At 38.7% G+C, this 55,927-nt stretch overlaps 1 long non-coding RNA gene and 1 other non-coding gene across 3 annotated transcripts; one reads left to right on the top strand and one right to left on the bottom strand.

The window, feature by feature from the left end:
• Positions 8,656–8,728, bottom strand: TRNAR-CCU. Its single transcript has one exon. It is a non-coding gene; the product is annotated as a tRNA-Arg (tRNA).
• On the top strand, positions 9,620–16,657 carry LOC109232290. 2 transcript variants are annotated; one of them, XR_002068939.1, is made up of 4 exons: positions 9,620–9,760; positions 14,116–14,420; positions 15,399–15,566; positions 16,259–16,657. It is a non-coding gene; the product is annotated as an uncharacterized LOC109232290 (long non-coding RNA). The 2 variants fall into 2 exon arrangements; XR_002068938.1 differs by having other exon boundaries at positions 14,116–15,566.

Here is a 55,927-nt window from a genome sequence, read left to right on the forward strand (position 1 = left end):
TATTCGATACAGTATTACCTAATACACTTATACTTAGTGCATAGTATAGCGCAAGTACATATATTATATATATATATGAGCTATATTCGATACGGTATTACCTAATACACTTATACTTAGTGCATAATATAGCGTAAGTATATATATATATTATATATATAGACACACACGCCCACTTCGTAGTACTATTCATCCCTTGTATTACAAAAGTATTAACGACTTACATTTATATTATTTACATAGTAAATACAAAAGTGATTTTTAATTTTGACCATATAGAGACCAACTTTGGTCGCTAACTGTAAATGAATTTAATTTAGCGACCAAAGTTGGTCACTAACTGTACATGAATTTAATTTAGCGACCAAATTTGGTCACTAAATTTTAATCAGATTTATTTATATTTTATATAATATTTAAATTAATAATAAAAATTATTAAATGTTAGAACTGGGTCCCACCTTGGCGACCAACGTTGGTCTCTATTTCATTAAGCGACCAACTTTGGTCGCTAAATTTTGAATTATATTTATTTATATTTTATAATTTATTTTAAATAAATATATATTTATTAAAATATTATAACTGGGTCCCATGTTAGCGACCAATGTTGGTCGCTATCAACTTATTCTTCAGTTAGCGACCAACTTTGGTCGCAAGTTTTAAATTATATATATTTATATTTTATAAGTTTTATAAAATAATAATAAAATTATTAAAAAAATTTATGTGGGTCCCACTTTAGCGATTAACATTGATCGCTAATCTCAGTATATCTTTGACCAAGCAAGTCTGACCAGTCCAGTCAACAGTTTGACTAAATTTGCGGCCAAATAGCGACCAACTATGGTCGCTAAAGTATTTCAAATATTTTTTTTTATTATTTTCGGCAGTTTGGCGACCAACTTTGGTCGCTTTTCTTGACAGACCAAATTTGATCGCTAATCTTTGGTCGCTTTTTACAGGAATTCTAGTAGTGGTAGCATATGGCATTTATCCAGAAGTATCTTTGTAATTTGATGAACATGCAATGAGTGGTTCAACATGAACTGGAAAAGTATATGCATAGAAGCAATAAAACCAAGGTATTCATTGCCATAACACCTTTTCATAAAATTTAACACCATAGACTATATGTGTCATATAAGCTAAAGATGAGTTTTTCTTGTTCTACAAATAATAACCATCCAATCCTAAGAAGAAAATAAAATACAAAAGAAACAAACATGTAAGTGGCTCAACAAAACAGAAAATGTGTCTGCTTCATGACTTTTTATACTACTTATATGCATCGCATGGAACTCATATCGAGTTCTTATATTAAAATCTGCAGCACTTGTAACCATAAACCAACTAATGTCAAAAAGTCACTTAGCAGAGCTAGAAAATGAGTTTATTTTTATTTTTATTTTTAACATAGCACATTAATAATGGGGAAAAATTATGTCTCTTGCCAAATCAATAGGTACTTCACTTATAAAATGTATTTGTATATAGCTGTTTCTTTTTTGTAAATTTTTTTAAAAAAATAAAGAAAGAAGTAGTAAAAGTTAAAAGGATAAATAAAGTAGCTGAAAACTCGCATTTTATCCGACTCTATGTATGGAACAAACTAAATGAATTAAACCCTAATTTTTGACAGATTCTAGATATAGAATCTTTGTTTTTATTTCCTTTTTTCTTCTAGTTATTTTTCTTTATTCCTTTTCCTTTACCTCATGTTACTCTATATATGGATTACTCCCCTTCTTTTGTCTATATTTTCTTATTTTATCTCTTCCTAATTAATTTTATGCAAAATCCTCAAAAGTCAGATTTTCTCCTATAAAAGTGCTCGTTTTGGCAGTGAATAAATTCAAAGTGATCCAATTTAAAAAAAGACGAAGAGGACAAATAATAGAAAACTACATTCAGCAAAAATGTTGACCTAAACTTTTACAAAGATTCTGACCCCAGCTGCTTCCTTTCTTCTTCTTCTTCTTCTTGTTTCACCCCCAAGATATCCATGAAAACTTAAATCCCGCCCAGTGGAAGTCCATCTCCTTTTGTTGTGACCGGTATTGGAATACTTGAAGATGAAGTTACTCATATAACAAGGTATGGTGTTGATCGTACAGGAGCATAAGATAGTAACAGTGTCTGATACCTTTAAAATACATAATGGCTTTGGATTTGGATACATAATGGTGTTGTGTCCATCTGACCTATGCATGCTAGCTAATTCACGTTGCACAAGATTTGGATTTGGATTGTGAAAAAGTGAGATTGTGAGTTCATATGTTTATATACTTGTGTTCACAATTTAAGGTGGAAGTGTCCCTGTAGCGAAGTGGAGCGCGCCTGAAGTTGTAACTGAATTTTTTTGGAGAAATATATTGGGAAATTACCAGCTATGTCCATTTATAAGTAGCTCATTACAAAAATTGGCCAATAGATAAAATATTACTAATATTAGCCAAATTAGCCAATTAGCTATTTGTAGCAAAAAAACTATCAAATTTTTGCTTTGTTTTGAGTGGGTGTTATTAGAATAGATTGGACACAACTTAAGGAGCTTGAATCTCAGTTTTGGGATGATTTGGTGAAGTTTTGAGGTGGTTTGAATTGAAAATTCGAAGTAAAAGCTGAACATGAAAAAAATGATATGTGTATCACACTGTGTATCATTTGTGTATCACATAAGTATCATATTTGTATCAATTGTGTATCACATGTATATCCATGTATACCTGTGCGTGAGATACATGCGTGATACATGTTTGATACATGTGTTGCAGAAGACTTTTTTGAACTCGATTCAATTACGAATTTAGATGCAAAACCAGTCCAAATCACCTCCAATCTTCCTCAAATTTTGTATATTGACTTATCTATTTATTTTCAATGAATTTCAACTATACCCATTGAAAAAGTTCCTTTTCTGTTTAAATTTTTGGAATATTGTATAGATTTTTGTATTTCATCACCTTATTTGCTACCTCGTCCATGAAATTTCCTTTCCGTCTTGTATCTAATGTTGCTAATGACGCTTAAAAATATGGAAGGTAATTTTTGCATGTGATTCTTTGAGAGAAAGAACCCTATTATTTGGTTTTTCAATTTTTGTTGGCTAGTTTTGGTTAGTCTATGACTACTGGCTAGAGGTTGGTAAGTTGAGATTTATTTGGGACATTTGTGTAAGTTTTCCAAATATATTTAGGTTACGGTGTAACTGATAGGATTAGAAAAGACACATTTAAAATGGTTTGGGCTTTTTTTTTAGCATTATTTAAGTTACTAATATTAATGGCTATAAAACTTATTAGAACATTCAAAAGTTCTAAGTCCAACCTTGAAATAATACCTTAAAAGATAAAATTATGAAATGTTTTAAGAAATATTTATAAATTACATCACAATAAGTATATTTATATATTAAATATATCTAAAATTTCTATATATGTAATGTCGGGTTGGTTTGGTTTCGGTTTGACTTTCTTTAGTTAAAACCAAACCAAACCAAGTATGATCGGGTTTTTTTTCCAACACCAAACCATAGTCGGATTTTTTTTCTCAATTTGACTCGGATTATCGGGTTGGTGCGATTTGTCGGTTTCCTTTGTACACCGCTAGTCAAGGTAATAAGTTTACGCAGAATTCCATATTTTTATTTGGTGTAAATCATTTGTATAAATAAAAAAGAACAGATGACATACCATATCTATTTAGATGCATGTTTCATTCCTTAATTTCCTTTCACTGAACAAAAACGAAATCAAATGTGATTCGCCCATGAAAATATCAACCCCCCTCCCGCCCCCAAATAAATATAACTGATTTCAAGCCTTTTTCAAAATGCTAGTGTTCTATATGACCATCATAAAGCTCAACTTATTAGATACTATTGAAGTTCAATGAACACCATGCTGAATTTCTCTATCATTTTCTTCTCCGTCACATTGGCCAATATGTGATGCACTTACCCATCCACACAACATGATATTATTAAATCTTTCCTTAACTATGTAAGAATCCTAATTTTCAGTACTTTAAAATCAATTAAAACTTTATCTTAATCTTTTTTTTCTTATTTGAATTATATAAGATACCTATAATACCTTTCATGTTAATTTTTTAATATTTAATATCTTAAAAACTATTATGGACGATAAGGTAAACCGCAAGTTTTGGCTCAATTATTTTTACGTCAAGACTGAGGACGTAGTTACCAATGCAGACGGGTTCCCCGAGGTTTGGAACTACGCTTATAAGTTTTCGACTCTTTCTTTCTCTTCTTTTTTTGTATTATGCGTTACCTTTAATTTTCATTATGTTGATATCTCATCTCTTTTCCGTGTAGCCGAGGCCGCACCTTCTCCTTTGGTCGAGGATATCCACGATTGGGTCAGCTAGGTTCTTCCTCATACAGCGGGGATCCGCGAATGGTCGGCCTTCCTCAAGAGGTTCGGGCATGTATCTCCTGTGGCTGGTGAGTTTGTCTGCTTTGAGATTTTATTTTGTGAGGGTCGACCTTTTAGTCTTTCTTTCTTCTTTTTGTTTTCATCTCGGGGATCCTCGAGGAGGCCGAGGGATCCTTCTCCTGTGTTCCACTAGAGGAACACTCCCCTGATGTGACTGTGGCCAGGCATGCCCGACCATCCATTTTTTTCAGCCTCTGGTTTCAGCTAGATCGGCTCGACCATCAACGGCCTCAGCACCAGAGACTCCGGCCTTTCCTGTGCTGCATTTAATAGATGAGTCATCGCCGAGTGAGGAGTATTTGATCCCTCGTAAAAGGAGGTCTGTGGACGTCAGCGATGGGACAATCCAAGCCGTTGACTTTACAAGGGATGATTGCGAGCTGGCCGTCGTCTTGCCTGATGACAGTGCAAGTCTTCCGTCTGGAGTCCTGCGGTCAGCGGAAGTCATAGAGGACGTGCCCCTTCCTAATGCCGACATTGGAGCTGGTGAACCGTCTACAGAGGTTCTAGATACTATGCGGCGAGATGAGCCATCGACTTTGCAACCAGTTGATGTTCCCACCTCGTCTATCGGTGAAAGAGGTAAGGGGATTGCTGAGGATGGTTATGAGACGGGCTCCGATCTCGATCCTAACGAGGTTCAGATATTGAGCGATGGGTTTACTTTTTTTGAAGTCAGGTTGGAAGGGTCCTCGCGGACCATCGTGGTTCTCATGGATCGAGACTTATTGGTGAATACAGAGGACGTGGTTCCCTCCTTGGGTCCTATTTGCTCCGATGTGGAGGGTAGGACCCTCGAGAAGTTAGACGATACCGCCCTATCGACGGGTATAGCCGGCCTTTCCCTTAGAGTAAGTTTTCCGACCTTGCTAATTTCCGTAGTTTCCATGCCTTGTGCTTTGTTTTTGTTCTTTTTTAACTTTGATTTTCTTCTCCTCTTTTTTTTAGACCATTATCCTGGAGATCGAGAGTGCTCGCCGGGAGGAGAGATGTAAGTCCATTTTCAAGAAGATAGAACGGAAGTACCACGAGTACCGCAGTAAACACCGTGATATCTGCAGGCGATTTGGCGGGAGTGGTAACTTCCAAGCTCTCCGAGACTAGCTGAGGGAAAAGATGACAAATTGGTGAAAGTCATTGGTAAATGCAGCATCCTCAAGGGAGCGATGAGAGATAAGGAGGAAGAACTCGAGGCCCAATATACGGACCTTTAGGCCCAAGTGGTTTCTCTACGGGCCGAACTCGAGCAATGTTTGATCCAGGCTGATGCTCTGAGTGGCGAGGTCGCCGAGAAGACATCGGATTTGGAGAAGATCGAGTTGGCTCAGCTGGGGGCATCGACGAAAGTGGAGGCTTTGGAGGCCGCAATCCGCGTTCTTCAATCTGAGCGGGTAAATGATTTGGACACTTCCAATCTTAGAGAAGAGCGACTCGATGAATGAATAGGGGAGCTGGAAAGAGATATTTCGAGCCTTGGTGAGCAAGTCATCGTCCATGAGGCTGAGAAGGCGCAGTTATCGGCTCAACCGTCCTCTTCTCATACTTCTGCTTTCCCTGATATTCTGTGGGATTTATATGAGAAGTGGATTCACACCGAGGCCCAACTAGATATATTTAGAGATTTGATGATGCGGGAAAAGTTCCGGAGGCCGACTTTGAGGATGCTCGCGCTAAGGCGCGTACAGCTCGGGTCGTTTGTGGCTACGACCCTGCTATACCAGAGGTCGGTGATGTTGAGGGAGATGTGGATGGGATTGAGTAAGACACCTGGTACGAGGATGAGTATCCCGATGGAGAGGGCGATGGTAGGGAGACGGGTGGAGATGGTGATGCTAGGTTAGGTGGCGAGTAGTCGTTTTTTCTTTCTTTTTGCTTGTAACTTTTGTACATGCTTTTGTGGGCATCTGTTCTGGCCTTTGTAAAGAATATATTTGAAGTATGGAATGTCATTTTCGCTATTCGTATCTGATTCTTTCCTTATGTTCGGGCTTGCATGCTTCTTTCTCTTGTTTTACCGTTTGGTCGCTTTAGTTGTAAAAACTTGGTTTATGTGTGTTGAACGAGGTTGAAAAAGTATTTAGCTTTGGTCATGGCCGGGGCCACTAGGTGTTAATCCGAACGAGGTTGAATGTTACGTGTACTAAGTCAGTTCGAGCGAGGTCGAATGTCACTTAGTTAATTCGAACGAGGTCGAATGTGAGTTTATTCGAGCGAGGTCGAATGTCAGTTAATTCGAACAAGGTCGGATGTGAGTTTATTCGAGCGAGGCGAGTGTCAGTTAATTCGAACGAGGTCAAATGTGAATTAATTCGAGCGAGGTCGAATGTCACTTTGTTCGAACGAGGTCGAATGTGAGTTTATTCGAGCGAGGTCGAATGTCAGTTTAATCGAACGAGGTCGAATGTGAATTAATTCGAGCGAGGTCGAATGTCACTTAATTGTGGCCGGGGACCGAGTGGGTGTTGATTCGAACGAGGTCGAATGTAACCCGTGTGTAATTGTGGCCAGTGGCCGGGTAGATATTGAGGCAATGTTGCTCTGGCGAAAATATGGGCGAACTCCATACATTTGTATTTTGCTCATATACTTGTAGAAATTTACATGTTCTTCGGTAGAGCCGTCAAAATAGGCTTAGCCCATGAGGCCAGTTCAACCCAGCCCGCTACTAGGGTAGGGTTGGGCTAAGATATTTTAAGCCCATTTTATAACTGAGGCTAAGAAGCCCGACCAAGTTAGCCCACGGCCCTTCGGGCTTGACCGAGGCTGGCCCGCAGGCCAATAATTTATCTAAGAGCAAATATCATTTGTAGCCCATCGGGCCAAACATATATCATCCGGTAGCCAAAAATTAACCCATACAATTCATAGCCTAAAAATAATAATACTGGTAGCAGTCGCCCCCCATCCCTATCTTTCTTCCTTACTATCTTTCTTCTTCTCTCTCACGCCAGTAACCTATGGCTGTGAGGCCATGGACACTTTTCTCTTTCTCTCCCCCTCTCTCTCTCTCTCTCTCTCTCTCTCTCTCTCTCTCTCTCTTTAAAAAGTCTCTTACGTTTCTCTCGTCTCCCTTTTCTTGTATTTTGGGGTTTGGATCCTTTATTCGGTTCTGGAAAATCTGAAAGCCATTGTAATTTTCATCTTATATTTTAATTCTTGTTTGCAATTCATGATTTTGGGCTATATCTGGGTTTTGAATGCAAATATGCTATGATCCCAATTTATTGCCATCGCAAACTTATGATCCCAGATCTATTATGAATAAGAAAGCATGCATCGTGTTGTGGACCACACATTTGAAATGCTGATGAGCTATGAGAATGTTGTGTTTTGCAAAATACTATGTTGAATATGATGATCTGTGTTTTTTTTTCAATTTCAATTTGTGCTGGTTTTCCTAAATCTCCATTAGTTTGTGTTTTGTGACATAATTAATTGATTGATTCACAACTTTTACTGTTTTTATAATATTGTGGTTACTATTTTCGGCGGCTGTGAGGCCATGGACGCCGGTGTCCTCGTCGTTGAAGAAGCAACTCCGCCAACCACGACTCTCATGGCCTTGTCTTCTTTCTCTGATTTTCTCTTATAGTTTCTGTGAATATGAAGTTAATATTTTGAAGATCTTTGCCTGAAACTTTAAAACTCCAGCGATCTTGTTACCATTTTCGGCAACTGTGAGGCCATGGACGCCGGTGGCTTGTCTCTTAATGAGAGGAGATAACTATGCAGAAAGTTGAAATATATACAAAATAGATTGTCACTATACAAAAATCATACAAATTAGACTATCATTATACAATTTTATATACAATAGATATATAAAAATAGACTGTCATTATACAGAAAATATACAAAATAGATTGTCACTGTACAAAATATATACAAAATAGATTGTCACTATACAAAATATACAAAATAGACTGTCACTATACAAAATAGACTGTTACTATACAAAAAATATACAAAATAGACTGTCACTATACAAAATAGACTGTTACTATACAAAAATATACAAAATAGACTGTCACTATGCAAAAAATATACAAAAATAGACTGTTATTATACAAAAAGTATACAAAATAGACATTTCGTATATGACTTGCACTACATATTTCATTCAATTCTTAGCTAATACTTATCAGATCCAGAAGTGCAAAATACAATTTAAAAAGGCAAAAAAAGGTTGCTCTATCGCGCTAGGTAGGGGTCGAACCTACGTCCTTCAGCTTAGGAAACAGACGCCCTATCCACTGAGCTACAAGCGCTTGTGTTGTCATGCCCATTCCTTTCGGCTACTATATGCAATATGTTTGGGCCGAATGGCCATTTTCTGTAAGTGAGACAAAACGTGGGCTATTAAAATTTTGAGGGGCTATAGAGGGTAGTTTTTTCTTTATTTAATTCAAAATTTAAATTAAAAAAAAGGAAGTAAAGATTTAGAATGGGCTAAAGACGTAAGTCTTGCACCCTAATCATAAACTTTTCTTCCTCAATAGTCAACATACTACCGCAACTCTCTGCCTATCTCTCCTCAATCCTCAATTCTTTATCGCTAGCTCTTTCTTGATCTTCGGCATCAACGACTTACTACAAGGGAATTAGTTTTTTTTCTTGAGTTTACTAATCTTTCTATCTTACAAATAAATAAGTTCAATATATGGACTATTCAATCCATTATGTACATGACTAATGATCTGTTTGCTTCATATTTTATTCCCATGCATATATATTTCTCTATTTTACTTTGGGTTTATGTCTATTCTATATGCATCTGTATATGTATATGGGTAATATTTAGGCTTTTGTTTTTATTTATTTACTATATTTTGACGGCTTTAGATGTATGTGTTGATTTGTGTTAAGTCAATTAATTAAAAATATAAAAAGTTAAGCTAGAAGTAACTAAAACAAATTAATGGGAATTTTGCTGCAATGCAAGAAATATATTAAATTATGAAAGGATTAGCCAGCTTTTAATGTACGTTCTCGGGAGGATTAAAGAAAGAAAGATTATGAATTTATGATACTAGCAACTACTCTTTACTTTACTATATTATAGAAGAGCTAGGGTTTGGACCTGCTGCTTCATGTCATTTAAGCAAAAGCTTAGGGTAATTTTGACATTTCAGCACCATTCACACAAACCTACGTGTAAATTGAAAATCACTACAGGTGTAACATTAGCTTTTTCCTTTGTTTCTTTGAACTGTCGAATGTTTCTTCAGCTTCAAATTTCGAGAGTTTCCCTCTCTGCTCTGCTGTTGTTCTCATGTTTGTTTTGGGTCTTCTACCTGCTGGTATGTTCCTCGCTCAATTAATTTTGCCCATATTTTCTCTTCTTTTTCCTTTATCTGTTTTCTTTTCTGCGCTTCTTTTAGGTTCTCCTCTTCCTAATTTCGCAATTCAATGGCTATTGTGGGTTAAATTTGCGACTGTCGAATGCTATGACTTTTTCTTTTGTTTTCCTCCAAAGCGAGCTTTAAATAGTGAGTTTTCTATGTATTTAAATCCCCTTTTAATTTTTGGTTTAAACATGGAGGAATGGGGAGGAAGGCAAATATGAAGTTATTGCTATTTAATTCAGTTGTGTTATAAATAAAATCCTATTTATGGTGAATGTCCATATTTAGAGAGATTCTAGGGTTTATTACTTGGTGGCTAAGTCACCATCTCCCTATAAATAGAGGGTTATACTCCATTGTAATTCATCCCAAAAATTCAATAAGAATTCCCTCTCTCTCTTTCTCTGCAATATTGCTCTTGTTCTTTTATTGTTTTATAACACGTTATCAGCACGAGACTCTAACCACTTGAGTAAAAGCTTTGGGATTGAGCATAATGACTGTCAATTATTCCATGAACTTCCTTCATGATTAAATTCTGGATTTAAGGTAAGTATTTTACCGTATTTTTCTCTTTTATTCTATACTTTGATTTTAAATACAAGCAAAGACAACAAAGTTTGATTATAACTCTAATGGAGTTTGTAAGAAATTATAACCACCCGAAGTGGTAAAAGTTTCTATGTCTTGCCATGATCAAATTCATGTATGATTATGGGCACAAAAAGTGGAAACCCGCCCCATTGAATTTGATCCATTCTCATTCCCTTAAGAGAATGTGATAGCAGTATGTGATAAGTCTGAAAGAAGACAAAATTATCACTATGAATGTATCAATGGATGTGGACGTGGCAATAGACGAAATTATAATCGTCATCATTGTGATAATGAGAATAATAAGCATTCTCAAAATAATCCCCCACTTGTGAAAGTAATATTTGTCATCGATTTGACATGAGATTTTATAAAGCACATATAGATGATTATGGTCCATTCATGATGTGAATGTGACAACATCTTATTTATGAATACATATTCATTCTTCAAAGAATATGAACGTGCTAGTGGTAGTGAATATACCGCACTCATCTCTAAAAGGAGGTTTGAGATGATATAAGAAAATAATGTCATTATTATGGCATGAATGGTCATTGGTCACGTACCTATTGTACGCCAAAATATTTTGGTATTGTGATTATTAAAAGTCAACGGTAATGCAAGAAACAGATCTTGCATATAATTTTGACCATAACCATAATGGTATAACTTTCTCTTTAAAAGAGATATTCACCATATGGGTGTTGATGAATATGTGGTACTACAAAATTAATTGAGAACTCTACAAGAGCCAATTATACTATTTTGGAGAAGCACAATTAATTACCAATAAGGTATTGTGTTGTAGTAAGTCTCAAAGAAACTTATTCAGTTTCCAAAGTATACGCGAAAGCGATTGATTATATTGAGACTATAAATAAAGGAAAGATTTAATATCTTCTATTACTACAACTTGTAGCGGGGTAATATGTATGTGAAAAGCTACCCGCTTTATTCTCCAGTTTGTACTATACAAACAAAAGAATACCACAATAAAAGGAAGTTTATTGATATAAAAACCCATATCATAATAAACTTGGAGTTTATTGATAATTGCACACGTCATGGTGTAAATCTGAAGTTTATCAATATTGATAATTTATTCAGTTGGCATAATTGGTTTACCCATATCAATTTAAGTATGATGTGCAAAAATAAAAGAGAATTCACATGGGTAAATATTAAAGAACTAGAAAGTTCTTTACGAATTCTATTATGTTGCCTGTTCTCATTAATTAATATACCAACTAAAATTGGGATTGAATCCCATGAATGCTGGAAATATCAAAGGTGAATATGGGCCCGTTCACCTACCATGTATACCACATAAGATGCATCTATGAGATGGTTACATGTTCGATTATTAATAACCCGCAACATGGTATTTTGCGAGGTAACTTGCTCAATAATTTAATTTCGAGCATAATTTCCTGATTTTCTATTCAAGATAGTTTATCTTGATAAGTTGGTTAACATCACAACTGGTTTAGCAAAATAATTTATTGAGTGCCTCCATTTAATAGCTAAACAATTGCTCATGAGAACAAAGTTATCTATATCAGTTTGATATACGTTATATACGAAAGTATATTATTTTCTTCCCTCACAAGTGGTTCAGGGTCATGAACCAAATAATTCCATCTTATTATTATTGATGTGCGGTGTATATTTTGATTAACACCATAACGCACAAAAGTGGATTCTCAAAGTTGAGGTACCAAGTTAGTTTTTCTAACATGAGGGGGAGACATGATAAACAGTTGAGAAAAAGTTACATGGAATGAATTATTATTTATACATCTCGATCCTCGAATAAGATAATATGAACTTGAAGTTCATAAAAGATAATTCATCTGCAATATATTGCAATGCATGCTCGACGCATTTGCTGACCCAAAGAAAGTAACTATATTCTCATTGCAAATGCTCTTATTAAATCCTAGAAGGACAAAGTCTATGGTACGTTTAAAGCGTATAGACAATCGGTTTCAAATAAACTTCTTGTTAAAGAAGATGAGCAAATGATCAAAATGATCATAATAAAGGAGGCAAGTGATCTAGAAGATCACATGACATAACACTTCATAAAATCTCATGAGAGATTCAAGTACATGAATATATGAATGAAGAGATCTCTATGTTATGTCTTTATGAAAAAAATATTGAAACCGATATAAAATGTTTGTCGACAACATCTATGATAACGCTAAATATATATGAGCATCTTAAGTCTAGAGAAACAATTCAAGTAAAATTGGTTTCATATGAAAGACATGTAGTTTTGGAACTGCAATTCAAACACTTGAAAGTATAAGTCAATGGTATGTGCAATCAGTTTCCGATATCTCATATGTTTAGCATGACATGAAAACTTGATATGCATCTAAAGTCTATTATATGGCTTATATGACTTAACAATCCCTGAAGGATTTAAATTGCTTAAAGCATATAGAATTCATGTTCATGAAGTACTACATCCTCAGTGCAATTTGTCCACAAATGTATCTTGCTATAACTATATGCATGATAATATGATAGCAAGAGTTTTCACCTCTATGTGAAGATATTGAACTGACGATTCCAACAAGATCATATGAAGACAATTCATCTCTATCAAGAATGATGATTTCAAGGTGCAATATATTCATTCAAGTTAATATGGCTGATTTGTTCATCAAATCTCTACCAAAGATCTTTTGAAGATGGTGCACAAGATTGGAATGCAAATGCTTAAGGATGTGAAGTGATGCTCTCATGAGGGGGAGTTAATACACGTTGTACTCTTTTTCCCTTACAAGGTTTTGTCCCACTGGGTTTTCCTTGCAAGGTTTTTAACGAGGCAACCAAAAGGCGTATTATTAGATATGTGTACTCTTTTTCCTTTTCTAGATTTTTTTCCCGCTGGGTTTTATTTTAGTTAAGGTTTTAACGAGGCACATTATCTGTTGAATAGACATTCAGGGGGAGTGTTATAAATAAAATCCTATTTATGGTGAATGCCCATATTTAGAGAGATTCTAGGGTTTATTACTTGGTGGCTAAGTCACCATCTCCCTATAAATAGAGGGTTATACTCCATTGTAATTCATCCCAAAAATTCAATAAGAATTCCCTCTCTCTCTTTCTCTGCAATATTGCTCTTGTTCTTTTATTGTCTTATCACAAGTTGCCTATATTTGTATTTTTCTTTGTGCCTAATCTCCATGTGTCTATAGAAACATACTAATTAACATAAGGTGTTTAATTGGATCACAGTATCACCCTAATAAGTCTTTTGGCTTCTGTATCATCTCTTGTGATTCACAATAACCTTTCTGATATACACTATTGCACCTTAAGATATAATTTTGAAGCCAGTGTTGTTAAAACCACTTAAAGTGAGCTTAAGCCCTAAAGCTCCGAGAAGCTCAAGTTGTGCGCTTATCCTTGCTTTTTATTGAGACATTAACTACTTAATTAGGAAGCAATGCATAAAGTTGAAGCTGCCTATATTATTCACTTAAAATTAAATTTTGTCGCACCTCCCGTATGTGTGCTCAATACTCAGAATATTAGCAAAATAGCTATTTTATGCAATTATTGATATATTGATACTGAATGAAATATCGTGGGATTTATCTTTTAAAACAATCAAAGTGTGATTATTATGCATTAGCTCTCTATGCCTATGTTTTCTACTCAAGTGTGTGCAGCATGTGTTACTTACTGCTTAGAATTCTTCATGGGCTGAGGCTTGGAATTTTACATAAAGTTGTGATGCATCCGGAATGCAAGTTGTTGCTGGTGGATTCTTGGGATTGGCTATAGCAGCAATTGCATGTAATCACGGGCTCCAAATGTCAAGCATGAAGTTAGAGAAGCTGTTGCATTCCATTGTTGCGACCATACGAAGAATCAAAATAATAGATAGTTATCACCAAATTTGTTTATTACTTTATGTCATTTCTGAATTCCCCTTCAAGACACTATATACAGTTATGTGAATCAATATTGACGAAAGTCCCTTCCTCTAATACAGGTAATCTGATCTTCATTATCTACCACCACTTTTCCTATATTATGTATTTTTATGTGCGATGATGCTTTAAAATAGATTGTTAACAAAGAGCTGTGTGCCTTTCTTTTTTCTCCACAATTTGAAACTCTCTTTTCCCTCTGTTTATGTAACTACAAAAGTATTTTTCAGTTTGTCCTAATTTAGTTCTTATTGCTGGTGATATGTGAGCATATAGGAGTTGGAGACGCAAAATTTGTTACTTCCCATTTACTGGTAATATGCTAATTGAGGTTACATCATGGTCATTGTTTTACGTGGCTATTCCCTACGTAAAGAGTATATTACAACAACATGGTTCCTTTTATGTCATTATTTGTGAAATATCGAGCGTTATGCAGTCTTCAATTTTGTACTCTAGGTGCTATTATCATTAACTTCTAAGGTAGTGAGATTTCCTGTATTAGAAGTTTTAGGAGCAATTTCTATAGTAGAACTTTAAGGAGCAAACCAACATTTGATATCTTTTAAGGAAATCTAGATCTGTCTTACAAGCTATGACCAAAAAATCTCAAGATAATTCACCTTGAAATATGATCCTTCTGTATGAAACATATATCGTTAGTTAATTCTTCTTTGATTGGTACCACTTTCAAAAAAAATTAATTCTTCTTTGTAAATTCTTCACCTTAACAACTTCAAATAATTTTGCAGTGTTGTTTATTTTGTTGTTGATGATGCTTTTCAAATAGTATTTACCAGCATCTTGAGTCATCTCTGGCCTACTGGTTCTTTTCGCAATCTACTGTGGTCTTTATGGAAATTATTATGTTTTAAAATTGACTATATAAATAGTAACTTTTGACATGTATTATTTTGCACTCTGTGGGTTGTGCTTTGCTGGATACCATTCTTCGACCAAGATGATAACTTGATGATGATTTTCAGTTGTAAGACAATACAAAATCTTCTCATTCTGGAGGAAGTTGTTGTGCTTTACAGGATAACTTCTCTGAACAACTTACTCCTATGGACCTTTTTTGAGTGTTTTCCTGTGAAACCTCATTACTGGAGCAACTAAGAAGAGAGGTGTATAACAGAATGCAAGAAATGTCTCTGATCTAGCTCTTGTTGGCTGAAGGTTTACAGCACGCTAGGCTAGATAAAAAGGTATTATATCTTTCTCTTAAGATAACATTCTTTTGTTCTTTTTTCTACTAACCTTTGACGTTCAACTCTGAAAATTGAGGCGTCTAAGCTTGTAATATATTCATTTTGCCATTTGCTGATGGTTAACACTTTGAGGAGCATTAAACTTTTATAAATTAGTCTTACAAACAAATTACCAATGCATTACTAATGACATACAGTTATCTATTGTTTTAGTATCTTTAGATCTACTGAATTTTATATCAGTTTAAATGCTTAACATGACAATCATTTAGCAGCTGCGACTGTGAGAATGCAATATTTTTCAGGTTTATAGTGTTTGTTCAACTCCTGTTGAACATTCCTGTCAGGTTTGTAGTGTTTGTTCAACTCATGTTGAATTATTTAACTATACGCTGCACCAATATTAGTCCATAATATTACAATCACCAATGTTTATTAGAAAGAAATACAACAACATTACTTAAGTATCCCTAAAGGCTAAAAAAAATTAACATAATTATTTCCAGGTTTAAAGTATTATACAACAACAAACCCAGTGTGTTCCCACAAGTGGGGTCTAGGGAGGGTAGTGTGTATGGAGCCTTACCTCTACCTTATGAAGTTAGACTGTTAGAGAGAACATTTCCGATATACCTCAGAAAAAGCATATATTTAATATTATCAGTTAATAATTTTTCCATTATTTGTAGGGTCTTAAACGGTCAAGTGACTGGCTTTCTCATTGGAGTGAAAGACTACACGATCTTTGACCAAGAGACTAAATCTGTTGAAAGGACCTTGAGGCTTGCATATTGGATCATGTCAAAGGCATTTTCTATGACCTGTTGTACCCAGCAACCAAAATAAAAATATGATTGCATGTCATATCGTCTAGGTTGCCAGCAATCGAACTCCTAAATCTTCAGATTTGGGTAGGGGAAGAACGCCTCTCAATGACTACCAGCATGTTATGAGATTGGAGAATCGAATGCCGCTTATGTAGGGCAAGGTGGTTTAAATTTGAAGCAGTGAGGTATTGAGTTGGAAAGAATCAAAATTAGAACTCTTTGTCCCAAAATAATAGATGAATTATTAGAAGACTTCATGTAGTGTTGAGCACCAAGTAGTATTTATAGTTGTGTTGTTGAATTAATTTAGGTGGTCATGGGTTTTTCTATTGTCCGGTGGAGAGGATACAGTGCAAACACGTTCCACCTGAAGACATTCGTCCTAAACGTATGATGCTATTATGACATGACGCATTAGGGAACATCCTATAATTATGCTTTTACAGCAACATCGCTTTAGTAAGCCTTTTTTTTTTTTGGATTCATATAGGTTATTTTAGTGTTGTCCTGTATCAGAAAATTTATCCAACGGCAGCCAAAAGAAAACGCCAACTACTTTTTTATCTAACAATGTTGGGCTCATGCCAGCACGAGCCAGCACCACCTAGTTTAGATATAAATGCATATACTATACCAAAACTCTTATTAGTGGCAGTGATATTTACTTTATAAATTTAACACTTCTTGAAATTTCGTTACCGAAGACCAATGGATGATTCAAATGGAACACATGAACATATTGAGGACGTTGTGGAGTTAAATGATTCTGCAGAACCAAGTCAGAAAAAAACTAAGTTAACATCAGATGTGTGGTTTTATTTCAAAAAAATTGGCAGGACTAAAGATGGAATTGAAAGGGCTGCATGTAAAGGGTGTAAGAACCCATTTAAGGTTGGTTCAACTCCTGGGCCCAAAGGTAAAAACTATGGAACATCACATTTGCATCGTCATAAATATCAGTGTCCAATGCTTAAAGTTCATGATTTGGGTCAAATGTTCTTGAATCAAGAAGGTAAAATGCAATCTAGAAAAATAGATCAATGGACACACCGTAGTATGCTTGCTGAAACTGTCATTAAGCATAATTTGCCATATTCTTTCATCGAGTATGATAGAACTAAGTCTTGGGTAAATTATATAAGTCCAGATGTTACGATGCCTTCTAGGAACACTTGTGTTGCAGATGTCAAGAAAGTGTATATCCGAGAGAAGGAGAAACTAAACCAAATCTTAGCAAAAATTCCTAATAAGGTATGCTTGACTTCTGATTGTTGGACATCATCTAACTCTAAGGGATATATTTATTTAACTGCCCAATTTGTTGATGAAAATTGGAGGTTGGTTTGTAAAATTCTTAATTTCTGTCATATGTATCCTCCCCACACTGGAGTTGAATTGGCTACTCCTATATATGACTGTTTAAAGAATGGGGCATAGATAAGAAGGTATTTTCAATCACTTTAGATAATGCCACTGCCAATAATAGCTTACAAAATATTTTGAAAGGCCATCTTAGGTTGCAAAAGAGTTTGTTGTGTGATCGTGAGTTCTTTCACGTGCGTTGTTCTGCTCATATTTTGAATTTAATTGTTCAACAGGGTTTAAAAGCAGCTAGTGATTCCTTGTTTTCAATAAGGGAAAGTGTTAAGTATGTTAAAGGATCGGATGAGAGAAAACAAAAGTTTGAGCAATGTGTTAAGGGAGTTGGAATTGAAACAAATCTTGGTTTACGTTTGGATGTATCAACTAGATAGAACTCGACATATATGATGCTTGATAGTGCACTCAAGTATGAAAAGGCTTTTTCTAGTCTACATTTAATAGATAAAAATTATACTTATTGTCCTACATTGAATCAGTGGAGAAGAGCGGAGAAAATATTTCTATTCTTGGAGCCTTCTTATGAGACAACTAACTTGATTTCTGGTTCAAGTTACCAACATCCAACTTGTATTTTATGCAAGTTTGGAGAATTGAGTGCATACTTAATGGGAATTTGAATAATGAAGATGAGGTTATTAAGCAAAATTTCTTCAAGAATGCATGAAAAGTTTAAAAAATACTGGTCGTTATATAGTGTAGTGCTTGCATTTGGAGCAATCCTTGATCCTCGCATGAAGTTACAATTTTTAAAGTTTTGTTATTCTAAGCTGGATTCAATTTCTGCACAAGAAAAAATAGAGCATGTGAAAAATAAATTGTACAAGTTCTATGATCAATATGCAATAAGCAAAATATTGCGAGTGCTTCTTCTAGTACTCTGACTACACCATATGAAGAAAGAAGTAAATCCAAAGGAACGGGATTCAAAATATTCGATGTAATTAATTTTATTTTTCTATTTCTTTTTTCACCGTTAATATTATTATTATTATTATTAATATTATTATTATTATTAGTTCTTAAGCGTATTGTCATGTGTTTAACTTATATGAATTCAAAGCATTTGAGAATGTATCTGCTTCCAATGATAGAAAATCGGAATTGGATATTTATTTAGAGGAGCCAAAGCTTGATTTTGAGAAGTTTCACGAAATGGATGTTATCATGTATTGGAAGAATCATTCTGGAAAATATCCTGACCTATCAGTAATGACGCGAGATGTACATAGTGTCCCGATTACTACTGTAGCATCAGAAATCAACATTCAGTATTGGTGATCGTGTTCTCACCACGTATAGAAGTTGCATCCATCATGAAAATGTCCAAACACTTGTTGCTACTCGAAATTGGTTGCACAGATTTACTCAAACTCAAAGTAATAAGATTTTTTATGTAGATTTAATTTTGTTTATTTTTAAATATAGTTATTTGTTAATGTTTAACTAGTCAACATTGCATATGAATTGCAGATGAGGATGAAAATGACAATGTTAAGACAACTTTATCAGAAGCGGATTTAGATATGTCTGACAATGTGTTGGTATTGGATATGCTATAATTGCCAGTGAAACATTTTTTAGGAGGAGTTTATTTCATTAAGGTCTTTTTTATTTTTGTGATGACTGATGTCATTCGTTTAATAACTTTTTATTATACAATATTATTTTATCAATATTACTAGGACAATTTGGTTATGGACCTAAGATTTGATTAGACACTACGTAGTAGTCTAATAGAGTATATTTTGGTTGTTGAGCTTTTATTTTTTATATTTGGTTGATCTATTAATAACTTGGACAATTATTTAGTTTCCTGATTTTAAATGACAAAATTGCAATTATGATATATGATGTGTATACTGCAAAATCGGAGGGCCCAATTTCTCGTCATTAAGGCGTTTCAGAAGATCGTCTCGAAACCTCGAGGCTACAAGGCCGTGACCGAGTTTCCTCCCTCGAGTTTCATCGACTCCCGGCCTAGAGACGATGGTAACCACGATCACAATAGGAAAGGGGGGGTTCCCAAGGTACACGGTTAGGACTGACAAAGCCTCCTGGTCTACTCTAAACCCGAATCAGGGTGTCATATCTAGCTGTCCCGTCCCCGTATCTGTGTAATTAATGTATTTTATACTATGTAATTAATGTATCATATCCGCTTGAACTAAAACATTGTCACGAGCTAAGCGGAGTTGAACCTCGAAGGCAGGAACTTTAGCCAAGGCACCCTTCTCCTCTAAAGCCTGAACCTCCGCTAGAGCTCTTAGCTCGTCACAGTCACTCTTGGCTCGATCAGCTTCATCCCTAAGACGTTCCAGGGCTTCCGTCTTTTTCTGCAATTGGGATGGACGAAATGTTAGACTCAGAAGCTAAAAGGCGGAACGCATACTCGCCCGGGATGGAAAACTACCTGTTCCATCAAGTAGCTCTCGTAATTCAAGCTCCGGCTCGCCTCATATCGCAAGTGTGCCAGCCCGACTTCCTTTTCCTCGCAAAGGAGCCTATGGGATCTATCCTCATCCAGAGCTTTCCGGAGCCTGGCTCCATGATGGAGCAACTCAGACCTAAGCCTGTCAAAGGCCTGCAAAAGAAAACTCGATAAGGAAAGTAAGACGCGGGATTCAAAAGGCCTATGTCAAAACTCACCACGAATTGAAGCCGCCAGACTTCCTCGAAGGCCGAGCGCACATCTGTCGATCTAGCTCCCTCAGCCCTGGAAGAATCGACTCCGATCGAGGCACAGTCGCTCGGAGAAACCACCTTTCCAGAATCTGGAACCACGGGCGCGACAGGCTCAGGCGATGTTTCCGTCTCGAAGCCCCGACCCCGTTTTACCTTACTCTGAGCGCCATCGCCCTGCGAAGGCATACCCCGCTTATTATTGTCGTTCTTTAGCCCGGGAGTTGGCAACCCCTCCCCCTCTCCGGAGGAGCACGGCCTCGCCTCAGAAGGCTCTCCGATACCTACGTCAACAAGATTAATACGCAGAAGGGGAAAATGTCTCCCCAAATGAGTGAAGGAAAAGTAAAAAGTAGTACAAGCACACACCGTGATGTTTTTCTTCCCATCTACCCCGAGATGAAGCTCGCCACTTGCGTTCCTCACAAGTCGAGCGGGTTGCCAACTCCCGAACCCAACCAGGCAGATCAATAATGTCGCCCGACGCCCATGAAATCGCTACAGAAAAGGAAAGGCATGGTTACAAAACTAACCTTTGCCATAAACAAATTTGAGAAGGCACGAGATGTACCACTTACGTGTAAAGTTCCATTCCTCAGGGAACAACATAAGTTCCATAGGGATAACGTCGGCAGTCCGGACGCGGACCAACCGACTCATCCATTCCCGATCTCCATCTTCCTCATCGTCGACAATGAAGGGTGTGGTCGACCGACATCGCAAGGTTAGCAGACCTCGATGGTGAAATGGCCGGTACAGCCTAATGAGATGGCTGAGCGTGAATTCAAGCCCCGCCTTCTCCGCAAAAAATCTCATCATCAATACTATTCACCAAAATGACAGGTGGATCCGCACCAAGGTAACCCAATACTTTAAGCAAAAGTCAAGCACAACCCTATCAAGGGGAACCAGTGTGAAAGGATACGTGTACACATTCAGGAATCCATCGGCACGATCCGTGATGCCATCACTCGGGGAAAGTATCTGTAGTGATACTTTCACCCCCCATCCGTAGTCTCTCCTCACTAGCTCAAGGTGTTCCTCTCCTATCGAAGAAATAATCTTCAAGGTAAACTCTCGTTGATCCTGAACATTGGGAGCGGAACTCTCCCCTCTCTGCCGGACAGACCCTGATGTAGCAGTCATGGCTATGGCGAGACTAGAGAACTGAAGCAGGAACTTGTGCAAATACTTTAGTGTTGAGGCAATGAAGGGGTCAACACCTAAACGAAAGGATAACTATCTAAAAATAGTAGGATCTCCAAAGGAGCGAAGCAACCCTATATATAGAAAGAAACGGCAGCGACCCGCTTACCTAAGAAGCCAACGGCACCATCGCCAATCCCGAGGTAGTACCCGACCTCGAGGATCTCCATCAAAAAGAAGTTAGGCTTTAAAGAAGCCAATGGTACCATCGCCAATCCCGAGGTGGTACCCGACCTCGAGGATCTCCATAAAAAAGAAGTTAAGCTTTAAGAAGCCAACGACATCATCTCTGGTCCCGAGGTGGTACCCGACCTCGAGGACCTCCGCCAAAAGGAAGTCAGGCCCCAAGGAGCCATTGGCATCATTGCAAGGTTCGAGATGGTACCCGGTCTTGAAGGCTCCTCTCAAGAAGAAAAATAAGCACCTCAAGCTCCACCCATAAGGTTTCGACCTCAGGATATCATCTAAAATCGGGCAGTCCCTCATCCGGGACCTATCTACAACTCCCTAAGGTTATATACATTAAGTTCAAGGCAAGTTTTCAGACGCCCCGAGTTAACCCTCACTCGGGGACTGCTCCCAAAAGTCCAAAGGCAATCTCCATCCTCAAACTTCCGAGTGAATTCCCCCTCGAAGATTATCGCGGGGTCTAAAGGCTAAATCTCGGTTTAGGGGTTCGAAGCCCTACTTCCATTCAACTTGAAATAAGGGTTCCAACGACCTGCGTTTATCGGATCAATCCAGGTTTGGCCCGAGGAACGACAAAGGATCCCACGGGAAGCCGTTTTTTATCAACTGAAGGCCAGAAAGAATACTCGCATCCGGGTTTGATGTTGGCAATAGCCGACAGAATCATGCATTCAGAGTCTCCACAAATGTAAAGGAATATAGCAAGCATCAAAAATAAAAGTTGAGGAAACATTTGTATATTCATAAACATTGGGTTACAACAGCTCGCGATGGGTCCTTACATATGATTACAAAAGCCCACAAGGGGTCCTTACAGAGAAATAAAGAAGCGAAAGGGTACACCTATAGTAGAAGCCTAGAGCCTAGTCTACTCTCGAAGGTTCACCTCCGGTAGCAGCATCTCCGAGCACTGCCTCCTCGAACATGCATCCTCGATGGTTATACCTTCGACCGCCACCTCCTCTAGGTTCCTATCTCGATCCCACGGAATAATATCTCCGAGGGAGAAGATGAAGAAGAGGAAAGGGGGAAGATAAAATAGAGGAAAGTAGTGAGGAGGGAAGAATTGATAGATGTTGAAAGACACTTGGGAAAGGAGAAAGCACCGGAAAGCTCCCATTTATAGGGGGAAATAGTGTGGCAAGCAACATCATCAATGCCTTTGAAAGATGGATCGGCAGGCGCAATCAATGCGTCATTGAAAAATGAGTCGACGACAACATTATGTCCTTGAAGAATGGGAATTGGCAGCGCATTGAATGACGCTGAAAAGACAAGTCCATGGGATGCCCCAGTTATCGGGAAGGTTGACGTCATAAGTATGATGTCGTCAATGTGACGTTATCACGGGAAGTCCGAAGAATCGGATGTCAAGGTCGTTTCATATCGATCCTCTCTAAGAAACGTGGGGACTATCTCTATACGGCAAAATCGAAGGGCCCAATTTCTCGTCATTAAGGCATTTCAGAAGATCGTCTCGAAGCCTCGAGGCTACAAGGCCATGAACGAGTTTCCTCCCTCGAGTTTCGTCGACACCCGGCCTAGGGACAATGGTAACCACGATCACGATAGGAAGGGGGGGGGGGGTTCCCAAGGTACACGGTTAGGACTGACAGAGCCTGCTGGTTTACTCTAAACCCGAATCAGGGTGTCATATCTAGCTGTCACGTCCCCGTATATGTGTAATTAATGTAATTTGTACTATGTTAGGATTCCCCTCCTATATAAAGAGGATTCCTACCATTTTGTAAGCCTCTATTGCTCCAGCTACTCCACACGAAATATAAAGAGGATTCCTACCATTTTATTTAACTTCCTAATTTGTTGATGAAAATTGGAGGTTGGTTTGTAAAATTCTTAATTTCTGTTGTATGTATCCTCCCCGCACTGGAGTTGAATTGGCTACTGCTATATATGACTGTTTGAAAGATTGGGGCATAGATAATAAGGTATTTTCAATCACTTTAGATAATGCCACTGCCAATGATAGCTTACAAAATATTTTGAAAGGTCAACTTAGGTTGCAAAAGCGTTTGTTGTGTGATGGTGAGTTCTTTCATGTGCGTTGTTCTGCTCATATTTTGAATTTAATTGTTCAACAGGGTTTAAAAGCAGCTAGTGATTCCTTGTTTTCTGTCACGACCCAATTCCATAGCAGGTCATGATGGCGCCCAACGCCATTGTTGGGCAAGCCAACGCGGAAAATACTAGCTAAACTTTCGGTCACCATTACCCCAAAATAGTTGAAGATAATTCTTTAAGTAGGAATAATTCAGAAACGATGAGTAAAAAAAATCATGATAATCATACAACCCCAAAGTAATACAGTCTACTAATGTGTGTGCCAAGACCTGGTGTCACGAGCATGGGCAACTAGTAGAATATACAAAAGAATCACACTATCCTACTGTCTGAAACAGAATAGACAACAAAAAAAATACAAAAGAAAGACTTCTTCAGGCTGCTGAACGGCATGGATGAGAAGCAGCTCACCGTAGAAGTCTCGAATCCGCTCAGAGATGCGCACCCGACTGATAGCCAGATGTACCTGCCTCAGACCCTGTACAATTTAGTATAGAAGTGTAGTATGAGTACATAAACAATATGTACCCAGTAAGTATCCCGTCTAATCTCGAAGAAGTAGAGACGAGAGGTCGACTTGATACTCACTAGGGTCAAATAATGTGAGGAAAATTTATAACAAGCATGGATAGTACAAGTTATTAGCATTTAATAATCATGGATTAACAGTTCCTTCCAAAGTATTATCATGGATATTCCCCTATATCTCAAGCAGATATTAAATTCAGTTCTCAGCGAAAAATGCTAAGCAAAACATGCGCAAGTAACACCGTGGGACGTACGGCCCGATCCAACATAAAAGTAAATTGTGCACTGCCGAGGGTCGAATGGATAGAACCATAGATGCATCTATTATCCCGCTCGCGAATCACCCATGCGACGCGGTCAAATATAAATAAGCGCATCAACAAGCAACGATAATATATATCTGAGGAGTAGCTATACGCAGGAATACCAAATATTCTTTTCTAAAAGACCAACCAGGATAAGGTTCATTCACTAGTCTCATTCTTCTTAATCAATTAGTTATATGAATCCGAATTTATCGTCACGTTACGAGAATATCACGTAGAGCATGCTTATGGGTCCTAGACTACCCGGACTTAACATAATAGTCTCTACGCACGGACTCTCGTCACCTAGTGCGTACGTAGCCTCCATAAATATTGGCAATTAATTCAATTATTATACCTATGAGGACAATTCCCTCTTACAAGGTTAGAAAGGAGACTCACCTCGCTCCAAAGTGCACTTCCAATGCCAAGAACAAGTCCAAGCCCTCAATTCGGAGCCGAACGATCCCAAGCTAGTTAAACAAAGTAAGAGCTAGTCAATATAGACTCACAAGATTGAATTCTAGCTACTTAAGCAATTTTCCAACCATTAACATAAGTTTTCCTAAAATTCGACCCCGGGCCCACGTGCCCGGATTCCGAAATTTTCCGAAGGAAGTTGTTCTCTACAACCTAAGGATCACTAATATATGATTTCTAATTAATTCCATAACAAATTTCGTGGTTAAATCCAAGTTTTATTAAAACCCTAGGTTTAGCTCTAACCCTTTGATTTTTCCTAAGTTCTAGTGTTTAATCTACCTAAAATGCAAGTATTAAACTAAGGATGGGTGGAATAAACTTACCTCTTGATGCTAAGTGGAAACCTTCTCTTCAAAGCTCCCAAAATCACAAATGAAAGAGTGAAAAGTGTCAAAAATGGGTTTGGAACCCGTCTTTAATGAACCTCACTGGTTTAGTGATTTCCGCATCTGCGAGAAAAAGGGCCGCATCTGCGAAAATGGGCCAAAGACCTGGGACCGCATCTGTGGTCTCCAGGCCGCATCTGCGGCTTGCGAGCGGCTTCTGCGGTTCCTGGCCTAGCTTACCTAAGCCGCTTCTGCGATGCAAGGACCGCATCTGCGGTCTCGCACCTGCGGTCCAAGAACCGTAGATGCGGTTATGACAGAAGCAACAATCCTTCAGCCCTTTCTCAAATTTTCCACTTCACTCGAGCCTCATCCGATTGACGCTCGGGGCTCCCGGGCCCCGCCCGAACATACCGACAAGTCTGAAATCACGAGACGGACCTACTTGAACCTTCAGAACACCCGAAACAACGCTAAATCTAGAATTCACCCCCTAAAACCAAATGAATCAAAACTTATGAACTTCAAGTTCTTAATTTTCTTCCAACGGGCCAAAACGCCCTAAAACTACTTGGATTGATACCAAATTTTACAGGCAAGTCTTAAATGATATTTCGGACCTGTACTGGGCTTCGGAACCAAAATACGAGCCCGATACCTAGGAAATCAATCATTAATTAGTTTCTTTAAATCCTTAAAACTTTAGATTAACAATTTCTAATACGAATCCGGGTCCGTTTGCTCAAAATGTTGACCAAAGTCAAACTTAGCCTTTAAGAAAATCCTAAGGAATTAAATGGGCATATTTCACCCAAAACTCTTCCAAATCCCGAACCAACCGTCCCCGCAAGTCATAAATTAGCTAAAGCAAGCACGGAAAGTTTTATTTAAGAGAGCGGGGTTCAAAAAGGCAAAACGACCAGGCGGGTCGTTACATTTTCAATAAGGTAAAGTGTTAAGTATGTTAAAGGATCGGATGGGAGAAAACAAAAGTTTGAGCAATGTGTTAAGGGAGTTGGAATTGAAACTAATCTTGGTTTACGTTTGGATATATCAACTAGATGGAACTCGACATATATGATGCTCGATAGTGCACTCCAGTAAGAAAAGGCTTTTCCTAGTCTACATTTAATAGATAAAAATTATACTTATTGTCCTACATTGAATCAGTGGAGAAGGGCGGAGAAAATATTTCAATTCTTGGAGCCTTTTTATGAGACAACTAACTTGATTTCTGGTTCAAGTTACCAACATCCAACTTGTATTTTATACAAGTTTGGAGAATTGAGTGCATGCTTAATGAGAATTTGAATAATGAAGATGAGGTTATTAAGGAAATGTCTTCAAGAATGCATGAAAAGTTTAAAAAATACTGGTCGTATATAGTGTAGTGCTTGCATTTGGAGCAATCCTTGATCCTCGCATGAAGTTACAATTTTTAAAGTTTTGTTATTCTAAGTTGGATTCAGTTTCTGCACAAGAAAAAATAGAGCATGTGAAAAATAAATTGTACAAGCTCTATGATCATTATGCGATAAGCAAGATATTGCGAGTGCTTCTTCTAGTACTCTGACTACACCATATGAAGAAAGAAGTAAATCCAAAGGAACGGGATTCAAAATATTCGATGTAATTAATTTTATTTTTCTATTTATTTTTTCACTATTATTATTATTATTATTATTATTATTATTATTATTATTATTATTATTATTATTATTAGTTCTTAAGCGTATTGTCATGTGTTTAACTTATATGAATTCAAAGCATTTGAGAATGTATCTGCTTCCAATGATGGAAAATCAGAATTGGATATTTATTTAGAGGGACCAAAGCTTGATTTTGAGAAGTTTTGCGAAATGGATGTTATCATGTATTGGAAGATTCATTCTGGAAAATATCCGGACCTATCAGTAATGAAGCGAGATGTACTTAGTATCCCGATTACTACTATAGCATCAGAATCAGCATTCAGTATTGGTGGTCGTGTTCTCACCTAGTATAGAAGTTGCATCCATCATGAAAATGTCCAAATACTTGTTGCTACTCAAAATTGGTTGCACGACTTTACTCAAACTCAAAGTGGTAAGATTTTTTATGTAGATTTAATATTGTTCATTTTTAAAATATAGTTATTTGTTAATGTTTAACTAATCAACATTGCATATGAATTGCAGATGAAGATGAAGATGACAATGTTAAGACAACTTTATCAGAAGCGGATTTAGATATGTTTGACAATGTGTTGGTATTGGGTATGCTATAAGTGCCAGTGAAACATTTTTTAGGAGGAGTTTATTTCATTAAGGTATTTTTTATTTTTGTGATGACTGATGTCATTCATTTAACAACTTTTTATTATACAACATTACTTTAGCAATATTACTGGGACAATTTGGTTATGGACCTAAGATTTGATTAGACACTGCGTAGTAGTCTAATAGAGTATATTTTGGTTGTTGAGCTTTTATTTTTTATATTTGGTTGATCTATTAATAACTTGAAAAATTATTTAGTTTCTTGATTTTAATTGACAAAATTGCAATTATGATATATGATGTGTATACGGCAAAATCGGAGGGCCCAATTTCTCGTCATTAGGGCGTTTCAGAAGATCGTCTCGAAGCCTCGAGCCTACAAGGCCGTGACCGAGATTCCTCCCTCGAGTTTCGTCTATACCCGACCTAGGGACAATGGTAACCACGATCACGATAGGAAAGGGGGGGGGGGGGGTTCCCAAGGTGTTGCTGAGTTAATCTTTGAACATTTTGGTCATCAACATTTGGTATCTGCTGGTCTACTCTAAACCCTAATCAGGGTGTCATATCTAGTTGTCCCGTCCCCGTATCTGTGTAATTAATGTAATTTAGTGCTATGGTATTCCTTCCATGGCTTTGATTTGGTCGGGGTTGACCTCGATACCTCGTTCTGATATTAGGAAGCCTAAGAATTTTCCTGAGGTCACGCCGAATGCACACTTTTCAGGATTTAGCTTCATTCCGTACCGCCTGAGTATATCAGAGGCTTCTTTCAGGTGGTCGATGTGATCTTCTTTTCTTTTGGACTTGACCAACATATCATCTATGTAGACTTCCACGGTGTTGCTGAGTTAATCTTTGAACATTTTGGTCATCAACATTTGGTATCTCGCCCCTACATTTTTCAGTCCGAAAGGCATAACTTTCTAGCAGTACATTCCTTGGTGGATGATGAAGGTCGTCTTCTCCTGGTTCTTTTCTTCCATGAGGATCTGATTGTAGCCCGAGTAGGCATCTAAGAAACTCAGCAGTTCATGCCCGGCAATTGCGTCAATGAGCTGGTCGATATGAGGTAGCGGGAATGAATCCTTGGGGTATACTTTGTTTAAATATGTAAAGTCCATGTACATCCGCCACCTTTCATTCTTCTTTTTCACCATGACCACATTAGCGACCCATTGGGGGTATTTTGATTCCCTGATGGAACCATTTTCCAGTAATGTTTTGACCTTCTCGCGGACTGCTTTGTTTATTGCAAAATTGAACTTCCGCCTAACATGCCGTACCGGGGGGGTAGAACGGGTCTACGTTCAACTTGTGTGTGGCGATCTCCTTCGGGATACCTAGCATGTCTGCATGGGAAAAAGCAAACAAGTCTGCATTAGCAGTTAAGAATTGACGGAACTTACCTGGTTTTTAAAGCTTTTAGCCGATGTAGGATTTCTTGCGGTGGTCGTTATCATCAAGTTGGATGGGGTCGAGGTCTTCTATGGTTGATCCCGCGGCCTCTACTAATTTGGGATCTATGATGACGTCCTCTCTTTCATCACAACTCGACCTCGACCCTGTTAATTGTTATGCCTCTTTTGCTTTGCCCTTCATATGTTAGGTATTTGTATAATCCAGGGCGATGCAATAGCATTCTCGAGATGTGCATTGTTCTCCTCGTATGCTGAATATTCCCCACGGGGTTGGAAATTTGATAACTTGGTACAAGCTGGAGGGGATGGCCCTCATGGCGTGTATCTAGGGCCAACCTATTATGGCGTTGTATGTCGTATCCTAGTCCATGATGTAGAATGTGGTTTCCAGTTCTCGGGCATGACTTTCCCCGTGTGGTGTATTATGACTTATGTAAATCGTTGGTTTTGGTTTTCAGGGTAATCGGAATGAATTTGGAAGAACAACTCCCAGTTTGAAGCTTGAAATTTGAAAGGTTTGACCAATGTTTGACTTGCTTGTGTATGATCTCGGATCGGCATTTTTATGATATGGTTAGCTCCGTTAGGTGATTTGAGACTTGGGAGCGTGATCGGAATGCAGTTTGGAAGTCCGTGGAAGGTTTAGGCTTGAATTGGCGAAATTGAGATTTCGGCGTTTTCCGGTTGTTAGGTAAGATTTTGATATAGAGGTCGAAATGGAATTCCGGAAGTTGCAGTAGTTCCGTTGCGGCATTTGGGATTTGTGTGCAAAATTTCAGGTTATTCTGATGCAGTTTGGTTGGGTTTTTGATCAAAAGCGGAATTCGGAAGATTTTAGAAAGTTTGGCTTGAATCCGATGTGTTTTAGTTGATTTGATGTTGTTTGAAGTCTTTTGATGATTGGAACAAGTTTGTATAAGGTATTGGGTCATGTTGGAGCCTTTGGTTGAGGTCCCGGGGGCCTCAGGGTGATTTCGGATGGTTAACGGAGAGGTTGGAATTTTGTTGCAGCAGCTGATATTGCTGCTTCTGGTATTCTCGCATCTGCGGATTGGGGATCGCAGATGCGGCACCACAGATGCGGGTTATTTATCGCAGAAGCGAAAAAGGGCCAGACGTGCAGAGACCGCAGAAACGGTATTGTGACCATATCTGCGATACCGCAGATGCGAAAGTTTAGTCGCAGAAGCGGTGTGGGCTGAGTAAGTGAATTCCGCAGAAGCAGAGCTTTAGACCGCGTATGCGGTACCGTAGAAGCGGATTTTTGACCGCAGATGCAGGTATCCCTGGGCAGAACATATAAGTTATTTCATTACACGAGTTTGAGATATTCCACCATTTTTAACTTCGGCTTGAGAGCTTTTGGACGATTTGGAAGAGGGATTTCAAGGGAACTTCGTGAAGGTAAGGATTTTAGACCTAAAACACAATTCTATGGTAGTATTTCATGAATTTAGGGCTGTAACTAAAGGAATTAAAGGGCAAAAATGGAGGATTAGGGCTTGAGTTAAGAGGCCTTTAAATGGGGATTTGAGGGGTCATTTGGACTCCGATTTTAGTATTATTGATATGTATGAACTCGTGGGGGAGATAAGGAATCTATTGGTGTGAAACTTTCTGAATTTTGAGTTGTGGGCCCGGGGGTCGGGTTTTGGTAATTTCGGAATTTGCGCCCTTTAATAATTGTTTTCGCTTGGGCTTTGTTCCCCTTGCATATTTTGACATCCTCGTTCTGATTTTGGATAGATTCGACACGTGTGGAGGCCAATTCGAGGGGCAAAGGCGTCTCGAGCTAGAGATTTAGCCGGTTCGAGGTAAGTAATGATTGTAAATGCTGTCCTGAGGGTTTGAAACCCCGGATTTCACAACGTTGTGCTACTTTGAGGTGACGCACATGCTAGATGACGAGCGTGGAGTCGTGAACCGTTGGAGGTTGTGACTTGGTCCATCCCGTACGACTGTTAAGTCACGTATTTGATTTGAAATCTTATGATATTCCATATTTTAGAGATTGATATTATATTTTGGGTTGTATGCCATGTTTGGGGCCTTGTGCCGACCTGTTGAGACCCTTAAGGGCATTTTTACTAATCTTCCTCACTCTATTTGTTTTGAAAACATATCCTCAGTCATGTTTTACCTATTATTGTTTAAATCTCTTTTATCACTTTACTTCTTAAAAATGTGAAAACCGTTTGGGCTGAGTTCCCTGTTTTATTGATGGTCCGAGTGATCGTGAGGTTGATGACTGAGGTAGATCGAGGGTCTGATTGTGAGGTTAATGATTGAGAGGGGCCGAGGGCCTGGTTGTGAGGATTATATACTTATGGATCAGGCTGCACGCCGCAAATATATATATATATATGTATGTATGTATATATATATATATGTATGTATGTATGTATGTATGTATGTATGTATGTATGTATGTATGTATGTATATGGATCGGGCTGCACGCCGCAGCGATACATTGGATCGGGCTGCACGCCGCAACGATATAGCGCTTGGGCTGAAGGAACCCCTCTGGAGTCTGCACACCCCCGGTGAGCGCAGTCGACTATATTCATGGATCGGGCTGCGCCGCAGCGATATATGGATCGGGCTGCGCGTCGCAGCGGTTACTATATGGTACCTATTGAGTGTGAGTGCTGAGTGGAAGCGTTGATTGGTAAGAGTTGAGTCACGAGTGACTGAGAGGCCTGCCCGAGGGGCCATAGATATATACATACATGCACATGAGTGATGAGTTGCCTGAGGGGCCTGCTTATGAACTTATTGATTTTCACTCCTTTTTAAAGTGAGTTTCTATCGAATATGTTGATTTATTTACTGCTTTCACTCATATTTATACTGAGCCTCTGTCGAAAATGTTGAACAAACGTTTTATAAACATCTTTCATTTAAGCTGGGGTTTTACGAGATGTTCAGAATTAAATAATTGATTTGGCTTTGTTATTTCCACTGAGATTTTCATGTTATGAGGTGTTTATGATTCCCGTTTTGCCCGAGGGGCTGTTTACGAACTAAGTTTTGCTCGAGGGGCCGATTATGGTTTTCATCTCCTTTATTATAAATGGTATTGAACCCCTACGGAAATTGTTGGAAGGTATTTTCAAATGATTTTTACCAAAAGCTCGAATTTAAATGAGACGATTGACTCGTATTCTGTTTTGAAAACCTGTTGTGCTTATTGAGTTTATCATAAATGTGGATTCATCATTTCCTTCTACTCAGTCTTTATTTACTCTTATTACTTACTAGGTTGGAGTACTCACATTACTCCCTGCACCTTGTGTGCAGATTCAGGTATTTTCTGAGCTTGGTGGCAGTTTTCATCGGAGTTAGCAAGGTAGCTGCCTGGCGATCGCGGCTTTGCTTTCTCCCTCTTTATCCTTCCTTATGTATTCTTGTGACTTTCCGACCATTTCGGTCTTGATGCGGTTAGACAGTTGTAGTAGATGCTCATGACTAGTGACACCCCGATGTAGGGCTTGTATGTTATTTCCGCACTGTTCATTTAGACTTATATTATGAAACATTTGTTTAATTAATGGCTTTGAAATGGCTATTAATGATTAAAGGGTTAATATGGGTGTTGTGTCGGCTGACCTTGTCTTCACGAGAGGCGCCATCACGACCAGGTCTGAGTTTAGGGTCGTGATAGTGCAAGTACTCGATGGTGGATAATGCACGCCCCGCTCCCATCGTCTACCATAATGCATCTTACATCTGTATCTAATATTCGTAAAGTGATAACAAGGGCAACATAGTGAGGGAAAAGCAAACCATGGGTATCCGACTTATCGAAGATGATACTTTTTTCGAGTTCGTCATACCGTTCATGAGTGACGACCGTTTGAGCTTGTTGGTTGTGGTGAATTTTGCGTTGTTGATCGAGGCGTTGTCGTTGTAAGGCCCCGAAAAATTTCGCTTAGTAATTTAGGATTTCGTGGTGCCACGTAGGATAATTGCAATATTTTTTTGTGCTATTAACATGGTGGGCATCAATTGGACTTGATAAATAAGTGTACGAGTCTTATGGTAAGTAATTTGGGGCCCGAGGAAAGGCCTAAGCCTAAGTCAAACTGGAAAATTTCATAATAGGCTAAGATTCCAAATGATTTTGCACAAGTCTACACTTTGAACAAGCATATCTAAATATGTATAAGGTTTTGTGTGATGAACAACCTATCATATGAAAGGCCTTCGAGTCTAGTTTCCAACGCTTCAAATCGTTCGTCATTTGGACATTCCTACACAAAGTTATGATCAAATTACCAAAGGCTGGAAAAATGCGATCCTGTGTCAAATCTCCGATCGCAAATCTGTCGCATTTTTGACTCTGCAATCGCAGATCTGTCGCAGATTGGGCCAGTGTTGCCCAGTTTTGGGCACCTATTTCGCAATGCATTCTGTGGCCCACATTCTTGATTTGCGGTCCATTCTGCAATCGTAGACCCGATTTCTGAGGCTTATTTTTCCTATTTTTATAACTCGACCCCATTTTAATATATAGTCTTTGGGGCTTCATTTGGGGCCATTTTCTACTAATTTTAGAGAGAGTTGAGAGCATATAGAGAGAGAAAGAGAGAGAGAAGGAGCCTAGCTTCATAATCACCCATCTCTTGCTCAAGTCTTCAAGAATCAAAGAACCCAATCACATGTTCTTCATCTAAGAGGTAAGGTTCTATACATTAGACTTTAATTTCGAGTTTGGGGCATAAGATGGGATATTGAGGTATGATTCTTGGGTGTAATAGCATTCTGTATACATGCATGTACAAATTAGATTTGTGGGAAGATTGTTGAACATAAATAAGTAAAGATTGGGTTGGGGAAATGAAGGGAACCTTGTAAAAGAGATTTGAAATCAAGATGCTCAACTAGTATTTGATAAAATGCTCAAATAAGCTGAAACCATGAATACCTTCCTAATTTGTGTTCAATTGTGTTATGTCTCAAAGTAGATTGGGATTGTTAGAATTTCCGGAACGTCGTAGTAACTTAAGGAAAGCTTAAACAAGGTATGTATGGCTAAAACCTCCTCTTCTTAGAAATTGAGCTCCCATGGTGTCCATGTAAAATTGTAAGTCCGGAATTTGATTGATGTAGTATTTATTATTTCAAAGGAATTGGTGTTGCAAGAATATATGTGAAAAGTGTGTCCCAAGATGTTCAATATGCTAATCTTGATAAATTGGTGATATGTGAAGAATGTGAACTATATGCTAAATTGCCTAGATTTCGAGTCAAGTTTAAATTGTGATTATTACGCCAAATCATGTGAATCTCTCTCTATGCTTACAACTTTAATTGCTCTTGTATGTGCCCATTATCTTAAATTGAAAGCTTGATGTTGAAAGTGAAAGAGATGTGGAATGTGAGTTGTGAAATGTGGCCTGGCGCCAAGTATAATGTGAAAATTATGGCCCTAAGTGCCTATGAGTTGATACATGTGAAACCAAAGATTGAAGTGAGATGATTAATGGAGAAATGGTAACGTCTCGGGGAGACAGCTTAGCTGATTGGGCCGTGATCGGACGCCATGTTATACACACATGGTGGTAATGTATTGATAATTGGAACTGGAAAGTGAGAATGAAATAACGGTAACGTCTCGGGGAGACGGCTTAGCCGATCGGGCCGTGATCGGACTCCGCTCAAGAAAGCAGTGGTAATGTGAACGATGATGCAACAATATGGAATGCCCCAGACTAAAGTTATGGAAATTGTGTAAAAGCTATGTGATCTCTTATTTGTATTTGATGATGTGGTGATTGTTTAAAAGCTTTGTTGATCCTTATGATTTCTTTATTCTTGTATGGTTGTTATTTCTAATAAGATGGTGTTTAGTTATACATACTAGTGCTATTCGATGGCACTAACGTCCCTTTTGTCGGGGGCGCTACGTCTTTAAATAGATGTAGGTGTTTCTATAGCAGGCAGTGTTGGTCGCAGCTAGTGCCGCATCATCCTTTCAGCTGACTTGGTGATCCCCACTTTGTTTCGGGGTCCTGTTTCATCTGTTTATCATGTACTTTGTATTTGAGGTATAGCCGGAGCCTTGTTACTGGCATTTCCATATTACATTACTCTTCAGTTGTGTTTAGAGGCTCCATAGGCAGGTGTTGGGTAGTGTCAGGTATTGGTATTAAAGTAGAAATATTGATGTTTGGCAAAGATTTATAAAATTTGTAATATTTTGATAATTATGATTTAAGCTGCTAATGGAAATGAAATGGAAGTTTTTAATGAAATACTTACTAAGTATGATTAATGGAGTCCATCTCCTATTTATTCATTAATTAGTTTGGGTAGAATGAAACCTAACAGGCTTGCTCAGTCGGGTTTACTCGGTTTAGCGCCGGTCGTGCTCCTCGATTTTTGGGGCGTGACAAACTTGGTATGAGAGCCTAAGGTTTTAAAGTGTCCTAGGATGTCTCGGAGCCGTGTCTAGTAGAGTCCTTCTTATCGGTGTGTAGTCGACCACATCTATAAGTTGGAGGCTATTCGGACATTTAGGAATTTCACCCTTCTTTGATACTCCATTCGTGCGATAGAGCTCAAGTTAGGGAGTTAGTTTTCTCTCCAAGCCTTACTCTCATAATGAGTAATCATGATACCATAATCCGCGAATTTGAAGCCATGAGGGGGGAGTGATCCCACCATTGAGTCCGAGGGGATTGCCCAAGGACTTGTTAGGAGAATGTATTGAGGTGTGGAGGGATTGGTAGAACCTATCGCTGAGAGGGGAGTGTCCTTGTCCCTATTGATGTCACTGCACCACCAAATCCTATAGTATATCGGCATGGTACCAACGTACGTTAGGATGTGGAGTCAAGGGGCATCAATTTAGCTATTGCCCTATCAACCTAAGGTCACCAAGTAAGTCACTACTTAGCACAACCAACGTACTCTTGTTGTATATGTACATCCATATTGAAGAGTCCTCATAAACATGGCCTTAATAAGATGTGAGTCACAAAGACTTATGTGTACCTACTCCTTGAAGGAGCCGTGTTGTTCGTGAATCCACTCTATCAGAAATTCTCTTATTTACACCCTTTTTGTGGAATTAAGTTATATAATTATGTCCTTGAATTGAGTTATAACTCTAGGATTAATACTTCCCACTCTCTTTCCTAAATTCTCAACAAGGGACTATATCCGATGAATTCCTTACAGAAACTTTTTATTTAAATGGACAACATCTACTCGCTTGTGCCTATACATGCACCGTCGTAAAGTTTACCTATGTGGTGTCAAGTTCCATGTAAAGCATCCCAGTGTTGCGATCCTTCTCGAGTCACTCTTTTTCTCACTGGTGTATATGGATTCTATGATTTGAATAATAACTCTACTCTCTTGTGAGTATCATCATGAAACCTTTTCACTGTCTAGTAACATGAGAGCATATCCCACCTCCTATCATATGTGTACATGTCAAATGAAGTGGTCGCTTGTCTGTATAGAATTTCTGAGAAATTTGAGATTTTTACGAATCTGTCACAGGAAGATCTTTTGTTTGCCCATCTCAGTATGACTTTCATGTCCACTAAGATCATTCCTCAGTAAGAAGCTCACTTTGTTCCTAGTATTGTGGTTGCCCGTGACGTGGTTGTGTATTGCAGTCTAGGAGTTGATATAGCAGAAGCATGTCCAGCTCGTGTCAAATGTTTACTTTCTCCTTATACCTCCACAACATGTGTTAATTGTGTTCCTTAGTTAGTGAATTCATTGTGCTAGTTTCCCAACACTTGTTCGATAACCATGAGAGAAAATATCCTTCAATGAGTCATTGTAACACTTTCTTTCTCGTAAGGACCCCTACTAGGCTCTCCGTCAAGACCAAGCGCACCTTTGGGGGTTATCATAGCACAACGCCAGTTTCTCCTGTTTTCTGTCTTTCATTAGCATCTGGGTATTTCTCAAGTCAAAATCCATGGAGAACTCATTATGAACATCTGCAAACCTCCATGATTATTTTATACTATCTCATTGGGTTCCCACCTCACTTCAAGTTCATCAAGGGTTGATAGCATGCCGCAATTGCTGCGATTGAATGATCTCCTTTAGATAATGGATTATCTACACATGTGCTAGTCCAACGATCTGCTTATCAGTCTAACTCTCGCCTTTTGGTTTTGGGTTGACCAAGGAGAAATACACCTAGTAACACCTTCATATGTCAAAGCCTTTCTCTCAGTCAAGTCTTATAGCATCTCCCAATGTGGCTTGTAATAGTTGGTTGTGTAGAAGTGTGTTGTAGTGCTTCATTATGAAGTAGAGTTGCTAAACATAATTGGATTTTTGAATTCTGGAGCTATATATCATGTGACTACATACAGAGATCTTCTTTCAGAAATTTAGCTTCTCGTAATCCCTCTATATTACTACCCTTCCTAGTGGTTACAATGTACAAGTTACTTCCATAAGGCTCTCTCACTTTATTTTCATTTGTCTTGCATCATGTATTGTTTACCCGTAATCTTCAATGCAATATTATCTCAATGTCTCGACTAGTTATCCAACTAAATGATCTGATTTAATTAACCTCATTTTTATGTACTCTACAAACGCCCTGAGAGTGGGCAAATTTCCCCTTTTCTACAAACTTCTAATGTCTTCAACTCTGTTTAAGCTTGTCGATTCCAAGCGGTGCTCTTAGTTGTGCTGCCTTACTATCTATTTTCATCTGGTAACTCTCCTCGTGAATCTAATTTTATGCCTTATGGCATCAAGGGTCGGGGTATGTCCTTTTTGTTAAAATAAAAAGATATTGCTCGCACTCCTTATGAGATGTTTTCCTAAACAATCATCTACCTGCTCTACTTGTCCATGTGACTAGATAACCTAGGTTACTTTTCCCCGACAAATGCATTAAGACGTCTCATTCTTTCAAACTTATCCATGTGGGCACTTTGAGGCCTTGTTTTATACCAACTCGTAATGGTATTAAGTACTTTCTTGCCATTGTTGACGATTTTCTAGGACTACGAGGGCTTGTCTCATGGGTTTCAAAAGTAATGATTTTCCTTAAAGTTCAAGCTTAAATTGCCATGATTTCAAACCAAAGTGTGTCCCCTTTTCAAAAGTCTTAAATGGGTCGGATTGGATGGGTTACGTGGCCTTCTGCTCACTCGGCTTCTAGGATCATTGACAACGTCATTGTCATGTGCAGGAAATTTTGCTACCTCTAGCATTCCACCGCCTTAGGAAGGGTTAGATTGTTCGAATTATGATAATCTCATAAGTAGATGACTTCTTTTCCATCCTCATGCGCTTGTGGCATAGATTCCTTGTGTCGCTTATTGTTAGGAGTGAACTCAAATTCCACGTATTTCATTTGTGGCCTCACTCACACCCATGTTGCAAGAGTCTTACCATTTGAGCTCAACTACTTACCTTACGCTCAGGGACACAACTGGTGTATCCTACTTGGTCACTTGTTTAAAAATCTCAAGTTCACATACATGGTATCCACCTTATCTAAGAATATTTGTTACCACTATGCTTCATTTATCTGATAATTGATGGTCACCTGGACTAAATCACGTCAGCATCATTAATAGAAATCCTCGTGTCTCTTAGTATGTAACCTCATGAAATACTCTGCTCAGCGCATAAATGGATTCTTGAATAATTCCAGCCCAGTCTTGAACTCTGTTGCTCCTCATTGAATTAAATCTATTGGGTATTGAAGGTTCAAACATGTCAAAGAGGGAGCATCCCCGTGTGATCACATATATTCGATAGGTAGTTTTTATGGTGAGTTCAGGATAGCACATCTTAGTATAATCGTTGAAGGTCATCAAAGGTTTAGTGTGGGTGTTCGCGTAGAGATTTAGAATTCAGGAGGGTGAATCGGTTATTCTCAAAATTTTCCCCTGTAGATGTTATGTGAATTGATGATGAAGGGTACGTAAGCGCATTTCCCATTAGGTCACACTAGGGGTGTGATGTTTCCCCATAGTTGTTCCTCATGACTTTGTGTTTTCATATGTCAATGTCTAAGAAGGTAGGTGGAGATCATTTGTGTATCACCCTGGTGTAAATTATTGAAGGTGAATGTTAATGGATAGTTAGCTTATGCGAGGTATCTAGCTGTCATCCTTGTTAGATAAGTTTGGAGGTTGGGAATGTTTCCGTGAATGTGTTATGGAAAAGCCTATAAGCATAAGAGGCCGCATTGAAGGGCGAGAGTATTGTAGAAATAAGGTATTTTCTCTTAATGGTATAGCAGTTGGTTTTGATTTGAAAAGTACCTTCTAGGTGTTATGATTTAACAATGTGCAGTCCATGTCCAGGTATCATCGTGATAATGTAGTGCTTGTAATGCAGAAGTTCATGTTATTGATATATACATTGTGGTGCTTTGTCGAGTTGTGGATGTGTTTTTAGGATGGTTTTGGCGGTTCTCTGGCAGGTGGATAGGCCTAGTTACAAAGGAGACTCTGCCGAAATTTCTGAAATATTTGGGAGTTAGTCAATTTAGGGACTTGAGGTAGGTGAGAAAAGGGATATATTGTGATAAGCGTTTAGAGTGGACTCTACTCCTCATTCGAGGACGAATGATCCTAAGCGGGGGAGAATGTAAGGCCCCGGAAAATTTCGCTTAGTAATTTAGGATTTCGTGGTGCCACGTAGGCTAATTACAATATTTTATGTGCTATTAAGATGGTGGGCATAAATTGGACTTGGTAAATAAGTGTACGAGTCTTATGGTAAGTAATTTGGGGCCCAAGGAAAGGCCTAAGCCTAAGTCAAACCGGAAAATTTCATAATAGGCTAAGATTCCAAATGAGTTTGCATAAGTCCACACTTTGAACAAGCATATCTAAATATGTATAAGGTTTTATGTGATAACAACCTATCATATGAAAGGTCTTCGAGTCTAGTTTCCAACGCTTCAAACCGTTCATCATTTGGACATTCCTACACAAAGTTAGATCAAATTACCAAAGGCTGGAAAAATGCGATCCTGTGTCGAATCTCGCAAATTTGTCGCATTTTTGACTCTGCGATCGCAGATCTGTCGCAGATTGGGCCAGTGTTGCCCAGTTTTGGGCACCTATTTTGCGATGCATTCTGTGGCCCACATTCTTGATTTGCGGTCCATTCTACGATCGCAGACCCAATTTCGGAGGCTTATTTTTCCTACTTTTATAACCCGACCCCATTTTAATATATAGTCTTTGGGGCATCATTTGGGGTCATTTTCTACTGATTTTAGAGAGAGTTGAGAGCATATAGAGAGAGAAAGAGAGAGAGAAAGAGCCTAGCTTCATAATCACCCATCTCTTGCTCAAGTCTTCAAGAATCAAAGAACCCAATCACATGTTCTTCATCTAAGAGGTAAGGTTCTATACATTAGACTTTAATTTCAATTTTGGGGCATAAGATGGGATATTGAGGTATGATTCTTGGGTGTAATAGCATTATGTATACATGCATGTACAAATTAGATTTGTGGGAAGATTGTTAAAAATAAATAAGTAAATATTGGGTTGGGGAAATGAAGGGAACCTTGTAAAAGAGATTTGAAATCAAGATGCTCAACTAGTATTTGATAAAATGCTCAAATAAGCTGAAACCATGAATACCTTCCTAATTTGTGTTCAATTGTGTTATGTCTCAAAGTAGATTGGGACTGCTAGAATTTCCGGAACGTCGTAGTAACTTAAGGAAAGCTTAAACAAGGTATGTATGGCCAAAACCCTCTCTTCTTAGAAATTGAGCTCCCATGGTGTCCATGTAAAATTGTAAGTCCGAATTTGATTGACGTAGTATTTGTTTTTTCAAAGGTATTGGTGTTGCAATAATATATGTGAAAAGTGTATCCCAAGATGTTCAATATGCTAATCTTGATAAATTGGTGATATGTAAAGAATGTGAACTATATGCTAAATTGCCTAGATTTCAAGTCAAGTTTAAATTGTGATTATTATGCCAAATCATGTGAATCTCTCTCTATGCTTACAACTTGAATTGCTCTTGTATGTGCCCATTATCTTAAATTGAAAGCTTGATGTTGAAAGTGAAAGAGATGTGGAATGTGAGTTGTGAAATGTGGCCTAGCGCCAAGTATAATGTGAAAATTATGGCCCTAAGTGCCTATGAGTTGATACATGTGAAACCAAAATTGAAGTGAGATGATTAATGGAGAAATGGTAACGTCTCGGGGAGACGGCTTAGCCGATCGGGCCGTGATCGGACGCCATGTTATACACACATGGTGGTAATATATTGATAATCTGAACTGGAAAGTGAGAATGAAATAATGGTAACATCTCGGGGAGACGGCTTAGCCGATCGGGCCGTGATCAGACTGCGCTCAAGAAAGCGGTGGTAATGTGAACGATGATGCAACAATATGGAATGCCCCAGACTAAAGTTATGGAAATTGTGTGAAAGCTATGTGATCTCTTATTTGTATTTGATGATGTGGTGATTGTTTAAAAGCTTTGTTGATCCTTATGATTTCTTTATTCTTGTATGGTTGTTCTTTCTAATAAGATGGTGTTCAGTTATACATACTAGTGCTATTCGATGGCACTAACGTCCCTTTTGCCGGGGGTGCTACGTCTTTAAATGGATGTAGGTGTTTCTATAGCAGGCAGTGTTGGTCACAGCTAGCGCCGCATCATCCTTTCAGCTGACTTGGTGAGCCCCACTTCGTTTCGAGGTCCTGTTTCATCTGTTTATCATGTACTTTGTATTTTAGGTATAGCCGGAGCCTTGTTACCGGCATTTCCATATTACATTACTCTTCAGTTGTGTTTAGAGGCTCCGTAGACAAGTTGTGGGTAGTGTCGGGTATTGGAATTAAAGTTGAAATGTTGATGTCTGGCAAAGGTTTATAAAACTTGTAATATTTTGATAATTATGATATAAGCTGCTAATGAAAATGAAATGGAAGTTGTTAATGAAATACTTACTAAGTATGATTAATGGAGTCCATCTCCTATTTATTCATGAATTAGTTTGGGTAGAATGAAACCTAACATGCTTGCCAAGTCGGGTTTACTCGGTTGAGCGTCGGTTGTGCTCCTCGGTTTTTGGGGCGTGACAGTCGCCACCCCGATTATCATTTGAATGGTGCGAGTCGGTGAGGGTGGTTTCGACGGTCCCTGGTGTTATTCACGTCCTGGGGCGAAGTTGGTCCTCCCTCGGTCGCTCAGCAATTCTTTGAGGTGTCCTTGGTGAAGCATGTTTATGACCTCCTGCCTTAGAGCGATGCAATCCTCAGTTTTGTGACCTCGCTCTTGGTGGAACTCGCAGAGGGCGTTTGACTTTCTGGTGCTTGGGTCTGACTTTATCTTTTGTGACCACTTCACTTTTGGTCCGAGCTTCTCTAATACGTAGACTATTTGTAAAGGCGACACACAAAAATTATGAGCAAATAATAAAGGGGGCATACCTTTCTCGTTCTTGTGAGTCCCTGTCCTTGGTCTAGATGGGCCCTCTTCGTGGCGGGGGAGGGGGGAGGGGGAGGGGGCGTGATGGCGCTTCTGATATACGACTGACGCCTTTCTCGATTGGGTCGTGGGGTTGCAAGATCCCTCCTGGCATCGTTTCTTTGATCTTTCCTGGATTCGGCCTGTACCGAGGTCAACCGATGGGTTTGCCCATTCAGATCGTCTTTGTTAGCACGGACCTCGGTACAGTAGGCTATATGTATTTCATCCCAAGTGGTTGGAGGATATTTCATAAGCTGACTTAATAATTTATGGTCGCCCTCGAGCCGTTCCTGTTCAGTCCGTTTTGGAAAGCTGCTACGGCCATTCCTTCCGATACGTTTGGTAGAGTCATTCTTACTCGGTTCAATAGAGCGAGGAAGTCCCTCAATCTCTCTCCGGGTGACTTTTTGTTGGCGAATACGTCGTTCACTCTTGCCTCTTCCTTTTTGGCCCTAGCATGGGCCGTTACGAACTTGTCGATCATCTCTTCAAATGTTTCAATGGAGCGCGTAGGCAATTGTGAATACCAAGTTAATGCTCCTCCGGTGAGGGTCTCGCCGAACTTTTTCAGCAAGATGGAGGACACTTGCTCTTTGGCGAGGTCATTACCTTTTACAGCGGTAACATAGTGAGTCACATGATCTTCGGGATCGGTCGTGCCGTCATATATTTTTAGATGGGGAGGTCTTTTGAAAGTCTTTGGTATGGCATGCATGGAGGCTTCGTCACTGTATGGTTGCTCAATGAACCGACCAGCATCTCTTTTCGGCAAGAGTTTTGGGGCACTTGGTATTTTGTCGACTCTTTCTTGGTGCTCTCTCATTTGGTCCCGAAGCATTTTGCTTTCATTTTCCATTTCTTCCATCTTCCTCTGAATAGCTGTGAGGGTGTCGTCACCTGCATTATTAACATTGTGAGTGATACCTGTTACTTGAGGTAGAGGGACGAGCTGCTCGGCCGTCGTTGGTGCAATGCAACGACGGTCGAGGATGCTGGTCAGCGTGTTTGTCAGCCAAGCCTCAAGTAGTTTTTTTACTGCTGGTGGCGCCTCTTCCGTCGTGGACGTGGAAGCTCCTTTACCGCAGGACGTTGTGATGCTGCCGTGAGGGAGGGGCGACCAACCTCACCTAGGAGAGGCATTAGGCGTTATATCTTCGCATTCTGCTTTAGAAACCTCATTGATGGTGATCAAGAGGTTGGCAGTGAGATCGGCTACTGCCTATATTCTTTCTTCTCCATTACCTGCCATGTCAGATCTGTGTCTACAAGGAGATAGGAGTTTTTCCCCCTTTTTTTTTAACTGTGCTAGTTATAGATCTAGAAGAAACTAAAAATTTAACTAGGAAATCCCCACAGATGGCGCCAAATTGTTTGACCAAAAAGCGTAAATCTTGGGCTAAACTAATTATTTTTATATAATGAGGAGTTAAACCTAGTTAATGATAATATCCCTAGATTTATAATCGGTTAACACAAATAACGTAGAAAAATATTGGTGGGGATTAAATGCAACGTGCATTTAATATTCCAAACGGTTTGAGTAATGAGAGAGAAATATCAAGTAGTAAATAATAACAAAATGGCATTAAAATAAATAAAGAGAATGATTCACCCAATATTGAACGAGGTGGATGATTCTTCTTTCTCACAGTAATGAAGACATACAAATCCTAGAATGTTGGATATATTCTCGGATCTGGTGGAAAAGTATTGAATAATGGATGATAGAATCTTAATGAAAAGATAATATTTGTATCTTTTCTAGAGAGAGAGTCTTCTTCTCAAAAAGTGTTCTTATCAAGCGGATATTACCTGCCTTAATATTGTGGCAAGTAGAAAAATATCAACTATCACAATTGATAATTCTAGCACAAACAGTGCTATGATTAAAACTTTATTGGATGAGAAACTTAATAAAAAAGATTTGTTGTTAACTGGTCGAGTATTTCACGTTCGTTGTGCTGCACATATTTTAAATTTGATTGTGTAATAAGGGTTAACGATGATAGGAGATAGTATTAGCAAAGTACGTGATAGTGTCTTTGTGACGACCCGACCAGTCGTCTCATGAGTTACCGCTTCGTTTCCCCCATTTTTGCTTCTTATTGCTTTGTTTATCGGTCTATGTGTGATCGGGTTGGCTGGCTCGGGTTCGGAAAGGATTTGGTAAGGTTTGAGACACTTAGTCTCTTTTGAGAAACTTAAGTTGGAAAAAGTCAATCGGATGTTGACTTATGTGTTAGAGGGCTCGGATGTGAGTTCCGATGGTTCTTTTAGCTTCGGGAGGTGATTTGGGACTTAGGAGTGTGATCAGAATGAGTTTTGGAGGTCCGGAGTAGATTTAGGCTTGAATTGGCGAAAATGGATTTTTGGCGATTTCCGGTTGGTAGGTGAGATTTTTATATAGGGGTTGGAATAGAATTCTGAGAGTTGCAGTAGTTCCGTTGTGTCATTTGGGATGTGTGTACAAAATTTCAAGTTATTCGGACGTGGTTTGGTTGGGTTTTTGATCAAAAGCGGAATTCGGAAGATTTTGGAACTTAGGCTTGAATCCGATGTGTTTTGGTTGGTTTGATATTGTTTGAGGTGCTTTGAAGATTGGTACAAGTTTGAGTTAGGTTTTGGGAGTTTTGGTGCCTTTGGTTGAGGTCCCGGGGGCCTCGGGTGAGTTTCGGAGGGTTGAACGGATCATTTTAAGTTAAAGAGAATTGCAGATTTTGGTTTCAGCTGTTGCAGGTATTTTACTCTTCGCGTTCGCGAGTGGACCCTCGTGTTCGCGAAGGGTCAGTTGAGGAAGCTGTAAATTTAGCCTTCGCATTCGCGAGGAAGGCTTCACGTTCGCGAAGGGCTGGGCATCTGTGCATCGCGTTCGCAGGGGTGTTGCGCATTCGCGTAGAAGAAATGGGCGGCTGAGCTTCAGGGGAGTTTAATTCATCACGTTCGCGATAGGTGGAACGCGATCGCGAAGGTCTGTCTGAGTAAAGCATCGCGTTCACGATGTGGTGGTCGCAATCGTGAAAGAGGAATTTTGGTCAAGGTTATTTTGTGCTTCGCGAACGCGAGGCTTTGACCGCGTTCGCGAAGAAGGATTTCAGGCCTGGGCAGAAGGTTTAAAAGGTCGTCTTGTCCGCGAATGTGGGGTTTATTTCTTCCATTGTTGGTCGTTTTTGGAGCTATTTGAAGGGGATTGAAGAGGGATTCAAGGGGAATCACTTGGGGTAAGATTCTTGGACTTAAAACTAGATTCTATTGTGAAATCTACCTTATAAATCATAGCACTTAAGCCTAAAATTGAGGAATTAGGGCTTGAGATAAAGAGACTATAAAATGAGATTTTGAGGGGCCATTTGGACTCCGATTTCAGTGTTCTTGGTACGTATGGATTCGGGGGAGAATAAGGACTCCGTTGATGTGATTTTTATCGAGTTTCGAGATGTGGGCCGGAGGGGGGGGGGGCGGGTTTGGTCAATTTCGGGATTTTTGGTATTATTTGATTGTTTTCGCTTGGGCTTCGTTCCCTTAGCATATTTTGATGCCGTGATTCTGATTTTGGATAGATTCGACACGAGTGGAGGCCGATTCGAGGGGCAAAGGCATCGCAGAGTAGTATTTTCACCGGTTTGAGGTAAGTAACCATTGTAAATCTGGAACTGAGGGTACAAAACCTCGATATTTGACTTGTTTTGATAAATGCGGTGACACACATGCTAGGTGACGAGCGTGTGGGCGTGCACCGGTAGGGATTGCAACTTGGTCCGTCCCGTAGCGACTTTTAAGCCGCGTATTTGATTTAGAACCTTATGATATTCCGTACTTTAGTCCTTTATACTATATTATGGGCTGTATGCCACGTTTGGGGCCTTGTGCTGACCTATTGAGACCCTTAGGGGAATTTGCACTGTTTTTCCTCACTCTACTTGTTGAAAGCATATCCTCAGTCATGTTTTACCTGCTTATTGTTTAAAACTGATTTTATTCCCTCTACTTTTAAATGTGCGGACTATTTGGACTGAGTTTCCTAATTTCTACTGTTGTGCCCGAGAGGCTGTGAGGTTAATGACTGAGAGAGGTTGAGAACCTAATGGTGAGGATATTTATATATGATTTATGGATCGGGCTGCACGCCACAGTGATGCTTATATGGATCGGGCTGCACGCCGCAGCGATATATATATATATTGGATCGGGTCGTGCGCCGCAGCGATATGACGCTTGGGCTGTAGGAGCCCCTCCGGAGTCTGCACACCCCCAGTGAGCGTAGTCGACTATAAATTATGGATCGGGCTGCACGCCGCAGCGGTTACTATAATTTCTATTATTATGAGATATTAATGAGCCTGAGTGCTGAGAGTGAGTACTGAGTGACGAGAGTGAATCACGAGTGACTGAGAGGCTGCCCGAGAGGCCATATTCTGAGTGATACTTTGCCCGAGGGGCCCAGTTATGATATTTTAACTGATTTCACTCTTCTTTTAAAATAAGCCTCTATTGGAAAAACTGCTAAGTATATGATTTCATGTGTTCAAACTGAAATTGATGATTTTACGATGAAACTGGTTTTTAAACGGTAAAGTTGATCTATTATCCTGTTGTTATTTCAGTTACATGATTTTCAACTGCTCGTCACTGCTTTCAGCCCTTATTTACTTTTGTTACTTACTGAGTTGGCGTACTCACGTTACTCCCTGCACCTTGTGTACAGATTCTGGTGCCCGAGTAGCAGAGTGAGGGTCCTCAGTTGATCGAGAGGTTGCCGGAGACTTCAAGGTAGTTGCATGGCATCCGCAGCCCTGTTTTCTCCTTCCTATCTTGTTCTTTTCCGTATTTTCTAGATTTATGTTGTATCAGACAGTCAGTTACGTAGTAGAGGCTCTAGACTCGTGATACCAGATATTTGGGGCTGTGTAGTTTCATGTTTATTTGACTTCTGCATATATTTAGTTGTTTTAAACGCTTATTATAAAAATTTGGTATTTAAACTTGTGTTAGAAAATGGCTTATTATAAGGAAAAAGGGTTGTGATTTAATGTTTGAGTTGGCTTGCCTAGTAATGTGATAGGCGTCATCACGACTGGTATTTGGGTTCGTGACAGTCTTGTGTTGGATTGAATTAGCTGGCAGAATTGAGAGGTTTGAAGAAGCCGCACGTTTGGTTCATTGTTCTCGTAATAAGACGTTGGAGTATGATTGTCCTACTCGGTGGAACTCAACATATCTAATGTTGAGAACATCTATAGAATACAAAGAAGTGTTTAACAAGTTGAGTCTAACTGACACAAATTATCAGTCGTATCCAACTGAAGAGCAATGGAGTGATGCAGAAGGTGTTTCTGATAAGCTCAAACTTTTTGATCATATCACTGAACAATTTTCAGGAACTCAATATCCAACATCTAGTCAATATTTTACAAAAGTTTGTGAGATTAAGCTAGAATTTGAACCTTGGGTGAATGAGTTTAATCCTTTGATTAGCGATATGGCATCTGTAATGTTGTTGAAATTTAAAAAATATTGGTATGATGTACATATTTTGATGGGAGTAGCTGCAATCTTTGATCCGCGGTACAAGATGAGGTTGGTGGATTTCTTTCTTTCACTAATTTATGGTGAAGAAGCTTCAACTAAAATTCAAGAAGTACGATCCAATTGTTATGATCTCTTTCAAGATTATAAGAGTAAATTATCTGCTCCACATGATTCATTAGCATCTAGTTCTAGTGAAGTCACTAGTTTTACTGAGGGCGATCGGCTTTCGAGCTCTGATAGATTTGTAGCTACTGTGGAGACAAGACCAAAGTTGGATATGTACTTTGAAGAAAGCCTACTAGCTCGAACTCCTTCATTTGACAATTTGAGTTGGTGGAAGTCAAATGGATTGAAATTTCTTACATTTCAAAAAATGGCTCGTGATCTCTTAGCCATTCCCGTGTCTACTGTTGCTTTGGAATCGGTATTTAGCACTAGTGGGAGGTTGATTAGCCCGCATCGGAGTAGAATCCATCCCACTACTTTGGAAGCTTTAATGTGTGCTCGCACGTGGTTATGGAATGACTTAAATGGTAAGTAATTTTCTTATTATTGTCTTAATAGGTATTAAATTATTTAATACTATTTTGATACGTTGAATTATGTATTTTTTCTTTTAGGTTTGACTTCAATGATTGATAAAGTTTATGTCCAACATTATTTGATGAAGAGGACGAGCCGGATTCTAGTGGTTTATCGCAACTCTAAACTAAGTTCCATACTTAATTAGAAGTGGTTTCTTTTTCATAAATTTGAGCAGATAGAACTTTGATTTTGTATACAATTTTTCCGTCGACTCCGTTGTTCAATGAGAATGAGTATTTGCTTTTATATACCTCATCTGCTATGGTAGTTGACATTGCCTATGGATGGCTAATTTGAAAGTTGATACTTGTTGTGTCAATGTGAACTTTTCAGTTAGATCAGCAACATTTGTAGTCTTTTTGCCGTGGTAGAACCCTGTTTATATTTGCTCAGCCTCCATGTTGTGCCGCCATAAATCTAATCTTTGGAATATGTCACTGTGCAGGCATGAGAAGTTCATTACTCAGCCTTAGTGATTTCTCCATTGTTCATTACTCAGCCTTAGTAAAGATGAAGTTCATCATCAGTTAATGGGTGTCGATTGCAGCTCAAGCACTAGTTGAAGAGACTAAATGTATTTCTTGATACAATATGTATGACTAACTTTCTGGTTTCATTATCTAGACTGAGAACAAAAGTTGGCTCAGCATGTAATTTAGATTCTGACCAGGTTATTCTACGGTCAAAGATTGAATGTATATGTGACGACTCATTATGCTATTCTGTTGGACATATCTTGACATTTTCTATGCTTACGAATCAGATGATGCATGACGATGGGGATGCACCTTCTTAGAAGAAAATTGCTTCTTAAAATGAAAAGTAATATACTTCATTTTATGTAAATACTGATGGATGTAAAAACGAATTTAAATTCTGTTTATTTGCATTGTCACTTGCTGATGAACTGCCCAATGTTTCACAAGAATGATAAGGAGAAACATCATAATGTTGTTCCTTTGAATTTCCCCCCACATTGCTTGGTTCAAAAAATTATTTTGGGCATGGTGCAAGGGTTGGTATAGCCTATGTGTTGTGAACTGGCTTTGAAGCTCTTTTGCTGTCAATATAAGTTGATTATGCAAATGCGATTGCATTTTTGCTTGTTACTTTGTTTTCATGTTTGACAAATCTGAATCATAATAAGTAAAAGAATTTGTTGCACAGTTTATCACTCAGATTCTGGTGACATTATCAAAACAACTTTTGATCTTTAATTAGCAAAGTCATTCACATTCTCAGCTCTATTCTTAAGGAGAGAAAAAAGTAAAAACATAGGTGTTAACACAACAATTGGGGCCTTATATACTGCAGCTTGGTCTTCCTCTACAAAATGGCTGCTGGAAGTACTAAATAATATTTGAAATGTTTCGATAGAAAGTTGAAAGGTAAAGGAAATTAAAAGCATATTGCAAAATAAAAGAGAGCCTAAATGGGGCAGAGCTTTATAGGCGGGGACAGGCAAAATTTTGACGAAAAGCTAAATGGGGCAGGTCAAAATTTTAGCGAGTCAAGGCCTTCCCTGCCCTATTTACATTCCTAACCTACACAAATGAATATATCATCATTTCAGCTAACAACAAGCACAAATGCACCAGACTTCAGAACACAAAGTAGACTAAGAACACAAATTACATCATAGAACACAAAGTACCTACCTAAAATACGCCACACAAATTTGAAAAAAGACTGCTAAACCATCAAAATGACTAAGAACTAGCATTTTGTTTTAAAACCCCGGCTTCAGCCATTGCCATAGGGTCATCTTGTTTACTTCCTCCGTTTTAATTTAGATGATGTAGTTTGACTTGGTACAAAGTCTGAGAAAAAAAAACTTTTAAAACATATGGTCCTAAAAGGTTAGAGATAAAAGCTTTATGGGGCCATGAAATTTGTGTGACTATAAAAGATTCTCATTAACGTCAAAGTGGGTAAAATAAAAAGTTTCAAGTTAAGTTGTTTCCAAATATAGAATTGTGTCATTATTTTTGAAACGGACTAATAAGAAAAGTATGTCATCTAAATTGAAACGGAGGGAGTATTTGTTTCCCATAAAGGGAATACAACGTTACAGTTACCTTACTTCTTTCTAAGAAGATTTTCTACCTCCTAAGATTCCATACTAAGAGGAAAAGAAGAACATCAATTGTGATGGAGAAAGAGAAGTTGAGAGTAAGAGAAATTCCGAGCATTATTTGAATTTGCTGGAGAAAACTTTGCCTCGATCCCGGAGGAAGAAGAATCGAAGAAAGTTTGAGGTTTGAGGAAGAAGAATCTCAGGAGAGTTCAAAGAGGAAGAGATTTTCTGAGTTTGGGAATTGGAGGGTTTGAGCGTTTAGGGATTTTAGATTTAGGGAAAAATAACAAAAGTACGCGGGTCAATTTATTTTTACCCGACCTAGCTATTAACCCGTAATGTGCCCTAGTCTACCCTGCCCTATTAAAAAATTTCAAAAATAACACTTTAGCTTGCCCTGTCCTGCCTTGCCCCGCCCCATTAAAATCTTCCCCTTCCCCACCCCATTTGAGGTTAGCCCTGGGTTTCATCAGAACATCTTGTATGCAAGATGTGACTTATCTGAGTCACTTGAAGTTTGTTTCACTGTTTTACTCTTCTTTCGCTCTTCTCATATCCAATAAAAATGGTCTGGTTCTCCAGCTTGGATTTGACAAATTGGTACTTTTAAGAGTTCTTGTAGGAAAATAACACCGGAAAATAACGATGATAATACTGCAATAATATTATTTGTAAGCAGCAATGTTAAAATGTTTCCCCAGGATTAAACAAGCCCACAACAACAACAACAACAACGGCCCGGTATAATCCCCCAAGTGGGGTCTGGGAAGAGTAATATGTACGCAGACCTTACCCCTACCCCGAGGGGCAGAGAGGCTGTTTCCAGGAGACCCTCGGGCCTCGGCTCAAGAAAGCAACAAGAGACGATATATTAGTACTATCAATAGACTCATAATAAAATAACATAAAATATAAAATAACATAACATAAAATAAAATAACATAAAATAACAAAATAACAGCAATATAAGAAATACGAAAAAGATGGAAGGTATAATAATATCCAGCAGATAAAGCCCTGCATCAGTAGCTGACCAGTAGCATCCTAAGACTAACTCCTAACTGGCTAGTCTCACTCTAATGCGCTGTAGAAATATTCACAACTTCCCCCTAACCTACAACCTTAATGCTCGACCTCCACAATTCCCTATCAAGGGCCATGTCCTCAGTAATCCTAAGTCGCGCCATGTCCTGCCTGATCACCTCTCCCCAATACTTCTTAGGTCTCCCTCTACCTCTCCTCGTGCCCACCACAGCCAGTCGCTCACACCACCTCCTCACCAGATTAAACAAGCCCATTTCTATTTATTTAGAGGATACATGAATCAGCAAAATTAAATATTACAAACCTAGCTATTTAAAAGAGGGGAACAAGAAAAGTTAAACTACAAAAAAAAGACAACAAATGGAAGTTGGTGAATAATGAAATTAGAAGGAAAGAGAAGAAGAATTTCTTTTTGTCTTGCTTATGATGATTTCTTGTCCAATTGAGAGCCTATTTATAGGCACATGTGCATGGATTCATATGCTGAGGGAAAGGAATGTGGCAAAGCAATTGCCACTTTTCAAAAGCTTCTTGCCATTTATCTCTTCCCTTCTAGAAGGCTTGCCACATATTCTTGGGTAAGACATTTGTCTAACAAAGGGCATTAAAATATTGTTACAGTCCCCCACTATTTTAAAGACCTTCAAAAATAAACTTGCTTGATTTGTATGGTCCAAATGTAATAGGTTTGGTGTCTTCAGGACTATGAACCAAACTTAGACCAATAAAACATAACTCACAGAATTACTGGTGAAATATAATATTTTTATAAATCAATAATTCTTATTATAAGTCAGAGATTTTATCAATCACATTTTGACCCCCGGTAATTTTATTGTTCAACGCGGTTTTGCACTCGATAGGCCATGCGCGTGCCTGGTTATTCATGAGAGCTCTAGAGACTAGGCCAAAGTATCAAAGGAGCGGCCCACTCCACTCTCATATAGGTGAATTCATCAAGTGTATACTGCTTTTAAATACACCATCCATAAGGACTATGAATTTGAATAAGAGTTATAACTCAGCCTCTCAATTAGTAGTAGTCAAGCACTCTTTTTTAGTGCATTAATGCCAATATCGACTTGTTATTACCCATATGAACCTACTTCATGGGATCTCCAATCACATAGGTTGGGTTACCATCTCTATTGACAACATGTCGACCTTAACCCCATATCTTTAGAGGTTTGAAGAATTAATTTTCTTCCCACAGGTTTAGTCAGAGGATCGGCCAAATTTATCTCTGACTTCACATAATCAATGGAAATTATTCTATCTCTCAACAACTGTTTTGTGAAATCATGTCTCAATTTCATGTGTCTACTTTTACAATTATAAGATTTATTCTTTGCAATAGCTATTGCCGCTTGACAATCACAGTGTATAGACACAGGAGGCAATACGTCTTTTATTAAAGGGACATTAGCTAAGAAGTTTTTTAACCACTCAGCCTCAGAACCAGCTAACTCCAGAGCTACAAACTCTGATTCCATAGTCGATCTAGCAATGACCGGCTGTTTAGCTGATTTATATTGCACCACCACCAAAGGTGAATACATAACCACTAGTGGATTTTGTCTCATATGAATCAGAGATCCAGTTTGTATCACTGTATCCTTCTAAAATAGAAGGAAATCTACTATTTAGGATACCATAATTCATGGTTCCTCTCAAATATTTCATTAGTCTATCTAATGCAGACTAATGCTCCATGCTGGGATTGTGAGTATATCTACTCAGTCTACACACAACATAGGCTATATCAGGCCTTAAAAAATTCATTAAATGCATCAGACTCTCAACTGGGTCACCGTTATTCTTTTTCAAATTGAGAGTTAGCATCAAAAGGAGTGCTCACAGATGTGACATTAAAATATTCAAACTTCTTAAGAAGTCTCTGAACGTAATGTTCTTGTGACAACATTATTCCATCTTCACTCCTTATAACTTTAACTCCCAATATTGTATTTACTTCACCCAGATCTTTCATATCAAAATTTGCACAATATTTAAACTTGTACCAAATATAAGCATGTCATCAACATACAGATATATTATCACATATTCATTGTCTATGTTGGCCCAAGAACAGGTAAAGTTTTGAAGAATGACAAATGAACTCAGTCATGGACCGGGTTCATCATGTGAAGCACAGTATTTGTCAACCTATACATGTGAGATGCACGTGAAGGAGATAAGTCCCATTGATCAAGCAGCAATATCTCCTGAACTGATCGAAAAGGTTGCATATGGGATAAGGAGAGAAAGTCTCCTTATGAGAAGAGAATACAATCCGGATAAAAGATAGGGTTGGAGTTTGTGTTGTTCAAGGACTCAATTTCGATGGAAGATCAGCAATTGAGTCTCAATCAAACTCTAATTACTAACTCATTAAATAACAATGATTGTTCTCTTTTACAGGTGTTGCACATACGCAGAAGTAAAAATAAATTGAGAGCAAAAGAGCAAGGCGATTTTGCAAACAATTTATGTAAGATTTAAGTGTGCACTCCTGAAGCCACTTGAATAAGATTGAAGAACCAGCTCCATAAAGAGTTTTATGTGTCTTTCTTTATTTATAGTTCAATTGTAGTAGGTGGATTAAAGTTGTACCTTTCAGCTTTTATAGAAGCAATTGTAATAGGTACTTTGAGTATTCAAGTTATAGGCTAACTTGAATTTGTCGCAACAGTTGAGGATGTCTGCTACAAAGGGATTAGAGTAATTAATCCTTAGGTTTACAAAGAGTTTTTGTAAATGCTGTTTTGGCTCAGTGATTTTAGTGGAAGTTTGGGAAAATCCTACTGAGTAGTAGGTCGTGGTTTTTTCACCTTTTGAGCCAGGTGTTTTCCACGTAAAAATCTCTGTGTTCTTTATTTTATGTACTTTTAATTCCGCAAACAGTAGTAGTTAGATCACTTAGAAGAACCTGGTTCTTCTAGATCAAAAATGGGTACCACACAAATCACCCCCCCTCTTGTGTGGTATTAAAGTTTAGAATATCAAGGTCCTCAGATGAACCCTGGGATCACCTGTACCATCAAACATGTCGAACTTAGGAGGTTTGTAACCCTCTGGCAGTTCTACATCCGGTTGTATGCATAGGTCTTCGTAGTTCAGACCTTCTATTCCCTTGCCTCCTTCTACGCCTTGAACTCGGCTGGTCAACTTCTTGAGGTCCTCAGCCAGGTTCTTAATGAGCATGTCCTTCTCAATGGATTCCGATGCATAGGAGATGGGTTGAGGGGAGTGAGGTAGGATTTCTACATATATAGGGTTGTTTTGGTGGCCTGGAATCTGAGTATGGTGGTGATCATTGGTGGAATCCTGGGGTTCAGGAATGACTGGTGAAGCATTTTGTGGAGTGTGGTAGGTGTTTGGCGAGTATTGTGGTGGGATCGTTTGATTTTGTGGTGGAGTTGTATAATGGTGAGGCACAAGTGGATTTTGTGGGGCTTGTTGGGCGTGTTTTGAGGTGGTGCAGGGTTGTGAGTTTTTGGATGACTGATGTCTGGGACGCTGAGTGAGAAGGATAGGTTTGCCACATTCCGGACATGCTCGAGCTCACTCTGGAGTTCCAATATTTTCTGTTCGAGCCGTGAAACTGCATCATTTGGGGCCTGAGTACCCCGACCCTTAGAAGTTTCTGCGTGTTCAACCCCTGTGTTGTTTTCCTTTCTGGTGCCATTCAAATCTTCCATTTTTGCTTTTCCCTTGCCTTTTGGTGGACTAGGAGGAGGAGAAGGTGGAGGCCCCCTGGATCTTGCGTGATAAGCTGATGATGCCAGTATGCACGAACCAACCTTTTTTGGGGAATGGGAATAATTAAAAAGAAAGAAAGAAAAACAAAAGGTAGCCAAGTCAGTAATGATTCTGAAATGTTTGCAGTATTTAAACACATATTGCGGGAATGTAAATTCGTGTCCTAATTTGGGAGCCTCGTTGTGCCCGAGGTAGGCCTAGCGACAAATAGATTTG

The sequence above is a fragment of the Nicotiana attenuata genome, chromosome 9, assembly GCF_001879085.1.
Source record: "Nicotiana attenuata strain UT chromosome 9, NIATTr2, whole genome shotgun sequence".
Taxonomy (NCBI): Eukaryota; Viridiplantae; Streptophyta; class Magnoliopsida; order Solanales; family Solanaceae; genus Nicotiana; species Nicotiana attenuata.